The sequence below is a fragment of the Nicotiana tabacum genome, chromosome 7 (genome assembly GCF_000715075.1).
Source record: "Nicotiana tabacum cultivar K326 chromosome 7, ASM71507v2, whole genome shotgun sequence".
Taxonomy (NCBI): Eukaryota; Viridiplantae; Streptophyta; class Magnoliopsida; order Solanales; family Solanaceae; genus Nicotiana; species Nicotiana tabacum.
Genome location: NC_134086.1, coordinates 112,598,618 through 112,670,706, shown reverse-complemented (window position 1 = coordinate 112,670,706; position 72,089 = coordinate 112,598,618). Strand labels below are relative to the sequence as shown.

The window sequence follows — 72,089 nt, the reverse complement described above, 5'->3', positions numbered from 1 at the left end:
GCTTGTCCGAGAGGCTATATTTACGAGTGATACCTTGCCTGAGGGGCCCATTTATGATATTTTTGCTGATTTCGCTCTTCTTTAAAAATGAGGCACTGTTGAAAACTTCTAAGTAAATGATTTCAATGTATTTCAATTGAAAAAGAAGTTTAATGAATAAACTGGTTTAAAACTGTTAGGTTTGACTTGATATTCTGTCGTTTACTCTTCTATATGATTTTTAACTGCTCGTCATTGCATTTAGACCTTATTTACTTTAGTTACTTACTGAGTTGGCGTACTCACGTTACTCCTTGTACCCTGTGTGCAGATCCAGGTACCCGAGCGGCAAAGTGAGGGTCCTTACCATTGTCAGAGTTTGCGGAGATTGCAAGGTAGCTGCATGGCGTCCGCAACCCTGCTTTCCCCCTTTTTATCTCGTTATTTTCTGCATTTTAGACTTGTTATGCACTAGACAGTCGGATTTTGTATATTTAGAGGCTCTAGACTCATGACTCCAGATGTTTGGGCTGTGTTGGTCTAATATTTTATTGATTTCCACATATTTTAGTTGTTTTATACATTTCTTATAAGAATTTGAGATTTAATCAGTGTTAGAAAATGGTTTTATAAAAGGAATTTATTGTGGTAGATGGTTTGGGTTGGCTTGCCTAGTATTGTAATAGGCCCCATAACAACCAGACATTTGGGTTCGTGACAAGTTGGTATCAGAGCGTAGGTTATATAAGTCTCGCAAGTCTTGAGCCAGTTTAGTAGAATCTCGCGGAACGGTACGGAGATGTCTGTACTTATCCTCGGGAGGCTGCAAAACCTTTAGGAAAAACTTCATATTCTTGAAATTTTTGTCGTGCGAATTTATTGATCCAAGTACTAAACTTCTGTTATTCCATTCTCTCACAGATGGTGAGGACACGTGCTATCAGTCAGGATGGACGACCACCAGTACCACCAGTTGGGGCCACTAGAGGCCGAAGATGCGATCGAGGCCACTGTAGGGGTAGGGGTGTAGCCCGCACAACAGCTAGGGCAGCACCTGCAGATACACCAACCGCCCTAGTTCAGGATCAGGTCCCAATTACGGATACTCCAGCTTAGGCACCAGCTGTGCCTATTGTGATTCCAAACCTTCAAGAGGCTTTAGCTCATATTCTATCAGTGTGTACCGGTTTGGCTTAGGCGGTCTCAGTTACTACGGATGCAACTATTTCTCAGGCCAGGGGGGGGTACTCAGACTCCCATTGCTCGTACACCTGAGTAGGTTATGCAAGGACTTTAGACACCGGGGGTACCTCCAGCCTAGTCAGTTGCACCAGCTCAGGAGTATGTGGTACCAGTTATGCCTGATGACGAGCAGTGTCGATTGGAGAGGTTTGGTAGACTTCAGCCTCCGACTTTCAGTAGTACCGAGGGAGAGGATGCCTAGGGTTTCTTGGACAAGTGTCAGAGGATTCTTCGTACAGCGGGTATTCTAGAGACCAGTGGTGTAGCATTTACTACCTTTCAGTTTTCTGGAGCTTCCTTTACTTGGTGGGAGGCTTATAAGAGGCGTAGGCCTGTTAGTGCAGTGCCCCTTACCTGGCAGCAGTTCTCTGTTCTCTTTCTGAATAGGTATGTGCCACAGTCTCGCAGAGAGGAGCTGCGTAGGCAGTTCGAGTAGTTGTGTTAGGGTGATATGACTATGACACAGTATGAGATGTGGTTTTTCGAGTTAGCTCATCATGTAGTTTGGTTGGTTCCCACAGATCGAGAGAGGATCAAGAAGTTCATTAATGGCCTCACATATCAGCTTTGGATTCTCATGACTAGGGAGAGGGTGTCATGTTCTACTTTTGAGGAGGTTGTTGACATTACCCGCGAGATTAAGTCAGTTTGTTGCCAGGAGCGAGAGGAGAGGGAGGCCAAGAGCCCTCGGGGATCTAGTAAATTTGGTAGTGCTCCTTCGAGGGGCCAATTTCAGCACGGCAGAGGCCGTCCATTCAGGCAGGCTCAATCAGCTCGCCCAGGTTATCGTGAGGTATCATTGGGTCATGATTCTCACAGCTATCATCAGGGCCATTCATCACTCAGTGCCCTTCCAGCCTAGAGTTCGTCCCGTGCTCCATCAGTTTAGGGTTCTTCCATGCCAGGTCTTTCTACTGGTCATTCTGGTGCCAGGGGTTCCCTTCAGTCCCCGTCTCCAGCATCGGGGAGTTATTATGAGTGTGGAGAGTTTGGTCATATGAGGAGGCAGTGTCCTCGTCTTCTTGAGGGTCTGTCTCAGTAGAGGGGTCAGCCCTCGACTTCAACTCCAGTTACTTCACCACCCGCTTAGTCAGCTAAGGGTGGGGCCAATCAGCTAGGGGCTACCAAGAGGGGGAGGTCGATCAGGTGGTGGTCAGGCTCATTTCTATTCCCTCCCAGGTAGACCAAATGCTGTTGCTTCAGATGTTGTGATTACAGGTATTGTCTCAGTTTGCAGCAGAGATGCCTCTATGTTATTTGATCCCGGTTCCACCTTTTCTTATGTGTCATCATACTTTTCTCGTTATTTGGATACGCCCTGTGAGTCTCTTGTTGCCTCTTCTATTCATGTATCTACCTCAACGGGCGATACTGTTGTTGTAGACCATGTATACTGGTCCTGTGTGGTGACTATTGGGGGTCTGGAGACCCGAGTGGATCTTTTGTTGTTATGTATGGTGGATTTCAATGTCATATTAGCCATGGATTAGCTATCTCCATGTCGTGCTATATTGGACTATCACGCTAAGATAGTGACGTTGGCTATACTAGACACCAAGGACTATTGTTTCACAATTTGCTAATTTCCTGAGTCATTATATATTGCGAGCTATAAGCTTCCAAAGTCAACCCCTATGCAGTAGAGATTTTCGAACTCTTCCTAGACAGCCTGCAGTGTAACTCCCATAACTTTTTGTACACAAAGCTAAATGCAAATTAATTTACATTTCTGAAAACTAAACACAAAGGGCTACCACTTTCATTTTTTCCATCATCTCTAAATTCCTTATAGATTGTGAGATATGAGCCTCCAAAATCAAACCTGTGCAACCGAGATTTTCTTCTTCGCGAACGCGAAGAACAAACTTCCAGAAGCCAAATTCTTCTTCACGAACACGATAGGCTCCTCGCGAACGCGAAGACCAACACCAGATATCAAATAATTAACATCCAAAGTAGCCCAAAATGATCTGAAACACACCCGAAACACACCCGAGTCCCTCGGGACCCCGTCTAAACACACAAACAAGTCATATAACCTATCACGGACTCGCTCGAGATCTCAAATCATATCAAACAGCGCCGAAACGATGATTCACACCATGAATCAAACTAGGAACTTTCAAACCTTCCAACTTTCAAAACTCATGCCGAAACCTATCAAATCAACCTGGAATGACGCCAAATTTTGCAGACAAGTCCAAAATGACAAAACAGATATGTTCCAACTCTTGGAATCGCATTCTGACCCTGATATCACAAAAGTCAACTATGAGTCAAACCTCTCTATTTTCCAAACTTCAACTTTTCCAACTTTTGCCGAAACACCTCAAATTACCCTACGAACCTCTAAATCTGGATCCGGATGTGTGCCTAAGTCCAAAATCACCATAAGAAGCTGTTGAGATCACCTACCACCCATTCTAGGGCCGTTTACTCAAAAGTCCTCAAATTCTCACCATTTAAACTTCTAAAACTAGTTTCCTTCTTCCAATTTGACTCTGAATCATATGTTAACTGAATTCAACCATGTACGCAAGTCGATACACATATTATGAAGCTGCTCAAAACCTCAAACTTCCTAACCGGGCACAATTGCTCAAAATGACCAGTTGGATCGTTCCATCCTCCTCCACTTAAACATACGTTAGTCCTCGAACGTGCCCGGAGTCGTTCCAAAGCCATCGAACCACTGCATGAGCTCACCATAGATACACCCCGGGGTGATTCCCCATCACCTAACCTAAGTAGAACTAACAATGCAACCTAACTGAAGATCTCATCTCATCCTTAGAACAAAACCCAAACCTCAACATCTGAAATTCATCATCGGATCTGAATTCCATGTCATCACACCGCATGAGCCTTAACAAGCTGAATCGAGCCAAATTCCAATCTAGAATACAATCACACACTGCTCCAAACAACTCAAATGCCCGAAGCAATAACCCCTGACCACCATAGCTGCTCAAATAACATCCTGGATGCCGGCAACACACCTCACATTGAATATAACCTCATTTCGGACCTTCACATTGCTGTTCATGATAAAAAACATGCGGGAACTCATAGCCGCCCATGAAAACAACAAGTCAAGAAGCTCCCTCGCGCGCCAAGGGCCATCACCCAAATCTTAGCAGAAATACCCTCATACTTCCAAACACTCTTCCAATACCATAGTATTAATCTCAGGTCTAAGAACCTCACCTCAGCCAATACAAACAACCCAACTAATATCTCATTATGGAACCACATGGATTCTCACATTACATAATTCGTACACCAAACCAACAATAACTCAATCATGCAGCACAAATAATGAAAAGCAAAGTATTAGAATTATCGAACGAGTAGAACATGTGTAATGACAAAAGTGTAGTTCTTCATCAAATCGTCCCACAGAGGGAAAACACAACACCAAATAAACACAAGGGAAAGGGTATCCCACATAACATCCGCTGCGGTGTGCAGCCCGCTCCCAAATGCTTATCGAGCCAAAATGCTCTGGTTCACTAATTACATAAATACTGATATCAAGTACAACAAAGTGCACAAATAAAACTATGAGAAAATGAATGAAAGTGCTAAAACATGAAATAAGCAAGCACAACTAAGGTGCCATGAGCAAATCAACATCACGAGGGCTATCTCGCCTGCATCGCCATAAGGCCTACACAGAATTACAACATGCGTGGGGAATAATCATACAACCTCATCGCCTAACAAAGCATAAAGGAGTAGCACATATCATAGGCTAGGGGAACATATAATATCCATTATGTCTGATAACATAACCGTAATGACTATCTCACAAGAGCACACAAACTTGACCTGATACAAGATACATATTCTCATTGAGCTTTTAAATAGACTATAACCCAAATTCTGATTATTTCCAGATAGGTAATTATCCTTCCCAAAAATCCGTAGTGACCTATCAATCATGCATGCTATTAATTACTTCATCCTCAATGTTCCTTCATAATCCGCAAGCAGGAAATAATCCACATGCGAGGGCATCTAGCCCCCAAAACCTCAGGTATACCAAAATCTCCAAACTCTTACTCAATTACCCAAATCAAATGGTTGATATATCACTTACACCCTATCATTCTGTTAAAGCACTCATATAGAGTTTCTAGCCGCGTAACAAAACGTGAACCTCGAAAGCCTCAAAACCCCGTAACCACCATGCTACTAGTCACGCCCCCACAAACCATAACTCAAGATCCTTTCGAAAAATGCACACTCTTCATATATAACAGTCAACAATGCCAACACCCTATTAATTTCTGATACCTATTTAGAAGAAATCCACACTGTGCAACATATTCCTTATGCCCGTAGCAGCTAGCAGAATCAAGCCGTTGCCCAAACCATCAAGAACTCCTCGAGATCCACCTGCACATAACTAGGCCATTAGAATCGTATCTCCCCAAATCAACCGACTCACACAAACCTTCTAATACCAGAGTGCTGCCGCAAATGCTAGTAGAGAATTCCCATTCAAAAGGACCAATTTCTTCTATTACTATGCTGACCCAACACTACTGAGCTGACCCATTTCTTCGGATAGTCGATATGCAATAATCCCAATCAAAGTCTCAAATACAGATGATCCTAACATGAACCACATAGCTAGAAGCTCATAAACCACTGCATTTCCTCTGAATCACCCCGTTTTGCCGCGACCACGATACCCATGCTGAATAAACCTCCTGTGAATCTGAAGTTGTTCCTCCAACTCCCTTTGATGCTGAAATATAGATCCATTATTGATGTAGAAATACTGTAAGCCCCAACATCATATCGTACAAGATCTCAGACCCTGTTCATACCCCAAATCCGGGAACCTACCAATACCACATATACACATACCTCAGGCTAAAACTAATATAAATCTGACTCTGCAATCTGAATGCCGCTATTGGACTCCTCCACTTGGCGCACAACCATAGAAAACAACGTCTGATGATCCACAAATCTAACCTTCACAGCTCGCACAACACAAATCAGAAGGTACTCCAATACCACCAACTATTCCCAATCAACACCCACCTCGTGACCTTGCCACAATCGCGACGACTAGTCAACCAATTAAACCTTTCCAAGCTCGTACTCATCAACTAGATGTCAGAAGCTGCTGCACCTAGATACGAACAACTGAATAGTCTCTCACTACCTCTATATCTTCCATCTGGATAGCACATTGAGACAATGCCTGAGCATCCCTGACTCCTTCGTAGCCCATTTGTGGCATCACAAACCACTGGCGCATAGCGAACGCTGAGAGCATAATATTATACATGAGTGGATGTAAAAGGACATAAGTTATATACTTTGAGGTGAATCAATATCGCATGACAATGAATGAAAGAATTGGAATTTCCTAACAGTTCTGTAGCCTCTCGAAGATAAGTACAGATATCTCCGTACCGATCCGCAAGACTCTACTAAACCTGCTTATGACTCGTAGCACCTATGAACCTAGAGCTCTGATACCAACTTTTTACGACCCAAAATTCCTCCGAAGGGATCGTGATGACACCTAGTCTTTAAACTATGTAAGCCTAATATTTACTGAAATAACATTAACATTTACTGACTTCAAATTAAATAACTCTTAATAAATTACAATTCCCAAAACCGGTGGTACAAACCATAAGCCTTTCTAAGAGTATTCATACAAAATAAATACAATACTGTTCCAGAACGAGAAGGAATCAATGGAACGTAAGTACAATTGAAGGTGGCCTCGAGGCCTACGAACGCAACAACAGGTTACCTTGAGTCTCCACCGCGATGACCCGCACAACTGCTATCGATCAATACCTGGATCTGTACACAAAAAATGTACAGAAGTGTAGTATGAGCACACCACGATGGTGCCTAGTAAGTATCAAGACTAACCTCGAAGGGGTAGTGATGAGGAACAGTCAAGATACCTACTGGTCAAATGAAATGAAAAAGATGTGATAATAAAATATCGAGATAAAGATAATGAGGTAATGCCAACAGCGGAGAAAAATCAAAATAGAAACAGTAGGGACAATAAAGGGAGAACATCAAATAACCAAGTAAATCAATATTGACATAACAGGAACATAGACAAGTAAGAATGTATTCAAATAAAGAAGGCAATGCCAACTCAATCAACCACATCATGTCTAATACCAAATCCCGACCATCTCAATCCTCGATTTCTCATATCATAATCTCAACTTTTGAACCTTCAGCATACATGATATCTTGTGCCCACATATTTTTCCATTTCACTTTTAACAACAAAATTCACATGCTATACAATACATAATGTCCTTAAAAAGGCACTCAAGATGTTCAAGAAGTCTCATTTACATAATATAAAGTAAATTACAATTTCTAATCTAATTAGGAAAACCAACGAGAAAAGTTGAAGTTGTTTTTAGAAATTATTTGAGTAAAGAAAGTGCCCCTTTCAATTAAAATACAACATCAAATGGATTATTACCTTAACATGGGAGTTAATAACTTAGAATTTAGTAGAAATTCCTTTTTAAGTAAAATACAACCTCAGACGGTTTAAGGGAATATAATTGAGAAACTAATTGAATTAAAGATGTAACAATTATTTGAAGTTTGAAGTATTGAAATGTATATATATAAATACGACGAGGTATCGAAAAAACTGTAGGTTCCAACACAAAGGATCACGGCAGTAAAGGAATTTAAACAGTTAAAACACTTGAATTGGTAGCAACAAATAAACACAGGAACAAAAAGTGCACGACATCACCCTTCGTGCTTTAACTCTCAATCCTCACCATCCAATCAATAATAGAAATGTGCACGGCATCACCCTTCGTGCTATATCACTCTTCCTCACCATATGAATCATATAAATATACACGACATCACCTTTCGTGCTTTATCTCTCTTCCTCACCATATGCATCAATATAAATATAAATGTGCACGGCATCACCCTTCGTGCTTTACCTCTCTTCCTCACCATATGCATCAATATAAATATAAATGTGCACGGCATCACCCTTCGTGCTTTATCATTCTTCCTCACCATATGAATCATATAAATGTGCACGACATCACCCTTTGTGTTTTATCTCTCTTCCTCACCATATGCATCAATATAGATATAAATGTGCACGGCATCACCTTTCATGCCTTTATCACTCTTCATCACCCAAACATTAGAAACAACAACATCCCGGTAAGAGAATCAATCAATAGAAACAATAACATCCCGGCAAGGGAATCGACAATAGAAACAATAACATTCCGGCAAGGGAGTCAACAATAAAAATAATAACATTCTGGCAAGGGAATCAACAATTCATAATAAGGGTCACGGAAAAACCAAGAAGCACAATAACCTCAACAAAACAACAAAACATAATAAACATGTGATAACTACACCGGTAACCATAACAATTGGACAGGTAACATATTTGCACGAAGTCATAGAGGAACTTACAATCAAGGAGTATCAAAACAATAAGGAAGGAAATCACTTCAATTAAGGCAATTATGGGTCAATGTAACATGTAGAATTAGAAGAAAGCTAATAACATCATATGGAGCATATAGAGGCAATTTAAGCAATTAGGAAACCCAATCATAATAGGCTAATTTTCACATAATGAACATAAGGACCTAAGAACCCTAGAGAAAATTTCCCAAAAATAAGTTCGGGTACACACTCGTCACCTCACATGCATGGACTACAATTAGCATAGAAGACCCAAATCCTAAGGAAAATTCCCCCACACAAGGTTAGGCAAGATACTTACCTTAAAGACGACAAACCGACACTCTAAAATGCACTTCTCGGGTGAAAAGACCTCCGAACGGCTCAAATCTAACCAAATTTACTTCAAAGCACAAATAAAACACATAAGAAACTATTCCGGACCATAAAGTCTCAATCTTTAACAAAATCCAAAAATCGGTCAAAAAGTCGACCCCCGGGCCCGCACCTAGAAACCCAACAAATTTTACAAAAACCGAATACCTATTCCGATACGAGTTTAACCATACAAAATTTATCAAATTCCGATACCATTTGGTCCCTCAAATCATGATTTTTCCTTTTTGAAATTTCCTTCAAAAACCAACATTTCTCCCAACCCAAAACACAAATTAAATAATGAAAAAGAAGATAAAATCATGGAATATGTTAGATTCTAGATGAAGAATACTTACCCAATCGATTTGTGTGAAAACCCCTCAAAGAATCGCTCAAAATTGAGCTCCACAAGTCAAGATATGAATAAAATGGCCTAACCCTAGATTTGGGAATATATTATGCCTTACCAGGGGTTGTTCTTCGTGTTCGCGACCCTTCACTCGCGTTCGCAATGAGTAAATTCGTCGTCAGCGATTTCCAAACTCATTCCAGATAGCCTCTAGTATAATGGCCATAACGTTTTGCACACAACTCCAAATGATAAATGATTTAATGCTATGAAAACTAGACACTAAGGGCTATTTATTCATAGGTTTCTCATTTCCTAAGTCATTATATATTGCGAGATATAAGCTTTCAAAGTCAACCCTATGCAACAGAGATTTTCAAAATCTTCCCGGACAGCCTGTAGTGTAACTACCATAACCTTATGTACACCAATCTAAATTCCAATTAATTTACATTTTTGAAAACTAGACACAAAGGTCTACAACTTTTAATTTTAGATTATCTCCAAATTCTGTATAGATTATGAGATATGAGCCTCCGAAATCAGACCTGTGCAACCGAGATTTCCTTCTTCGCAAAAGCGAGTGTCTCTTCGCGAACGCGAAGAACAAACTTCCAAAAGCCAAATTCTTCTTCACGAACGCGATAGACTCCTCGCGATCGCGAAGAACAACACCAGATATTAGATAATCAGCATCCAAAGTAGCCCAAAATGATCCGAAACACACCCGAGTCCCTCGGGACCACGTCTAAACACACAAACAAGTCATATAACCTAACACGGACTCGCTCGAGATCTCAAATCATATCAAACAATGCCAAAACAACGAATCACACCATGAATCGTACTTAGGAACTTACAAACCTTCCAACTTCCAAAACTCATGCCGAAACCTATCAAATCAACTTGGAATAATGCCAAATTTTGCAGACAAGTCCAAAATGACATAACGGAACTGTTCCAACTCTTGGAATTGCATTCCGACCCCGATATCACAAAAGTCAACTATGAGTTAAACCTCTCCATTTTCCAAACTTCAACATTTACAACTTTTGGCGAAACACCTCAAATTACCCTACAGACCTCTAAATCCGGATCCGGACATGCGCCTAAGTCCAAAATAATCATACGAAGCTATTTAGATCACCCACAACCCATTCCGGAGCCATTTACTCAAAAGTCCAATTCCGGTCAAATTCTCACCGTTTAAACTTCCAAAACTAGTTTCCTTCTTCCAATTTGACTCTGAATCATCTGTTAACTGAATTAAACCATGCATGCAAGTCGACACACATATTATGAAGCTACTCGAGACCTCAAACTACCAAATCGGGCGCAATTACTTAAAACGACCAGTCGAGTCGTTACATTGATAATTCGAACGTTTTGGTTATAAGTTGGTAATTGGAAATCCCAAGCACTTCCCCGTATTATTTTTCTTCTTAATGTTTAGTGTAGTGACCAGCGATGCTTGGTTTGTAGTACGTTAGAAGAAAAAATTATTTTGAATTTGGTGGAATTTATTCTCTACTCGGATTGATAGGAAATGAAGTTGAATATGTTTATGATTGAAGTTGCGCTAACATTGTCTGCCTTCGAGAAAAGTATAAGTTCATCCACGAATAGGAGATGGGATATGGCTGGGCTATTCTGGCTTATTTTAACGGGTTTCCAATTCAAAATATCTACTTCATAATCAATGCAACATGTTAGGGATTAAATCAAATGATGAATTGGTACGGAAATAGCTGGTCTCCTTGATGGATGCCTGTTGATGGTTCGAAGAATTCTGTAGGTTTTCCATTCGCAATGATTGAAGTTATTGTGGTAGATATGAAATTCATGATAAGAGTAATTAGGTCTTATGGAAAATTTAATGCATGCAATGAGCTCTTGACAAATGACCATTCAAGCCGGTCAAAAGGCTTTTCAAGATCAATTTTGAGCATCATCTTCCCGGTCCAATTCGTATAATTCATGAATGAGTGGATTGCTTCTTGGACAATTATTGCATTGTCAATTGCTCTCCTTCCTGAAATAAAGCTACATTGATTAGGACTAATACTATTATTGTAACGACCCAATCGGTCGTTTTGAGCTTTTGCACTTTGTTCATCAGTTCTCGGGCATGACTAGCCCGTGTGATGTATTATGACTTATGTAAATCATTGATTTTGGTTTTCAGGGTAATCAGAATGAATTTGGAAGAACACTTCTCAGTTTGAAGCTTAAAATTTGAAAAGTTTGACCAAGATTTGACTTGTTGGTATATGATCACGGATCAAAATTTTTATGATTTGGTTAGCTCCGTTAGATGATTCGGGACTTAGGAGCATGATCAGAATGCATTTTGGAAGTCCATGGAAGGTTTAAGCTTGAATTGGCGAAATTGAGATTTTGGATTTTTCTGGTTGATAGGTGAGATTTTGATATAGGGGTTTGGAATGGAATTCTGAGAGTTGCAGTAGTTCCATTGTGTGATTTGGGATGTGTGCAAAATTTCGGGTCATTTAGACATGGTTTCGATGGTTTTTTTTTATCAAAAGCGTAATTCGGAAGATTTCTGAAATGCTTAGGCTTGAATTCGATGCAAATTTTGTGTTTTAATGTTGTTTTGAGTGTTCTGAAGGTTGGAATAAATATTATGGGATATGTTGGCATGTTTGATTGAGGTCCCAAGGGCCTCGGGTGAGTTTCGGGTGGTCAATCGGACCATTTCATGATGATTTGAAATTGTAGAAATTGCTGATTAGTGTTGCAGAGAAAATGGCCTTCGCGTTCGCGAAGGGTTAGCTGGTGAAGGCTTGAGTTTTAGCCTTCGCGTTCGCGAGGCAGGCTCCGTGTTCACGAAGGGCTGTGTGATTGGTCATCGCGTTCGCGTGAAGTGGATCGCGTTCGCGTAAGAGGAATTGGGCAACTGAGCTTCATGGTGTTTATTCATCGCGTTCACGAGAGAGGTTACGCGATCGCGAAGGGTTAGTCTGTGGAAGCATCGCATTCGCGAGTGTCAAGACGCGATCGCGAAGAAGGATTTTTGGTCAAAGCTGGATGGTGCTTCAGGAATGCGAGGCTTTGACCGCGTCCGCGAAGAAGATTTTTGATGCCTGGACAGAATGTTTAAATAGCCATTGTCCGCGATTTTGGGGCTAACTTTAACCATTTGTAGGCGATTTTGGAGTTTTTTAAGAGGATTTGAAGAGGGATTCAAGAGATAACACCTGGTGGGTAAGATTTTTAAACTCTATACTCGATCCTATGTTGATTCTTCCTTATTTAATCATGAAAAATATGGAAATTAAAGCCTAAAATTGTGGAATTAGGGCTTGAATTTGGAGAGTGTAAATTAGGAATTTGAGGGGGCAATTGAAGTCCAATTTTGATGTTCTTGGTATGTATAGACTCGTGAGAGGATGAGAATTCCATTGATGTTAATTTTGTCGGATTCTGAGAGGTGGGCCCAGGGGGGCCGGGTATGAGCAATTTCGGGATTTTTGATGTAAATTGGATATTTCGAGTGGGCTTTGTTCCCCTAGCATATTTTAATCGTTATGTACTGATTGTGCCTAGATTTGGAGCATTCAGAGGTCGATTCGTGAGAGCAAAGGCATCGCGTGCTAGAGTTTGGACCGGATCGAGGTGAGTAATGATTGTAAATGATGTTCTGGGGGTATGAAACCCCGGATTGCACATCATTGTACTATATTGGGGTGACGCACACGCTGGATGGCAAGCGTGGGGTCGTGCCCTGTTGGGGATTGTGATTTAGTCCGTCCCGAATGACTATTTTACCGCGTATTTGACTGAAAATCTATTTGCTATCATCATGTTTTGGGCTGAAAGCCATATCTAGGCTTCGTGCCAATTATTTGAACCCTTAGGGGATTTTATTAATATTTCCTCACTGTCTTGACTTTATACTTGAACTCAGTCATTCTATATTTCACTGTTTTCATAACTCAGCCATGTTTATTCTGTTTTAATATATCAAATGATATTTCAAATAATAATTTGGGCTGAGCACCATGTTTTACTATTGCCCGAGTGGCTTATGTGATTTTGACTGAGTAAGGCCGATGACCTATGTTGTGAGGATACTTTTGGGTCGGGCTGCATGCAGCAGCGGTGATACACTAATTATGATTATGAAGCCGAGGGCCTAAGTTTTGTACGCCACGAGGTGGCTTGTTGATATGAGGCCGAGAGCCTAGTGATGATGTCACGAGATGGCTTGATATTGCGCTTGGGCCGTAAGGGCCCCTCCAGGAGTCTGCACACCTCCAGTGAGCACGGGTACCCATTGTGATATGAGATATAGCCCGAAGGGCTGGTATTGTTGTGAGATATTGTCCGAGGGGCAGATTTATTGATACTGTGCCCGAGGGACGGACCTTTATGTGTTTATCTTTCTTATTTGCCTGTCATTATCTGTTTAATTGTTGAAAGGGTATTTTTCTAAATTTAAACTGAACTTAAAGAATTATTCGTATCTTTACTGATTCACTATTTTTAATGGTTTTACTACTTCATTGTAGCATGTTTTGTGCCTTACGTGATTCCTACTTTCAGTCTTTATTTATGAATATTACTCACTGAGTTGGAGTACTCTCTTTACTCCCTGCACCCCGTGTGCAGATTCAGGCGTTGCGAATCTTGCCAGTGCAAGTTGAGAGCTCCCGACAGATTTCGGAGTCCACGAGGTAGCTGCTTGGTGTCCGTAGTCTCGTGTTTCTCCCCCTTATCATTTGTATCTCTTTATCAGACAGTTTGTAATAGTTTATAGATTTCTCAAACTTGTATTAGAACTTGTAGATGCTCATGACTAGTGACACCCCAGTATCGGGCTGTGTTGGGTAGTTCTTCTGCGTATTTATACTGTTGACTGCTTAAACCTTGGGTTATTTATCATGTTTTAGACTTGAATCTTATTGTTTAATTGCTTAAAAAATTGAAATGGGAAGTGTCAGCTGGCCTTGTCTTCACGAGAGGCACCATCACGACCAGGTTTGGGTTTAGGGTCGTGATAATTATTGAGGAAAAGGCAAATACGATTTACCATAATTTTGGTTATAATTTTATATAATGTGTTACAATGACTAATGGACCTATATTGAAAAATATTTTATGGGTGTTTAATTTTGGGAATAAGAGTTAAGTAGTTCCTGTTTATTTCAACTGGTATTACTAAGGTAGTAAAGGCTTGAGTACACGCATCTATGATAGCAGAGTTTGTGTCGGACCAGTATTTCTAGAAGAAAATTGGGTGGATGCCATCCGGATCTGGTGTCTTTAGTGGTTTAAAGGATTTTATAGCTTTATTGATTTATGTTACTGAGAGAAGTCTAATGAGAGCTTCTTTATCCTAACCTGTTAGGATGTTGAGTAGGCTTGGGTTAGGTGCTATGATATATGTACATGAATCGAGTTCAATTGTGTAGATATTTGAGAAGTGTTTAATATAATATCATGTATTCCCTGGGGGACAAAAGTCCAATTACCAACTGTGTCATTTAGCCTTAGTATCCTGTTTTTCCTACTCATCTGGATAGCGGATATATGAAAGAATTTTGTATTGGCATCCCCGTCATTTATCCACTGCTCTTGATTTTAATTTCTAAAAATCTTGTTCATTTTGGAGAATTAACTTATATTCATGAATAATATTATTTTTAAGATTATGGTGAAATTGGATTTTATTTTGTGGGTGCTTGTTTTGGAGCCCATAATGCGTGCAAGGAGAGTTTTTTTAAAAATAATAAAAATTATTCCCACATGTGGACTTGTTCCATTCTTCCAAGTGTTATGTGAAGGAAGAAATGACATTTGTGTAATTAGTATTATTATTCAAGTGTTTCTTAACTATATTTAGGAAAAGTGGGTGACTAAGCCACATTGTTTCAAATCAAAAAATGTGTGTGAATTTACTAATAGTTTTTGTCAGACTTAGCATTAGCGGATAGTGATCCGAATATCGTGGAATATGTGTGACAGTGGCATCGGAGAACATTTCCACCCAGTCCGAGTTTCCAAGAAATCTGTCCAAGATTTGATGCTGTAATTTTTTTGTTTTATTTGTCCATGTGAAACGTGGACCCACAAAACCAAGTCAGTCATATCAATAGCATCAAGACAATTTAAAAAGGCAGTACTTCTATTACTGTTTATAGGCTTACTTCCAAACTTTTTGGAGGCGGCTGTGATTTCATTAAAGTCTCCATATAATAACCACGAATAAGTGTTATTTTTAGTAACTATTTGCAGATTATTCCAAAGTATTTTTCTGTTCACTAATAAAGTGCTGGCATAAACTAAAGAGAGTAGCCAAGGTTTTGAAGTTTTACTAACCTGGATGTTTGCATGAATCTTCTGGTTAGCAACTACTACTGGATCTATCTCCAACTCTTCATACTTCCACATTAGTACCACACTACCTAAATAGCCATCTGCGCTAATTTCAAACAAGTTAGTGAAACCAATAACTCTCATTAGCTCGTAGTGGCTTTGCATGCGTGTTTCAGTAAGGTAGATGATTGATGGATTGTTCTAGCCAACAATGTCTTTGAAGTTGCACCAGAATTCTTGGTTGTTGCATCCCCTGCAGTTCCAAAAGAGTTTCTTCATTTTGGGTTCATTGGTTATACGTGAGCTGCCACCTGGGGCCAGTGACATACACATGTGCGCAACTAGTGGATGATCATCCCCATTTTGTAATGCAATGGCAAGTCTTCCCCCGTTAGTATTAACAGAATCAATACTGCATATTTATGGATTATCGAGAAGGGATAGGTGCAGATGTTCACTATTATTTGAAGCACATATTTTGGAACTGTGATGAAGCATAATTTTTCTCTGATTTCATGGAATGTAGTCGACAATGATTCCCGTAGTGTGATGTGTTGCAACATTTGATCTAGGATGTTTGATGCCTGCACTTCTGGGTTAATTACGATGATTATATCGGCCTCCAGATTCAAAAGGGACAATGGCTCCGCTGTTAGTGCCTCCGACTCTATGTCCAGATTTTTGGCAGTGCTAGCGCCTCCATTTCCGGTGATGCGAGCAACCAGGTATTTGGTGGGGTGTATAGACTTGTTGTTCCTCCTATATGTGCTGGGTCTCCTGTACCTGCACTGGCTGTGGCTGGTAGTATCCCTGAATTTTCTGTGGTTGTTGAATAGCTATGTTCAGATGGTTTATCATCTCCATCATGACTATTTCCAGGTTTCGCATTGTTTCGATTCACATTTTCATGTTGATCCCCCAGTCATGTAGCTTATCGATAAGGTCCTATGTGTTCTCTAAGAAGAACTGAGCATGCTGGTGTAGCCTCACTTCATCCAACCATGGAGTCGATGGTGCACGACTGGAATCATTGTGTGTTGCTCTGGTATTACCATGGGAACTGGTACTGAGATTACTGTTGTTTGAACAAAGTAGTTGGTTGTTTGGGTGTGACTATGGTGACATGAAAAGTGTTCGTTGTTGTTTCTGTTGCTGCGTGAGTGGTGGCGGCGGCGTGGGTGGTTGTGATGGTTGGGGCAGTGGTGAAAATATATTTTCAATGAGAGGTAGAGTGGGAACTTGGTATTTTGAAGAGAGTGTGGTAGGGGAGATGAGGGTGACCGGATGATAGGGGAGGTTATTTGGGGTTTTGGTTTGTGGGGGTGTGGGGATGAAGTGATTGATGTTGAGTGATGGGAGTTGTGATGTGTTTGATGGGATTTGGCAGTGACAAGGGTAGGGTGGATAGTAGGGAGGGAGTAGGTTTCATAATGAGAAATGATTTCATGCATGGTAGGTTTCTTACGAGTAGCGTATATGGTATTGTCGTTATTTTTTATTATGTGTATTTTATTGATTTTTTCAAATTTGGTAATCTGCTCGTGTCCTTGAGATCCGATGTGTGCTCCTTTTTTGTTCCTATTTTGGGGTGTTGTTGTTAGTGATTTTGTAGGCTCAATAGTGTTATTTATTGTAAAGGGACTTTTTGTGTGTGGTCAGTTGGTGGGCAGTTAGTTGCTGAAGCCGAAAATAAGAATGAATATTTTTTTTGTTTTTGGTGATGTAAGGTTGGTGATGTCGTTGTTGATGGGGTTGTTGTGTCAGGTTTGCAATTTTTTGTTTTCGTAGTATGTTTTCTAAATCCAGTTGACTTAGGATAGAGAATTGATTTTGTTATATATAACTAGTTGACCCTTTAGAGGAGGTAGGGGTGGGAAAACCTGTTTGTTTCTTGGTCCTCAAGATTAGGGCGAGTATAGGGGTGGGTGGTCTACAATTTGAGCTAGTTATAAGGGGCAGATTATTGTTTCTATTTCATATATTTGTTTTTTATTTTCCTAATTCTTTTTTTTTTTAATTTCTCTTCTTTTTTTTTTCGATAGGAAATTCTCTTTGATTTATCCATTCCTGTTTTTCTTCTTTTTTTTCTTTCTTTTTAGTAGTTTTTTTTTCTAAATTTTTTAAATATTCAGTAGTAGTGGTGTATCTTTTGTTTGAGTAGGAAACGGTATTCCACTGTTCATTGGCCGTGTCTGATGTAGAGTTGTCCTTTATCTTTATAGATGTTGTGTTCTTGGCCGAACTCCTAGGCATTGTATCCCAAGCATTCATATATTGTACACACTGGATTGATGTCTTCATAGTGGATATCCTGTAGATGTTTCCCAATCATGACATTCCTTGGTATCAATTTTCCTAGGAGTGCCAGAATACGCAAGCGTGTATAACGTCCCCTTATCGTGGTCGTAGTGCAACTGTCAATCTTCATAACGTCCCTAATCATTTGGCCAACTTTTTTTTAGTATTTCAAGGTCGTAGTACTTAGTGGGTAATTCCTGAAGTCGTACCCATATTGTGGAGAAATTAATATGGTTTGTGTTGGGATTGAATTTCGGTGTCAATTTCCTGACACTAAGGTACTGTGAGCCAATAAACCAAGGTCCGTTATTGATGGCTCTTTGGTAGTGGTCATGGGATGAGAACCGAATCAGGTAGTAGTCGTTACCTAAATCAATAAGATTGATGGGTTCTGATGAGTTCAAGATTTTTTGGATTTGTGCATAGTAAGTTGTATCCCATACGTTTTCAATAGTTTGATGATTAGAGGTCGTTTCCGGGGCTCATATAGTCTGGTTTTGTCTGCTATTGGAATGAGTATGAAGTTATGATGGTGTGACGGGTTGTCTTTTTCCTCCTCTAAATTAAGATTGGTAAAACTTGTGCAATCAAAATCCATGGCAGGAAAAGTTTGGTTTTAGGTTACTGTATCTCTATAATTAATCTGTGTCCCCATAAATATGTCATAATTTTTTGGTCTGTGCGTACTGCATAAAAGCAGGTCTTCTTCTTCTTTTTGTTAGAGTGCCTTCTTCCATTCGTTGGCGTTGTGATTTGGTGGAAAGTGGCTTTGGCAGTGGTCTTGCAGTGAATTGTTTGAAGGTTTGATTGATTGATTTTCTTTTTCTCCCTCTATTTTCTAGAGAGAAGTAAGAGCGACTCTAGAAAGTCTTAAGCCGCACATTATTTTACATTGTCAATCAAACGGATAAATCTAGTTTATTATAATCACCTTTCTACTTATAATTACAGTGGTCAGTAATGACAAACATAATAGACTCGTTAATAAACCACAAGATAACTATATATATAATTTACTATATAGTTTGTCAAAGACTGAGCAATCTCACCTAGTCAGTTAAGTTGAAGTGACGAACAATTTGATACGTTAGAAAACTACTAGACTTCAAGAGCTACTATAATTTTTTTTATTTGGGAACCATAGCTAGCTAAATTTTTCTTACGTTAAAAGTTGTTTTTTTTTTAAAAGTTAGACTATGTTTCACTTTGGACATATTTCTCCTTAACATTTTCAATTCAACTTAAACTATTTATTCTCATTCTCAAACTTCTACATCACCTTTCAATCATAAGATTTAGATATCCATTCCTTCTCAACATGTCAAACACCTCTTTGCACGACTTAGAACATGAACGTGGACGTATAATACTTGGGGAAAAATTCGGGGTACTACGCTTATGATCTATCATCAATTGTGTTTGACCCAAAAATATAGATTTGAGTTCAACCAATTAGATTTAAGTAAACCAGAGTCAATCTTAGCTAATAATAGTTAAAAAATAAGGTTGTCGGCTTTATGGTAGATTATATATATATATATATATATATATTTGAATGGTAATGAATGTGAGTAATAATAACAGTATTCAATGATCCAAAAGATGGATGATAGTATTAAATAATAATAAATAACAATGGATGATATTTATGTAAATAAAAACACATGAGTCACTCGAAAAGGGGTTATGAGATCTGTTGATATTCCTTCTGACAATGATGAATGATTGATGATCATTGGAACATTCGGGTTGTTCTTGGGTCCATTGGAAAAAGTAGGCAAGAATCTTAGTAAAGGTATTTTTCAGTTGTTTGCAACACTGTCAGATTCTCTTAATAAAGTCAATGTGTATTTTTACAAATGAATATTTCATGAACCCTATCATTGTGTCTCTTTCTAATTATAGGAAACATGCTCCTAGAAACTCTAATAGTATAGGTGCAGAGAATATTCACTAGAATATTCTCTTTTGTATCCTATCTTAAGACTAGTCGTTAAAACTCTGTATAAAATGCTCGACCTCAACCTTGATATACGATGACTTCACGATCTTGATCTTTGCTGACTCTTCGACCGCACCCTTCATCGCTCTGAGGCTACTTCGACCTGGGGCAGATCTTTGTTGAGACCTTACTGATAGCATGTGACGACCGATTATCATAGTGCTAATGTGACTTGCCTATATCAAAAATATTTTTTGATCCATACAAATTAATAATTTTGCCTTCCGATTTTCAGAAGCGTCAATACAAGATAAAGTATTCGAATTATTTTCCTTGCTAATGAATTTCCTTGAATTATCAAATAGCACAAAACAGTGCATAACACATTGATATATTTGTACCATATGAAATCAAAATAATTAAAAAAAATCACATGTATCTAGTTATTTTTTGATTGTTCATATATATTACTTTACTTTACTATATTATAGAAGAGCTGGTAGGTTTTGACCTGTCTGCTTTCAAGTCAATAAATTAAAAATCGAGGGTATATTGGACTTTTCAACCATTTACTTATACGTGTCTTTCTCCTCCGACTGAACAACCACGTAGCATAATCAACAGTTTTTTCGGTTCCATAGCTTTTCTTTCAACTTCCATTCCATAACCTTCTAGGCTTCAAGCGTGTTTTTCCGATGAAATTTTCTATTCAGCCTGATCCATCTGATTAACTGCAATTTCTTGAATGCACTCCTCTGTGCACTGACCAAAAATATTGTGTCCAATCCCTAAAATAACCAACAATTTCTCTTGATGGAACTCAAATCTGTGCAATGCACTGAGAAAGAGCAGTACAACAACGATCCACCATAACCCACCATAATCAAACTGTAGCACCAACAAAGCAAATAGAACCCAGGTAATAATCTCTTTTTGAAGTTGAAATTTGAGTTTGATCTAAAATCGCTTCTATTCTTTTCTACATATTGTCGCACCCCCATTTTTTCGCGAAATAGAGTTTATGACATTGATAATTCTTTTAACGGGTATTAAAAGAGAAGAGTCGCCACCTAATAATTAAAGTACATTAGGACACTAAGAAGAGTTTGATGTAGGAAAACCAGAGATCGAGTAAGGGCTTGAAATTATCCCGAAGGGAAGGTGTTAGGCATCCCTCAGGATCCACTAGTGTGGTTTCCGGCCATACTATAATTGTGACTTTAAATAATCAAATAAGAGTTTCAAATATGAGAGGGTTTTCACATAAGGGTTCCAAATAGATAAAATTAAAAGAAGTGAAAGGCAAACTGAAATTTGAGAAAAATGATTTAAAATTTTGAAAGGTAAACAACGAAATAAATAAGTAAAGGAAAGAGGGGGGGGGGGGTCCTAAGTTTATAAATAATATGGATTACCTCACACAATGTCCGGTAATCGCTCCTCGACGAGAGGTTACACGTGACATTATCGCGTGGTCATCACATCCATATCTACCCTTTCCCACCCCGTTAAGGTGTTAAGGCGCGAAATAGTCTCGTTTACTTATTGCATGCTATTACCCACCCCAATGCTATCAGCCCCGGAGGTGCTTGGGACTACTAATCCTATAATGGTGGAAAAGTTGGCTTATTTGTGGTTTCAAAAGGTAAAAATACTAAGGCGACAAACAAAACATGTATGGCAAGTATTGGGAAAACACATAAATAGGTATGACTCAAATAACCTCCTCAAATCAAAGAAAAACATCTAGTTTAGCATGTCTTGCATGTACTGATTAGAGTCTGATTAAAACGTAAAAGGGGAAAGTAGGCTGATTTATCACATATTTTCAGATAAGAAGTCCGAATTAGACCTTCCCGCTAGTCGTAATTAACAAAGAAAACTGGTGCAGTCATAACTTTTATCCTAAGACTTGCCTAAGTGTTATACGAAACCTATAGGCATGATATCTACTGGTTTCAGAAAAGATGAAGTGTATTGATTTTAGAAGAGGTCGTCAGTTATTCAGGGAAGACGAGTTTTGACAAAAGATCTACAGATGTTGGACAATGATATTGCCGATTTTAGACTTATAGGTGAACGAAAACGTTTCATACTAGGTTGATAATTCCTATAGGCATGATTTTTAGGCGTTGTTGACTTTGAAAACATTGTTATTGACATGCAGAAATCCTATAGGCAGGTCATCTATATGCAGTTAGTTATTTAACTCCTATAAATAGGTTTGCCTAATGACAGATGCACATACAAATTACAGGAAGTCCTATAGGCATATTATCTATATGATATGCAGAAGTACAGAAGTATAATGATTCCCTATGATCATGATATCTATATGAAATGCAGAAGTGCAGAAATATAATAATTCCCTATGAACATGATATCTATATGAAATGCAGAAGTGTAGAAGTATAATGATTCCCTATGAACATGATATCTATATGAAACGCAGAAGTGCAGAAATATAATGATTCCCTATGAACATGATATCTACATGAAATGCAGAAGTGCAGAAGTATAATGATTCCCTATGAACATGATATCTTCCCCTTTGCAAGCATGATTCCCTCCCTTTTCACTGGCCATCCCCAATAGTTATTACACGTTATTACAGCCCGGAATGAAATAAGAAAAGCAAATTAAAAGTACAACCAAATGGAGCCTAATTCAGACTCCATGTCTGAAATATGAGATGAACCAACTCTAAAGATCATGATCCAAAGCCTTTCTCTCATCTTTGGATGTGTCAGAGTTCTCTAAGAGCCTCATATGGACTCCGGGAAGTGCTCACACCCAAATGTTACCAGATTAAGAACATAGTGCAGTGTGGAAGAGCTAGCCCTCAAGTGTCCAAGTTCAGAGGGAACTCAAGGTCCTAAGGTAAGGCTCACACGAGAGGGGTAGAACCTAGAAGCTAGGAGATAGTGCAAGTGCAGAAGTGAAATTCTGAAAGGGGAAAGGGGGAAAAGGGAAAAACTTAAAAATTAGTGCATATAGGGGTATAGAGGAGTAGGGAATTTACAAGAACACAAGAGAAACAGGCTGATGGGCATACTCAGCAATGGGATATGCTGGCACACCCTCCAGCCTGTTAGAGGTTAGGACCTCACTGGTTCAGAACTCAAGTCATGGGCAACAACTCATGTTGCCATGCCCTAAGTCACCACTTACAAACACATAGGGGTAATGGGGTAGGGAACAAAGATTCACAGTAAAAACAGGTAGTAGAACATAGACATATTAAGTTAAATATTGAACTCTACATAAGCAGTACGGTAGCTATGGATTTATAAAAACTTTAAGTAAACACATTGGGGTGATGCTGAAACTAAAATTAGGACATACCAGTTTCGGAGAAAACAAACAAAGAGAAAAAACAGTAGTCTTGTAAAGCCAAAGTGCAAATGAGCAATCAGAATGCTATGAGTTTATAAGAGAATTGTGAAGTGTGAAGTGTAGAAGTATTGAATTAAAGGTGCCCTAAAGTGCAGAAGGGTCGTGCACTTTTATAGTGCAGAAAACATGTAGAAATAGGTAAGAAAAATAGTTTGGAAATCAATTACACAAGGTCTCCCTTTAATGAAGGGATTCTGATTTCAAATAGACAAAATAATTAAGGAAAGGGGTAAATCAAACACTTTTCCAGAGCAGTACAATAGGGGCAAATACATAGAGGTTTATTTAAGGACAAAGTCTTGATAGTACACGGTTTGTGCAAATAAGGAAAGGAAATCAGTTAACAACTAGTAAATCAAAAATTGAGGATTTCGTATGAATGAACCAGGTCAGAAAGATGGGAAGGATTTCGACTTAAGGAAAATCAGTACCAATCAATTAAACTTATTAAAAGGAATTCTGAATCGATCACAAGTTGGAAAACCATTTTGAAGAAAGATTCCTCATATATAAAAGCACATAGACACGTTAAACATGAAGAAATTTGTCATACTATTCACTAGAAGAGTCTAGTGTAGGAGAATTAGAATTGTGTGCAAACAAAAGAAGTTCACACTTAATTTATAGACCCAGAAATATGTCTGAAAGAGTCAAGGGTCCTCAAACAGAACCCTAGTTTGATCATATGACCAAGCTCGGAGGAAACCACCAAATTCTAGGGTTTCCGACACGAGTCAAACAGAGAGATGAGGAGGCAACATGCTCAGAGATTTCCTTTCAGAATCTCATGAGAAGACAAGTAAATACAAATAATATTCAAAGCAGACAGAGCGCAGGAGCATAATGAGAGAATAGTCATGACAGTAAAAGAAACGTGTTTAAGAAAACCTTTTAGAAGGGATTTAAACAGAGTTTAGTAGAAGGAAAACAAAACTTAAGAACTCAGTAGGAAATACATACAGTAGAAGAACACAAAAATACCGGAAAAGCTTAGCAAAAGATCATATATGAAAATACAGCAAGATAAACATGCGAGCATGGTACAAAACACAGTAGAAAAACAAAGCACAGAAGAACATGCATGATAAAGGAAAACATAAGAACACAGTAGAAGAACATGCGTGGTAGAAAAGAAAACATAAGAACATAGTATTGACAAATACACACAAAGAAAAGAAGAAGAAAATTCAGAGAAACATTTTAAGCTTTTCAGAAAAACCCTAAATCGGAAAGAAGTAATTTTTGAAAGAAAAATTAAGGAAAACATTTAAAAACTCAAGTAGAGCACAGATATAGAATAGATCTATGAAAACAATTAGATAAAACCTCGAATAGCTAGGGTTTTAGAAGAACCCTAAAGCGAGAAAGGCTTGGAAAAGGTCCGATCTGAGTCGGATAAGTTAGAAATAGGCTCATAATGCTTGGATATGCTGGAGAGGCCATAGAACCTTGAATTGGAGAGGATCTGAACGAACACCATTGAGTTCAGACCTCAAAACTTTGAATACCAAGTGTTTAAGAGCAAAGGGAGATGAGTTTAAGCCATCATTGGCTTGAGAGGCCATAGATTCCGGTGAGTTGAAGGTAGAAGACAGTAGGAGATGATTAGGATATCACCTTCAAGAGAGTTTGAGAGAGGGGGGTATTCAAAGGCGGCTGATAGAATGAAATGAGTTAGGGTTAGGGGTGTGGACGAATTAAAAAAGGAAAGGGGAAATCGTGGCCGTTGATCAAATTGATCAACGACTAGATTAAAAGGGATTTGGGTCGAGTAGTTTTAAATGGGTTAAGGGTTGGGTTAAATGGAATTGGGCTGGTCCCAAATTGGGTTTGAAATTGGGTCAATTAGGGGAACCAATTTTGGCTGTAATTGAAACAAAATGGGCCAGATTTTAAACAGCCACTTTTCCCTTTTTATTTTTATAAGAATAGTAAAATGACTTCTGAAAATAAATTAAAGGTATTGAGTCAATTAATAATATATAAATATCAATTTAAAAATATTTGAACCAATTTCATAATTATAAAATGCTATTAATCTTAAAATAGGCTAAAATTGCAATTATATGTAATTTAGCTTTTAAAATACCAAATAAATTTGTAAAAAATGTATAAAATTACCCTAGATATATTTTGGTATAAATATGAGAATAAAGTAAGCTATTCACCAAAATAATAACTTTAGGAATAATTATTGGTTTTTGTACTGCTAAAATGGGCAATAAATCACTTTAAAAATCTTTTAGAAATTAGGAAAATTATTGAAACACTTGGACATAACTATATATATATATATATGCTATTTTGAAAGTATTTTCGTGTAAAAAATACATAGGGAAAAATTGGGTATCAACAGCTGCCCCTCTTTACCCGGGAAGGATGAAAGAGTTGTCGGATAAAGATATGATGGCCAATTTGACCGAACGAAACGATTTAAAGAATTTGACCGTGCTCTGGTTCCTGAGCTGCCTAGATATCCCTGGTCTTACAGGAATCATGCCATATGTAGTTCAGGATCCATCGGCGGAATATGTCGATGGAGATTTCTTCAAAGACGGACGTGAAACTTAGGTTGGGATGGATGGTTAAAGTCTAACAGGGCTGCAGGAACTGGAGCGATATCGCTCCTGCTGGGAAAGCTGTTGCTAGCCAGTTTACCTGCAAATAAGCAACACAAGTGTATGTTGTGCGAAAAATTAAACATGATGCAAGTTCCCGTCGGACCATGAATGCTGTCTTTGGACGGTTAGGATGACGTCCTGGGCCATGAAGCATATGATAAGGATTCACAGGCCATGAAATGATGTTCTCGGGCTATGAGAATGATGCCTCCGAACCATGATGCTTTTGAATAATGATATGCAAAAGATAAAAGGGGTCTTCAGGCCATGAAATGGCGTTCTCGGGCTATGAAAATGGTGCCTCTGAACAATGACGCCTTTGGACAATTTGGCGATCTTTTAGCCCATGAGATGCATAGGTGGTGATCTTTTAGCCAATGAAATGCAATAAGTGGCGATCTTTCAGCCGATGCAAGGTATAAATGAAACGGTGATATTTCATCCATGCAGATGTAAATAAAGCGGCGATCTTTCAGCCGATACAAGGTATAAATGAAGTGGCGATATTTTAGCCATGCAGATGTAAATAAAGTGGTGATCTTTCAGCCATGCAAGGTATAAATGAAGCGGCGATATTTCAGCCGATGCAAGGTATAAATGAAGCGGCGATATTTCAGCCATGGAAATGTAAATGAAGTGGCGATCTTTCAGCCGATGCAAGGTGTAAATGAAGTGGCGATATTTCAGCCATGCAGATGGAGGTAGAGCTTAACCTCGGAAGGCAGAATGGTAGCCTTATGCAATGCAGAGAATGCAGATGGAGACAGAGCTTAGTTCCGGAAGGCAGAATGGTAGCTTTATGCAATGCAGAGAATGCAGATGGAGGTAGAGCTTAACCTCGGAAGGCAGAATGGTAGCCTTATGCAATACAAAGAATGCAGATGGAGATAGATCTTAGTCTTAGAAGGCAGAATGGTAGCCTTATGCAATGTATAGAATGCAGATGGAGGTAGAGCTTAACCTCGGAAGGCAGAATGGTAGCCTTATGCAATGCAGAGAATGCAGATGGAGACAGAGCTTAGTCTCAGAAGGCAGAATAGTAGCCTTATGCAGGAAGTAAAATGGCAAATGGCAATAAAGTTTCCTTAGCTGATAGCAGATTGCGATATTGCGACTACTGGGGATACTATGTCTGCTGGGGACACTACGTGCGGATAACAGCTGTGAGTAAGTGCAACGGTTCTGAGAGTAGTATTTCCAAGTAATGTGAGTCTTGTGAGTGTATAGTATATTTGATGATTTTGCAACTCAAGTGCCTGCATCCAAAGAAAATCGTGAGTTTTGTAAAGAGGGGGAGGTTAGTTCGTATTCCCGCTAGCTTTGCTTGACTTGCTCGGCTCTGTTCCGGTGATACTGCGTATCATTGGGGTAGCGTTGCTAAACAAAGCAACTTTGGTAACAGATATGCATGATTTAGTAAAAAAATATAACATAAATACATAATCGAGAATAGTTTTTCTTAGATGAACCTACAACTGCGACGTGGTTCAAGACATTACAACTTCTCTTGCTCCAGAATTTTGAGGGTCCTCCTCAAAGTTTTGCCCCAGTTTACTGGGCTACTACTTATGATGGCTGTTAATGATAAATGGCTGGAATCGACTTTGGAATTTGAGGGTCCTCCTCAAAATTCTGGCCCAGTTTCCAATAGCGGGGAAATGGAAATTTTATTGCATTGTGACCGAACCCATAGGGCTGCCTACGTATCCCCTCTTAAACGGGAATCAGGTCAGGCATAGTTCAAGTTACATCATAAAAGAAAGCATAAAGTTACATATAGTATCGCTTCACTGCATCTGAATTGATCGGCTTCGGCCAAACTTCTCCGTCCATTTCTGCAAGTATGAGAGCTCCTCCTGTTAGAACCCGGTGCACCATGTACAGACCCTTCCATTTGGGAGAGAACTTCCCTTTGGTCTCATCCTGATGCAGGAAAATATTCTTTAACACTAGCTGCCCTAGTGTGAACTGTCTCGGCTTGACTATTTTGTTGAAGGCTCTGGACATTCTGTTCTGATAAAGCTAACCATGGAAAACTACATTCATTCTTTTTCCATCTATAAGAGCTAGCTACTCATAACTACTTTTCACCCATTCTACATTGTCGAGTTCTGTTTCCTGTATGATCCTCAAGGAAGGAATTTCTACCTCGGCTGGAACGATCACCTCTGTACCATAAACCAACATATAGGGAGTCGCCCCGGTTGATGTACAGATTGTGGTGCGATATCCTAATAAAGCAAATGATAACTTCTCGTGCCACTGCTTATGCTTCTCTATCATTTTCCTTAGTATCTTCTTGATATTCTTATTGGCGGCCTCTATGGCTCCGTTCATCTGAGGTCTGTAGGTTGTAGAATTCTTGTGTTTGATCCTAAAGGTTTCACACATGGCTTTCATCAAATCACTGTTGAGATTGGAACCATTATCAGTAATGATTGATTTTGGAATTCCGAACCGACAAACAATACGGTCCCGGACAAAGTCTTCCAAGACATTCTTAGTCACTGCCTTGTACGATGCTACTTCAACCCATTTGGTGAAATAATCAATTGCCACTGGGATGAACCTGTGCCCATTTGATGGGGCAGGTTCGATTGATCCGATAACATCCATTCCCCAAGCAGCGAACGACCATGGTGAGCTTGTTGTATTAAGCTCGTTTGGAGGCACCTTTATCATATTTGCATGTATCTGACAGCGGTGGCACTTTCAAACATACTGGATGCAGTCCGTTTCCATAGTCATCCAAAAATAACCAGCTCGGAGTATCTTCTTGGCTAAGAAAAAGCCATTCATATGTGGCCCGCAGGTCCCAACATGGATTTCTTCTAGTAATTTAGATGATTCCTTTACGTAGACACACCTTAGTAATCCCAAATTAGGAGTCCTCCTATACAGGATTCCCCCGCTGTGAAAGAAATTGTTGGATAACCTCTGAAGCGTGCGCTTCTGAATATAGTTTGTGAGCTCTGGGTATTCCCCTTTTGCCAAGTATTCCTTGATATCATGAAACCAAGGATTTCCGTCTGCTTCTTCTTCGACGTGAGCACAATAAACTAGCTGATCATGGATCTTTATCGGAATGAGATCGATAAAGTTCTTATCTGGATGCTGTATCATGGATGATAAGGTAGAAAATGCATAAGCAAATTCATTATGGACCCTGGGGACATGTTGGAATTCTGTCTTTGTGAACCTCTTTCTCAACTCCTGCACATAATGTAGATAAGGGAGTATCTTGGAGTTCTTGGTCACCCATTCTTCTCGGACATGATGTATAAGCAAGTCTGAATCCCCAATCACTAGCAACTCTTGGACGTTCATGTCAATGGCCATCTTGAGTCCCAAGATGCAAGCCTCGTACTCAGCCATGTTGTTGGTGCAAGGGAATCTGAGTTTGGCAGACATCGGATAATGCTGACCGGTTTCTGACACTAGGACTGCCCCTATGCCAACTCCTTTGAAATTCGCTGCTCCATCGGAAAACATTCTCCAACCGTCATAGGATTTTGCAATGTCTTCTCCTATGAATGATATCTCTTCATTAGCAAAATACATCTTTAAGGGTTCGTATTCTCCGTCCACGGGATTCTCAACAAGATGATCTGCCAAAGCCTATCCCTTGATTGCTTTCTGAGTTACGTAGACAATGTCGAATTTACTCAGCAGGATTTTCCACTTGGCTAGCTTGCCAGTGGGCATGGGCTTCTGAAAGATGTACTTCAACATATCCATCCGTGATATGAGATACATGGTATAGGTACAAAAATAGTGCCTCAACTTCTGAGCTACCCAAGTCAGAGTACAACAGGTGCGTTCTAACAGAGAATAACGGGCCTCGTAAGTGGTTAACTTCTTGCTAAGATAGTAGATAGCCTGCTCCTTCATCCCCATTTAATCATGTTTCCCAAGAACACAACCGAACGCCCCATCTAGCACTGCAAGGTAGAGTAATAGGGGTCTGCCTGGTTCAGGCGAGACCAAAACTAGCGGTGTTGACAGGTACTCCTTGATTCTGTCGAAGGCCCTTTGGCAGTCATCAGTCCATCTAGTAGCGGCGTCCTTCTTCAACATCTTAAAGATTGGCTTACAGATGGCAGTAGATTGAGCTATGAACCGGCTGATGTAGTTGAGTCTTCCCAGAAAACTCATCACGTCTTTTTTGTTTTTTGGCGGTGGCAATTCTTGAATGGCTTTAACCTTTGATGGATCTAGTTCTATTCCTCAGCTACTTACAATGAACCCAAGTAGTTTTTCGGCAGGAAACCCAAATGCACATTTCGCGGGATTCAGTTTCAGGTTGTACCTTCTTAGTCTATTGAAGAACTTCCTCAAATCTTCCCTGTGATCAGTGTCTTTCTTGGTTTTGATGATGACATCATCTACATACACCTCGATCTCCTTATGTATCATATCATGGAAAATGGTAGTCATGGCCCTCATGTAGGTGGCCCATGCATTTTTCAGGCCGAACGACATCATCTTGTAATAGTACATTCCCCATGGTGTAATGAAAGCCATTTTCTTAGCATCTTCTTCGTCCATCCAGATCTGATGATATCTAGCGAAGCAATCTACAAATTATTGCAACTCATGCTTGGCGCAATTATCGATCAGGATGTGTATGTTCGGCAAGGGGAAGTCGTCTTTCGGACTGGCCTGGTTGAGATCCCGGTAGTCGACACAGACTTTGACCTTCCCGTCCTTCTTTGGTACTGGCACAATGTTGGCTAACTATGTTGGGTATTCTACTACCCTGAGAACCTTGGCTTTGACTTGCTTAGTGACTTCCTCCTTGATTTTCAAACTCATGTCAGGCTTAAACTTTCTGAGCTTTTGCTTTACCGGTGGACATGTTGGATTGGTTGGTAGTTTGTGAGCTACAATAAATGTACTTAGACCAGTCATGTCATCATACGACCAAGCGAATATGTCTTCATATTCCCTTAGAAATTCTGTGTATTCCTTCTTTTGTAATGGCGATAAGTGGACACTAATTCTCGTTTCTTTGACGTTCTCTGCATCTCCCAAGTTAACAATCTCGGTCTCATCCAGGTTAGACTTAGGTCTATTCTCAAAATTTTCAACCTCTTTAACAATCTCTTCTGGTATGTCATCTTCCTCTGAATCTATGTCCGTTTGTTGCGTTGTCTCGTTGCATGTCACAGTCATTGGTTCATCAAGATAAGTAATAGTAATGCTGTATGAGTAAAGTAAAGAGAGAAAAATAATAAGAGTAAGATTTATAGGGAATATGTTTTGCTAAATTCCATCACTGTTTTGAATATTGAAGATCTTATTGCGAAAATTCAAAAATGCGAAAGGAAAATCAACTAGTAAAAATGAAAGATAGTGCATGGTGCTTTGTTCAGCCTTGCTACCCCGAGGCTTTTCGGGCTTTGGTGGTTCTTCTGGTCCAATTGTTGAGGCATGCTCCTCGGCTTACAGTCTTTATGGAATGGCCTTCCTCCCCCTCCTCCTTGAAAATGACACAATAATCCATGTCATCATCTTCCACGAATAAATTCCTCATTGATGCCAGTGCTTCCTCTTCTTTCGACCCATATATAACATCGGCTGACTAGAAAGTCTGTTCCAAATGGGGTATCGGCTGCTCCAGTGGGTAGTAAGGGCCGTGCCATGGTGGCGACCAGTTGTTGAACTCTTCCCAAGTGTACTCGTATCCCAGACCAAAAGTGGTACCATGCTTCTTCAGCTTGATAGGTTTGGCAATTCCTTGGAGGTTCTTGCCAAGTCCCTTGCCAGGTTCATATCCGCTCCAGTTCAATATGCTTTCGATTTTGTTGTCCCACCATTTTTCCTTATCAACGATGTTGACTCGCTCAATGTGGTGATAGGTCTCTCCGCCTACCTTTTTTCTACCTCCGATCGCTGGGATGGTTTTGGCGATTATATATGGGATTGCTACCGTTGCCGTGAATGATCACCTCTTGGTGATTCCACTCAAACTTCACTGACTGATGTAGGGTTGATGCTACAGCCCCAGCGGCATGAATCCAAGGCCGTCCCAAAAGCAAGTTGTAAGATGTCAGCACGTCTATTACTTGAAATTCAACATCAAACCAAGTAGGCCCCATCTACAAACATAAGCTAATTTCCCCAATAGTGGACCTTTGGGAACCTTCGAAAACTTTGACATTGATGGACCCGTTCTTGATCTTATGCAGCCCCTTTCCCAATGTCCTGAGTGTTACCAACAGACAAATGTTGAGGCTGGACCCTCCGTCAATCAGGATTCTGGTGATGAAATAATCCTCGCATTACATAGTGATGTGCAACGCCTTGTTGTGACTCAACCCTTCTGGTGGCAACTCATCTTCATGAAAAGTGATCTTGTGACTCTCCAATACCTGCCCTACCATGTTTGCCATTTCTCCTCTAGTGATGTTGCTTGGTACATATGCCTCACTCAACACCTTCAACAAGGCATTCTTATGTGCATCGGAGCTTTGCAGCAAGGCTAGGATAGAGATCTGTGCCGGTGTTTTGTTGACTGAGTACTCCTTTGCTTGTATTTTTCTCCAAAGATCATCAGGCCCAACTTCAGTGATGGTCGTCCATCCAAAGGCTTGCTTTCTTGATTCAGCCAAATGTTCTGGGGTGTATACTCTACCAGTTCTTGTCATATCCTGTGCCACGACTGCTTCTCCGGATTTGGCTTTCCCTTTCCTTCTTACCTCGGTTGTGTAGTCCCAAGGGATGGACTTTGTATGGAATGGTGTTATAGCCGACATTGCTACTGGAATGGGAGCCTTTACCCTAAACGAAGCATATATTTTGGACGATAAAACCGTAACTTCAAACGGCACAGGTATGTTTGTTGGAGACCCAAACTCGACCTCAATTGGTGTTAGTGTCTTTGTGGGGGAAGGCGCTTCAAACTCAAATGGTATGGACATATTTACCTCGGTGTCCCCAGAAGGCTGGATCTGGACTACAATCGGATTAAGGGTGAATGTCGGTTTCTTTGGATCGTCACCTTTTGCCATCAAACCGATCGATCCCTTGGGGTCCCAATCATCTTCCATCTCAATCATGTGAACGCCTCCACCTTTGTGGTTGGGCAGAGGGTTGTTACGGACATTCGAAGCAGGCTCCGTTGCCATAATAATCTTGTTATCAATTAGTGCCTGGATCTTATCTTTCAGAGAACGGCATTCATCAATGGCATGCCCTTTCATGCCGGAATGGTATGCACATGATTTATTTGGATTGACCCATAAGAAAGGGTTTTAAGAGGTTATAACAGAGATGGGGGTGACATAACCAACATCTTTGAGCCTTTCATACAGCTGGTCAATTGGTTTAGCAATGGCAGTATATTATTTGGGAGGTCTGCGGTTGAAATTCGGTCAGGGTCTAGGAAAGTTTTGTGAGTGGGAGGTGATTTATAGTGAGAGGGTTGAGAATTTTAGGCTTGGTAGACATGTGCGGGTTGGAAATATCTGGGTGAAGTAGGCTGATATGTGGGAGCTGGAGGTGATTGGTAAGTAGGTGGTGGAGTTTGGTAAGAGGGCGAGGGTGCTTGGTAATTTAGAGTAGGTTGATATGTGAGTGGAGGCAACAGGTAGGTTTGGTATTTGATAGGGGATTTGGTTCTCTGTGCAACCATTACAGCACTCACGTCCCTTTTCTTGGATGTGCCACCAGACTGTAGAGCCTTGTTGGTAGCCTGGAAGGCTTCGAAGTTTGTGACCATACCACTTTTGATGCCTTCCTCGATCCTCTCACCTAGCTTGATGATGTCAGAAAATTCTAGCTTTCAATTGGCATTAACCTTTCATAGTACTGTGGGCCTTGAGCTCGGACGAAAAACCTGTTCATTTGTTCTTCTTCTAAAGCCGGTATGACCTTAGCAGCTTCTGATCTCCAGCGAGTAACATACTCGTGGAATGTCTCCGCGGGTTTCTTCTTTAGGTTCTGGATGTAGAACACATTTGGTGCATTTTCTGTGTTGAACCTAAACCTGTCCATGAAATCGGACGACATGCTTACCCAGTTCGACTACTTCTTTGGATATTGGTTAATGTACCAAGATAGAGCATCTCTCTTCAGACTCCTCATGAAAAGTTTCATGCATATCTTTTCGTCCTTTCCTACTCCGACCAGTTTGTCGCAGTATGTTCTCAAATGAACTCTCAGATCTTCTATACCATCGAACATCTCGAACTTTGGAGGTTTGTACCCCTCGGGCAGTTCAACATCGGGCTGTATGCAGAGATCTTCATAGTTTAGCCCCTAAATTCCTTTGCTTCCTTCGACGCCCTGAATTCGGCTAGTCAACTTCTTAAGCTCTTCATCCAGACTCCTGATGAGTGAGTCTCTATCATCAGACTTGGATGTGCTTGAAATGGGTTGGGTGGAGTGTGGCATGGTTTCCACGTAGATGGGGGTGTTATGAGTGTGGAAATGGTCATTTGTGGAGTTCACTGGTTCTGGGATGAGCAGTGGAGTATTGTTGGAAGTATGATAGGTATTGCAGTGGTGGTGAGGAGCGGGATGGTTTTGTGGTTTTGGGATGTTTTGTGGAGTTGTGGGGTTCTGAGCGTTAGGAAAATTCACATCTGGGGTGGTGAGGGAAAATGATAAGCTCGCCAAGTTCCGGACCTGATCAAGTTCCTTCTAAAATTTCAACAGTTTTTGATCGAGTTAGGACGCACTTTCTTTGGAGACCTGAGTACTATGAGTGACCTCTACCCGTTCAGTTGAGTTGTTCAAATCCGCCATCTTTTCTTTGTTCTTATTTTTGACAGGACTTGGAGGAGGAGTGGGTGGAGGGCCCTTTGATCTTGTGGAATATGATGACGATGCCAGAGTGCACGAACTAACCTTGGGGGAGGGGAATAAATAAACAAAAAATAAAAACAAAAAGGTAACAAGTCAGTGAGGATTATAATAAAAATGTTGCGATATTTAAATACATAGTGCAAGAATGTAAATCGTGTCCTAATTTGGGGAACCTCTTTGTGCCCGAGGTAGCCCTAGCGAAAAATTTATTTGGAGAACTTAGAATACTAAATGCCTCATTTTATTGATAAAAAGTAGACAAATCCCAAATAAACACTAAATAACAGGAAATAAAATATAACTAGTGGCCATGGGCCTTATTACATTCATAAAACGAAAAGTAAATTCCTATCTATTTGGTCCCAGAAGGACCTTCCTCAGGTTGGATGCTCTCGTTGATCAGATCCTCCAATTCGCGTAGGTTCACCAGTAGAAATGCCTTTGCCATGTGTTCTCCTTCGTTTCCTTCAGCGTTCTGGCAGTCAATGACTCTCTTCCTCACTTTCCCTTCCAATTCCAGCAGACTATATTCCAGATATTCCAACTTTTCGCTAGCTTTGGCGGCCCTATCTTTCCACTCGTTGATTTGGTCATTTGATGGAAGACTCCTCCACCAATCTAGCAAGAGTGGGGGCATGCTAATCATACCAAAACTAGGGACCTCATGCTTCATTTTCTGCAAAACAAACAAGGTTAAGCCCTTACCCCCACCAGACTCGACTATTTAATACCAACAATTAGCATAAAAGCATTTAATTCTCCAAATAAATGCATAGAACGTGGTAGTGTCCATTTGGGTTTTTGGAAAACCAAGTGGACTTTGGACGAGGCTATCTTAAAGAGTCATTATGTGGACAACATAACTGACTCGGCTAAGTTTGACCATGATGCATGCACAATTAAACAGAGTAAGGTTTTTATGGGGTATTAGACTGGTACCCTTGAGCGGACAACTCAAGAGGGAAAGACACGGAACCGTCGACTACACCGTTGATCGAATAGTTTTACCGCAAATACGCCATTGTCGGATTTAGGGGGTGATAATATTGGAAGAGCGCAACCACTCATTATAAGCGTTGCTATAGTATTTGTTTGGCACGAGTGGAATATGATATTGGAAACATGTTTATGCAATGATTAAACAAGTTGTCACGTATTTGCACGTTCATAAAGTAATAATTACAATAATTTAAAACAGTCATAAAGGAGTGCAGTAGAGGAAAGCAGTAAAGGAGACAAGGGAAAGAAACAAGAGACGAGTCAGTTTCGCAAACGAAAAGAAAATTGAATGCTTAAAAGAAATAAAGAAATAATTGCGCATAAATAAGCATAAATCACAATAATAGCCTGAAATGGTAAAAGCCTAAATATCCCTAGCAGAGTCGCCATGCCGTCGCGCCCCCATTTTTTCTCGCGAAATAGGGTTTATGACATTGACAACTCTTTTAACGGGTATTAAAAGAGAAGAGTCACCACCTAATGATTAAAGTGCATTAGGACACTAAGAAAAGTTTGATTTAGGAAAATCAGAGATCGAGTAAGGGCTTGAAATTATGAGGGGGGTTTTGACATAAGGGTTGCAAATAGATAAAATTAAAAGAAGTGAAAGGCAAGCTGAAATTTGAGAAAAACGGTTTAAAATTTTGAAAGGCAAACAACGAAATAAACAAGGAAAGGTGGGAAAGGGAAAGGGGGGGTCCTAGGTTTATAAATAATATAGATCACCCTACACAATGTCCGGTAATCGCTCCTCGACGAGGGGTTACACGTGACATTATCGCGTGGTCATCACATCCATATCTACCCTTTTCCCACCCCGTTAAGGTGTTAAACCACATAATAGTCTCGTTTACTTATTGCATGCTATTACCCGCCACAATTCTATTAGCCCTAGAGGTGCTTGGGACTACTAATCCTATAATGGTGGAAAAGTTGGCTTATTGGTGGTTTCAAAAGGTAAAAATACTAAGGCGACAAACAAAACATGTATAGTAAGTATTGGGAAAACACATAAATAGGTATGGCTCAAATAAACCTCTTCAAATCAAAGAAAAACATCTAGTTTAGCATGTCTTGCATGTACTGATTAGGGTCTGATTAAAACTTAAAAGGGGAAAGCAGGCTAATTTATCATATATTTTCAGATAAGAAGTCCGAATTAGACCTGTCTGTTGGACGTAATTAACAAAGAAAACTGGTGCAATCATAACTTTTATCCTAAGGCTTGCCTAAGTGTTAGACGAAACCTATAGGCATGATATCTACTGGTTTCAGAAAAGATAAAGTGTACATATTTTAGAAGAGGTCGTCAATTATTCAGGGAAGATGAGTTTTGACAAAAGATTATGCAGATGTTGGACAATGATATTGCCGATTTTAGACTTATAGGTGACAAAAACGTTTCATACTAGGTTGTTAATTAATATAGGCATGCTTTCTAGGCGTTGTTGACTTTAAAAAGATTGTTATTAACATGCAGAAATCCTATAGGCAGGTCATCTATATGCAGTTAGTTATTTAACTCCTATAAACAGGTTTTCCTAATGACAGGTGCACATGCAAATTGTAGGAAGTCCTATAGGGATATTATCTATATGATATGCAGAAGTGCAGAAGTATAATAATTCCCTATAATCATGATATCTATATGAAATGAAGAATTGCAGAAATATAATAATTCCCTATGAACATGATATCTATATGAAATGCAGAAGTGCAGAAGTATAATGATTCCCTATGAACATGATATCTACATGAAATGCAGAAGTGCAAAAGTATAATGATTCCCTATGAACATGATATCTATCCCTTTGCAGGCATGATTCCCTCCTTTTTTACTAGCCATCCCCAATAGTTATTACAAGTTATTACAGCCCGGAATGAAATAAGAAAAGCAAAATTAAAAGTACAACCAAGGGGAGCCTAATTCAGACTCCATGTCTGAAATATGAGATGAACCAACTCTAAATATCATGATCCAAAGCCTTTCTCTCATCTTTGGATGTTTCAGAGTTCCCTAAGAGCCTCATATGGATTCCGGGCAGTGCTCACAGCAAAATGTTACCAGATAAAGAACATAGTGCAGTGTGGAAGGGCTAGCCCTCAAGTGTCCAAGCTCAGAGGGAACTCAAGGTCCTAAGGCAAGGATCACACGAAGGGGGCAGAACCTAGAAGCTAGGAGAGAGTGCAAGTGCAGAAGTGAAATTCTGAAAGGGGAAAGGGGGGAAAAGGGAACAACTTAAAAATCAGTGCATATAGGGGTATAGAGGAGTAGGGAATTTGCAAGAACACAAGAGAAGCAGGCTGATGGGAATACTCAGCAATGGGATATGCTGGCACACCCTCCAGCCTATTAGAGGTTAGGACCTCACTGGTTCAGAACTCAAGTCATGGGCAACAACTCATGTTGCCATGCCCTAAGTCAACATTCACAAACACATAGGGGTAATGGGGTAGGGAACAAAGATTCACAGTAGAAACAGGCAGTAGAACATAGGCATATTAAGTTAAATATTGAACTCTACATAAGCAGTAAGGTAGCCATGGATATAAAAACTTTAAATAAACACATTGGGGTGATGCTGAAACTAAAATTAGGACATACCAGTTTCAAAAAAAAAAACAAACAAAGAGAAAAAGCAGTAGTCTTGTAAAGCCAAAGTGCAAACGATCAATCAAAATGCTATGAGTTTAGAAGAGAATTGTGAAGTGTGAAATGTAGAAGTATTGAATTGAAGGTGTACTAAAGTGCAGAAGGGTCATGCCCTTTTATAGTGTAGAAAGAAAGTAGAAATAGGTAAGAAAGATAGTTTGGAAATTAATTACACAAGGTCTCCCTTTAATTAAGGGATTCTGATTTCAAACGGGCAAAATAATTAAGGAAAGGGGTCAATCAAACACTTTTACAGAGTAGTACAAGAGGGGAAAATACATAGAGGTTTATGTAATGACAAAGTCTTGATAGTACACGGTTTGTGCAAATAAGGAAAGGAAATCAGTTAACAGCTAGTAAATCAGAAATTGAGGATTTCGTATGAATGAACCAGGTCAGAAAGATGGGAAGGATTTCGACTTAAGGAAAATCAGTACCAATCAATTAAACTTATTAAAACAAATTCTGAATCCATCACAAGTTGGAAAACTATTTTGAAGAAAGATTCCTCATATATAAAAGCACACAGACACGTTAAACATGAAGAAATTTGTCATGCTATTCAATAGAAGAGTCTAGTGTAGGAGAATCAGAATTATGTGCAAACAAAATAAGTTCACACTTAGTTCATAGACTCAGAAATAAGTCTGAAAGAGTCAAGGGTCCTCAAACAGAACCCTAGTTAGATCATATGCCCAAACTCGGAGAAACCCCCAATTTCTAGCGTTTCCGACTCAAGTCAAATACGGAGATGAGGAGGCAACAAGATCAAAGATTTCCTTTCAGAATCTCATGAGAAGACAAGTAAATACAAATAATATTCAAAGCAGACAGAGCGCAGGAGCATAATGAGAGAATAGTCATGACAGTAAAAGAAACGTGTTTAAGAAAACCTTTTAGAAGGGACTTAAACAGAGTTCAGTAAAAGGCAAACAAAACTTAAGAACTCAGTAGGAAATACATACAGTAGAAGAACACAAAAATACCGGAAAAGCATAGCAAAAAATCATATAGGAAAATACAACAAGATAAACATGCAAACATGGTACAAAACAGAGTAGAAAAACAAAGCACATAAGAACATGCATGATAAAGGAAAACATAAGAACACAGTAGAAGAATATGCGTGGTAGAAAAGAAAACATAAGAACATAGTATAGACAAATACACACAAAGAAAAGAAGAAGAAAAGTCAGAGAAACATTTTAAGCTTTTCAGAAAAACCCTAAATCGGAAAGAAGTAATTTTGAAAGAAAAATTAGGGAAAACGTTTAAAAACTCAAGTAGAGAACAAATATAGAACAGATCTAAGTAAACAATCAGAGAAAACGTCGAATAGTTAGGGTTTCAGAGGAACCCTAAAGCGAGAAAGGCTTGGAAAAGGTCCGATCTGAGTCGGATAAGTCAGAAATAGACTCATAATGCTTGGATATGCCGGAGCAAGGCCGGAGAGGCCATAGAACCTTGAATCGGAAAGGATCTGAAAGGACACCATTAAGGCCAGACCTCGAAACTTCGAACACCAAGTGTTTAAGAGCAGGGGGAGATGAGTTTAAGCCATCCATGGCCTGAGAGGCCATGGATTCCGGTGAGTGGAAGGTAGAAGACAGTATGAGATGATTAGGGTTTCAAGAACCTTCGAGAGAGTTTGAGAGAGGGGGGGTAGTCAGAGGCGGCTTATAGAATAAAATGAGTTAGGGATAGGGGTGTGGACAGATTAAAAAAGGAAAGGGGAAATCGTGGCTGTTGATCAGATTGATCAACGACCTAGATTAAAAAGGGCTTGGGTCGGGTAGTTTTAAATGGGTTAAGAGTTGGGTTAAATGGAATTGGGCTAGTCCGAAATTGGGTTTGAAATTGGGTCAATTAGGGGAACCAATTTTGGCTATAATTGAAACAAAATGGGCCAGATTTTAAATAGCGACTTTTCCCTTTTTATTTTTATAAAAATAGTAAAATGACTTCTGAAAATAAATTAAAGGTACTAAGCCAATTAATGATATGTAAATTTCAATTTAAAAATATTGGAACCAATTTCATAATTATAAAATGCTATTAATCTTAAAATAGGCTAAAATTGCAATTATATGTAATTTAGCTTTTAAAATACCAAATGAATTTGTAAAAAATGTATAAAATTTACCCTAGCTATATTTTGGTATAAATATGAGAATAAAGTAAGTTATTCACTAAAATGATAAATTGGAAATAATTATTGGTTTTTGTACTGTAAAATGGACAATAAATCAGTTTAAAAATCTTTTAGAAATTAAGAAAATTATTGAAACACTTGGACATTCCTATATATACATATATATGCTATTTTGAAATTATTTTCATGTAAAAAATACATAGAAAAAAATTGGATATCAACACATATTTCTATTTTTCTCTTTGGTTTTGGGGTTTGTTGTACCTGTGAGTTGTGCTGAGTTTTTTTGTGGCGGAATTTCGGAGACATATGGTTTTTACAATTTCACTCTTTGTGTTTTAGGCCTATGTTGTACGTGTGATTTGGCTGACTGTTTTCTTCTCTCTTTATTCCTTTCTTTGATTTATCCATTTCTTTTATTTTGCGCCTTTCTCCAAGTTTTTATTTATATTTTTATGGTGTTGTTGTTATTTTATTTTTATTTCATCTTCTTTATTTCAATTTTTGCTTTGATTTGTGGCAATCATCTCCTCTACGTCATCTTGTAAGCACTAGACTTCCATGTTTTGATTTCGTGGTTGGGGGAGTTTGTGCTCGTTGAAATAGTAATAGTAGTACTAAATGCTCCAAAATTTCTAATGAAGTTAAAAAATAAACTAGGTGGAACAGCTCTGCTTTTTGCTCTATTGTGTTTAATGTTAAACTTTCTGTGTTCATATCAAAATTAAGACTATTTAATAATAGCAAGCCTAAGGTTTAAATTGCTTGCCTTTTGCACCTTTCTGGAATTATAAAGTTCTGATTTCTATAATGAAGTTTTGTTTGTGTATTAGTAAAACAGTTTGTAAGTTGTGTGAAGCCAGTACAAGAGAATTTTGATAGGACTGATGTGGAGAAACACTGTCAAGGCCTCAGAATAGGCAAGTGATGAGACTACTCCAACTTCAGGTACCCAACGTAGAGTAACATCGTAATAAATATGATTTGATCTTTCATGCAAATATTGAACCAATTATGGCTAAATTATGTCATGTTTACTCTAATTTCTATTTTATTTTTCGTTCCAGACATCATTTTGAGGTATAATTAAGAATATAGGTTTATTGCATACAAGTTGTATTGCATTGCGTTACGTAGTTCAAAATACTCAGTTATTTGTTGAAGGAGGCCTATATTTATGCCAAAAGGAGGAAATACAATTTCTTCGATTAACTTTTGAGCTTGAGGAAAGCTGTATGTTTGAACAAAAACATATAATGTTTTTGTTTAATCAAAAAGTGAAACTTCGGTCAAAACTTTAATGTTGAAAAACTCGGGTTATTGATGATCAAAAAAGGTATAAGATAAAGTAATTTGGCTAGCAATAAGATAACTAGAAGAAGATAAAGTAAACAAATGTATTCAGATAGTCTTTCATGTCCAATTGACCCATTCTTTCCCTTTTATAGCTATCTTGGAAATGTTCGTTTTGCCTTTGTCATAATAAGGCCATTATAGACAATTAAAGACATTAAATGCTACGTTACATAATCATTATATTTTAATACAGATTCTATAACGTTTTTAGTATTTAATGCCCATTAAATACTATCTCTGTACTCTCTTGTGCTGTCAGATTCATTCTCCTTGATTCTTGGACTTAAATAGGTACGGGCATTGAATCTTTTGAGTATCCGCTCGTGCCTCCTCTTATGCCTCTACTCGTATCTGTTGCAACTCGTGCCTCTTTGCCAATCATAACTCTTTGACCAGTCTATATGTCATGACACATCATCTTCCAATCACTTTAATATGTAAACTCAATTTTTCCCAATACAGATAGTCCCCTCACTTACTATTTATTCATCAATTGAATATTTGGGAATTGGAATTCATTAAAATGGGAATTTTTGTCACCATTAATGCTGTAGCAGAATTAACGCTTCATTTGCCACTTCAATTTAACTCTTCATGCGTGGCACCCTTTTACTGGTTCTGCAACTTTGCAGCGCTTTTTAGGACTTTTTCATGGCTTTACTAATCACGAAGCATCAGTTCTCATTATGACTTTTCCATCATTGCACCTTTTTCTTTGACGGTTGCTTCACAGTATAAATATAGTTTTCTTCTTTGTCTTTATCACATAAAGTTCTTAAAATATTCAGTTCTTGAGTCTTTGTTTGTTTCTTCCTCGTACTATCATGTCTTCATCAAACCCTAACCCTAGAAGGGTCCCCATAGTTGATAACTTCCCTAATGTCCCCAGTAGGAGCAGAAGAGGAGGTAGGCTTCGTATTTTAGGATTTTCATCCTTGCGTGGTTCTTCTCTTCCTTCGCCTAGTTCTGGCCCTTCTTCTAGAACTAGAGGTTCTCTTTCACACAGATCTTCCTAAAGGTAAGGAATCTTCTGAACCTCTTCGTGAACCTCTAGTAGAGGAGATAGTTCCTGCGGAACTATCTTTCTATAGTGACAGAGAATCTCTTAGAAATCAAGTATCTTCTTTAGATCGTGCTGATATCTATCCCTCTCAAATCACTAAAGGTTTGATTTCTTTAGTTCGTAGAGACTGCCATTGGAGTCATGACTTTCCTATCATTATTCCCAATCCGAATCAAAGAATTGCCTCTTACTTAACCGGTTTTTCCTTTGTCTATACGTACTCTTTCATATTAGGATTCAAACCTGCTATTGATCCTATTATTCTCGAGTTATGTCATTTTTTTAATGTTTGCTTAGGTCAAATTGGCCCAATAATATGGAGGATTGTTGCCTGTTTGAGGCATTTGACCAACATATCCAGTGTGCCTTTTACTTTCCCACATCTAATTCATCTTTACTCCCCTAGACTCTTTCGCAATGGTGTTTTTACACTAGTAGCCATGAGCAAAAGAGTTCTAGTTAGACCTGAAGATGACAAAGACCGTGGCTGGTATGCCAGGTTTATTGCTGCCCCCACTATTGGTTTAGTGAGTGATGAGAACGTTCCCTTCCCTAAGAAGTGAAATTTTGCACGTGAGTCTTCTAACTTTCTCGTACCTTTTTCTTCAACTTTGTTGATTTTTCTAATTTTACTTTTCTTTTCTAGAAACCATCGGAGGTGTGGAAGATGTTCCCAATTTCCATGATTGGGTAGGAAAGCTGTTGAGTATTACACCAATGGATGGTAGATCTTGGAAGACCCTTTCCCAATGTTTTGGTTGGAAAGTAAAAACTCATGGTAAAAGCTTTTATTTTATTTTACATATTGTTTTTTCCTGAACTTATCTCAATCCTTCTTTATATCAGGATTTGCTATTCGAGGAGTTACTGCTGAGGCGGTTGTGGCTTCTCGTATCTCTTTGAAAAGGGCTCAAGAAATAATTTTAGGCTCTTCATCGAAAAGAAAAACCGTTGATGACCAAGCTTCCGAAGAAAAGGAAGATGGGGGTTCCTTGGTAACAAGGCCACGGGCTCGTAGGTGCATTATTTCCGATGATGAAGCAGAAGCATCCCCCCGCCGTTCTATTCCTCTTACTGAATCTGTTGAAGTCCCGGTAGTGATCCCTGATGATGTTGATGATGCTCCCGCTGCTGCTCATGATTCTTTTGAGCAGCTTTTTGACCGCGTGTTTGGTCGTGAAAGTTTAGGTCCCGTTTCTGATGAAGCTCCCTTGGCTTCTTTTTCTCCTCCCGTGCATGTGACTCTTACTTTGCTGATTATGGCTACTTCCGTTCCTCCCCAGGCTATTTTTACTACTTCTACTATTCCTCCTTCGACAATTCCTCCTCCACCTACTCACCGTGCTGAGGTTGGCTCCTCAAGTAGGAGTGGTTCTATGAGGCAAGTGATTGTTGAAGTCACCGCTGAGGGAAACCTTTTAAGGAAATCGGGTCAAGCAGATGTGTGGCTAAAGCCTTTAATTGGTCTTGTTGAGAGAGCCAGGCTAGAGAGCCATTGTCCTTTGACCTTGATGAATGACATTGTGCATGCTTCTTTAAAGGTATTCCTTTTTTCTAACTTTTACTTTGTCATTTTTCTATCTTTGGGATTCTTATTTCCTTCCCTTTCCCTCTTTTTAGGCCAATCTCATCGGCACAGAGATGATGAAAAGGGTTACCCTCTCAGAGCAGCTAGTGCATGATTACCAATTGGAGACATATAATTGGAATGAACAATATGAAAGTCTTCAGATCGACATGAAGTACTTAAAAGAAAGTAAAAGTACCTTGGAGCAGCAGGTGCGGGCTTTGACTTCGGAGTTGGCAGTTGAAAAAGCTTTCTCCAGTCAAGCAGACAAGGAAAAGGCTCGTCTTGAAACTTTTTTTTCCGAGCAGCTTTCCAAGGCAAGTGAAGATATTAGAGAGTTGAAGGTCTCTTGGATGCAAAAGAAGCCTATGCTGGTGAACTCGTGCAGAATTTGACTCAAGTCCAAGAAGACCTCCGGGTTTTTTTCTGATAAGGTTTGTTCCTTAGGAAATTCCCACGCCTCTCTTCAAGCTTTTTATGAATCTGCCTTGGCTGAAAATGAAAAGCTAAAGAATGAAATCACTGACTGGGAAAGAGATTATGAGATCCTTGAAAATAAGTTTGCCATTGAAGTGAGTTGGGCGTTTTTGAATTCTCGCCGTGATACCCTTATTGAAGCTAGCCAAGAGAATTTTAACTTGGAATTTGAGTTAGCTAAGATCAATGAAACTATTGAGAAGACTCAGCAGAACCAAGATTTTCCTTCTCCCGTGGCCGAAGCTTCCGCAAATGTTGAAGATGATACGGGTATCCCCACTCCTTCAAGCCAAGTTGAACTCGCTGCAGTTGATGTACCTGCTTCAGTTCCTTCATCTTCTCAGTGACAAGTTTAAGTTGTTTGAATTCCTTTGTGTCTTTTTTTTTCTTTTTGGAAAATTGTGGTTAGAACCTTGGTCTTATTTGAGGGTTTGTTTTGGAAACTTAAGTCCCCAGACCTTTTATGGGGCAATATGTATAAACAATTTTCAGTTTATGACTAAGTTCATACTTAGTCTAAGCTTTTTAATATTAAGAAATTTTTCGTTACTATTTGAACTTCTGTTTTGTTTATTCTTGCCTTTATTTCTAAGGACTTACTGAATAACTTGCATTTTTACTCTTCAAAAAATGCTTCTATTAACTTCATGAATACTTAAATTAATCATGAATTTTATAATAGAGGGACCTTTTATATTCGACACTTAATGAAGAAGACATCTCAACTTCATAACTGTGTTAATATACAATAAAAAGAAATAGGAATACACATGTTTCTTGAAATAACTTTGACAAGTTTTTATTTGAACTTTGTCTAGTTTTGAATAACACTTTACATGTATTTGAATTACATCTATAACTTTCTCGTAACTATTTTTCTTATAACAAATTTAAAAAGAAAAATAAACAAGAGGTTTTTATTTATAACCCGTTTCAGTACATTTGCCTTTACCCTAGCTATGGTAAGGTTTTTCTTTAGGATTAGCTCATGACTTTGCTCTGTACTTGACTCATTCATTGAGTGAACTTTTCAGGCTGATGTTTGATTATTTCCCAATCTTCTTTGCCTTCATTATACACATGCCTGTGTATACTATATAGTCCCCCAAGTGTTTGAGCGTTACTTCTTGTTCAGGGTTCAAGAATTCAAGCTTAAAAATATGATTTTACTTTGCTTCAATTATTATTAATATTACTGTATTCTGTGAACCTTTTGTGCTAACTGCTGTCTGTTTACCGCTTTAATATTATTTGAATTGTATATAACTGTCTTCTTACGCCACCCCTCTGAGTCTTCTGAAAATGGTGCACACGTTTGCGTGGCCTGCTTTTTCTATAGAAGTTATGCCAAATAGAACGAGGTCGGGCCAGCAACAAGGCCGGGTAGACTTCAGTGCTCCCGGTACGTTGCCCCCTCTTCGACCCCAGTTGTCCGCTCGGGTAACCCAAATCTTGAACACAACCCCAGGATTTAAACCTAGAAAAACACAGCCTCATGCCGGATCCCTAGCAGGAACGTTTGTTTGCATCACGTGCATTTGACTTTGGAGACCCAACACAAGGGTTGAGTCCGTCTAGGACAGGTGTACCCAAAATAACAGACCATCTTGATGCATCATATGTGCTACATGTTGCATTTCTTAAAGGGTAAAAGGGTCATTTGGCGGACCAATGATAGTTGAGGGCAAAGAAAAAAAAGAGGGTGATGTGTGAAAATAAAGCAAGTAGGGCCCAATTATGTTTTCTATCACATTTTTGTTAAGAAAAAAAAACATGAAAAATTCAAAAAAAGGGTGTTGCACTTTTTCATCATTTTTTGAAAATCAAAAAAATCAAAAAAAAGGGAAAAAGAAAATCCAAAAAGAGTTTACATGTTTCATCATTTTTTTTTAAAAAAGACAAAAAAGTATTTTCTCTAAATTAGTAGTTTTTTTAATTCTCGCCCGTATCCAATCTACCCGAACTACGCGAACCTGATTCTCATATCTCGGGGCGGGATACGTAGGCAACCCACATAGGGTTTGGTCTTCCTAGTGAGTTTTAGGTTCTTGGCTTCGCGGGGTCGTAGCCCAATCTTGCATGTTTAGCCACTTTTAGCCACATAGGTTAATTATAGATAAATAGTCACAATCATGTCTTGCATGTGTCCAACAGGAAGGGTTATTATCTCACATAGTGTTCTAGGTCTTTAACTTTATTTTGTCTTAATTTTCTCGTACATGTGTGGATCTACTTACCAGAGTTTGAGCATGACAGACACCCCGGGACCATCCAGGCAGGATCGCTCATTAGGAGTTGCTTAAGGAGATTTTTAATTTTTTGAGTCTGTTTTTCTTTTTATGTCGTTTTTCACCTTCTAGTTTTGAACAGTTGTCGCACCTCCTTTTTCCGCGTTCTCCAATTAAAGGACAGTCGAAACGGGATTTGTTTATTTGTTTCAGAGTCGCCACCTGGGAATTTTAAGGCGTCACAAGTCACCGGTATTAATCCCTGAATCGAGGAGAATATGACTCTGTTTGTTATTCTGCAAACCAGAAATCCGAGTAAGGAATTCTATTAATTCGGGAGAAGGTGTTAGGCATTCCCGAATTTCGTGGTTCTAGCACGGTCGCTTAACCATTTTTATACTTGGCTTAATTATCTTGATACTAAATATATTTTCTGGTGTTATATAATTCTGTTACCACCTTAAAATATTTATAATTAGAAACCTTTAAACGAATCACGCTTACGTATATTCGTGTTATATTTTTTACAAGCATGAAGAATCGTGTCACGCATACGTGTACACAATAAGATTGACAATATTATTTTTTATTAAAAATATCATACGTTCGAAATTTAAAATAAAATTAAGAATATCGTCGCCCATGTATGATTAAACAGTGAACTGCACATCTCGGATTATAAGAAATTATTTAACATCCTCGGAGAACCCCCTTTTTTTTAAAAAAAAAAAAATTTTGCTCGAAGTTGCGCGAACGCATAATCCGAATTGCTTTTAAAAATATAATCAGGTTACGCGAAGGCATCCCTAATCACGCAAAATATTCTTAATGGTATTATAGATTTTTCACAAATTGTTTATTACATCCATACATTTTTATGTGAAAATCATTAGAAATCCCTATTTGAGATGCCCTTAAATTCTTTGAAAAGAATTCACAATTTATTAAGTGTTGACCGCTAATTATATTTTCGCGTGTGAATTATATTCTTCCGGGCCATTCAAATTTTAGGAGTAAAAATAAACAAAGTGTGATTAATACTACCATTTTTCTCGTAAATACAATATGTGTATACCCAAAAAGTGAATTGCGTATGAAACTAAAAAAAAAAATTGATTTATGAAAGGAAGAGATGTTTTCGAAGAATTTTCATTATTTTATTTGTAGCAAATGCTATATTACATTCTTAAAATTGTTACAATTTATAAGCCTAATCTCCTTCCACATCACTTGTTCTTACTCCGATATGCATGATTATTTTGGTTAATTCTGCTTATGATTGAGTTTGGGATATACATAATCAAACCGATTTTTATTCTCAATCTATGCGAACTATTACTACTAACTTTACGCATTGTATAAATTCCTAGGCCATTTGTTATTAAGAAAGAGAACTAATCTACATATTGACTTAATAAGAGGAAATTGCATATAACATTATTCACCATATTTCAAGATTGTGAACATAACGGATTGTACTAATGCATCTTTCAACTATTGATTATAAACATAAACATTATTACGCCATATATGAATAAATTGCAACTAACATCATTCAATCCACAACTAAACCATATATTAGAATAAGCTAGTAATATGGTTTTTGACATTTTTATATTATTCTTTATTCAACTAACAATGCCACAAAGCTTCGTTAATGGCCAATCTTTATGCCATATTTTCCTATCTTGGCAATCCAATCATAACTATACTGTTAATGAAATTCCGAAATAGGTAACATTATTACAACTCCCATACGAACTTCAAAAGGAAATGATTAACTAGTATTCTTTATGTCAAGCATACTATTATGTTGGCCAACTGAAAACAAACTGGAATTTAAGCTAATAGACTTAACAGAGTAGATGACATAATTATGATCCCAAACTTCGTTTATTTGGCAAGGTTGAAGCTTTCCATAAAATGAGTTTTAAAGTATATACCTGGAAATGAGGGAAGGAGAAGTGAATTTCAGCAGTGACAGCAGCAACAAAATCAGCAGAATATACCAGTGTTCAACAGATTTGATCAACAAAGCAAAACCCGAGGAACCCAGATGCACAGTAACAAGATTTCTTTTAAAAGTTTCAGATTTTTTAAACTGAACAAATAAAATCAAATAAATCCGGACAGATTGCAGGAAAAACAGTATTTCTGATTTTTAGACTTTAGAAAAGGAAAACTGAAAAGCTCTTAATTTCAGAAAATCAGCCTCAATACTAGTGTCTGATGTAGAATTCTTTTTACTGTTTCTGATTTTTCTTTCTTTCTTTCTGTTCTCTATCTGATTCTGTGTGTGTTTCTTTTTCTGTTTTTCTCAGTTTTTCAGATTTCTATTTCTGATTTTTCTCAATGCCTCTCTCTGTGTATCTCTTAATGTCTATATCTGTGTGTATTAAAATCTGGGTTCTTCAATCAGTCCCAATCCCTTCTATCTTATACAGGTCTGCCCCTTTTCTTTTCAGTGCTGTCTGGACCCCCTTTCTTCTTTTAAAAATCAGAAAATCCCATTAAAATCTGCTTTTACTACTTTAAATCCCATTAAGTGATCTTTTCCTGATTTTCAGCATTCCCATTACCCTTTGTTTCCCATTATTACATTAAATAAGAGCCATTAACACTCCACTATCAGCACACAACTATTATCATATTACCCTCACTGTTTCATTCTAGAAATACCCCTGAAAATCCTTTAGTATTACTGTTATTACTGCCCCAGACCAAAACTGCCTAAACCTTATCAAAATTATCTGAATTAAAATGTTTAGCAGTTAATAACCAATTCCTAAATCAAACAAACATTCTGTCCTTTCACTGATAGCTAATTGATCTAACAAACCCAATGTTTAATAGCTACTGGACAAAAGCTAAATTCAGATTGAACACTGAACTTGCATATAAACATATTAACACTATACAGAACTCAACAGAACATTTCAACTGAAATTCAAAACTGAACAAAGAGCAACAAATGCAGGAGCATTGTCAGTATTGACACTGCCTGAAACTTAATATTCGGAAATCAATATACATCGTTCATCTGACAGACTCATTGAAATATAAACAAGGATAATTTAATTGACGAGTATTACTCAACTGACTATCTATAACATTTTCCAACAATCAATTTATAAACAGATTATTTCAATCAGCATTTTCAGAAACAGAATTTTATAATATAACTAATCGACGAACTTAATCGAGTCGATTACACACATTGTAAACAAACATAACCAATAGAAACAATTCACATTTTGATCAAGTAAGCGGGTATGAGACAAAATCATAGAATTAAACAAACAAAAATATGAAAAATTACACAGACAACTAAAATAGGCAACAACATATGTAGGAAACAAAAGAAATAGGAAAAATACCTCTGAATCTTTAATTTTACCCGGACTCAGACTCAACTTGGATTCGGACCCTTTTGAGGCTGAACAGACTTTATTCGAAGTATTCTCAATTGAGAATACCTCGATTAAAGTCTCTTAGACCTCAATCCTTCACTTGAATTGGAAAAATTCCACGATTGGAAATTTTTTAGGGTTTCAGATTCTTTGATTTAGGGTTCGACCAATTCTGGGCAGATTCGAAAGGAACCAAAGATGACACAAGGGTGAGGGAGGCCTAGGGGTCATTTGGTGTTAGTTTGGAATGAATCTGAGTGAGTTCATGTTTGGTTCGAACCTTCAAAAGAAGATTCGAAGAACTCTGAGGTGATTCGAGCCAAACAAACACCAGATCCATAACGAGGCAGGTTAGGAGGTGCTATGGTGTTAATTAGGAAGTCATCGGAGAAGGTTGGTTTTTCAAACCAACCTTCAATCGAAGATTCGATACTATGTGGTCTGATTCGAGGGAAACTAACCCCGGATTCATAAAGAGGGGGTTGTGAGGAGTCGAGGGTGTTCAGGTGGTGACCGGCGGCGTTGTTGCCGCCGGGTTTCAAGCAATGGGGAATTATGGCGGCTAGGGTTAGGGGTGTGTTTCGGAGATGACGATGAACAGGAGAGGAGGGGGGTGTTTAGTTAGGGGGCTGGGGGTAGGGATTTGGATTTATATAGGGATGGGGTGGATTGATAATGACTGTCGGATTAGCCGAGATCAAAGGCCTGGATAAATTCACTTAACCAAACGATGTCGTTTGGTTTAAGTTGGGGGGACGGGTTGAACCGGGCCATGGGTCGGGTAGGGGGTTACGGGTAAGGGTATGGAATATTAGCCGTTGGATTGATTTAATCCAACGGCCTTGATGAAAGATGGCCAAACGACGTCGTTTGATTTGGTCGAATTGGACCGGACAGGGGTATTTGGATTGGGTTGTGGGGAAATTAGTTTTGTTTGGGCCTGGATTTCAGTCCAGGTCCGATTTTTACTTTTATAATTTATTTTATATTTCCTAATTTTAATCCTAATTATAAAAATCCTAATTAAAATTATAAAAACAAAATTAAACTTACAAAAATATTAATTACTTTTTTAACAACTATTTAACACATAGACAAAACGTTAATCACACAGTGAAACATTAAAACTAGAACAAATGCATATTTTTGTGATTTTATTTTTTTAATCAATTATTAAATGCATAATTAAAACCTAGATATGCATGAAACATGTATTTTTATTTTATTTTTCATTTTAACTACAACAAAGTTAACATTTACGGACAGAACACAAATAATTAATAAACGCCACATGAATTCTAAAAACTGCATACTAAGAGAAATTTTTTTTATTTTTTTATTTTTTTGATTTATTTTAGAGTATTTTTTGTGAGGCAAAAATCATGTACTCACAACAGTAATGTCGAGTTTTTTGTTATTGTACCTTCTATTTTGTATTTGAAAAAGTGTGTTCCAAATCAAAAATAAAAAAAGAAGAGATTTTGGGTTTTTATATTTCCGTTAGAAGTTTTCTTTAGAATACTAATTCTAAAAATTAAAAAAAAATAAATTCAATTGAGGTGGTTTTCCTTAGGAAATTAATATTTAGAGCTCAAAATAAAAAAATGCTTTTTCTTTAGTATATTAAGACTAAAATTTAAAAAAAAAGGAATTTTCTTTTAGTACCTCTTTAAAAGTTTTCTTTTAAGATATAAATCCCAAAAATCCAAAAAGATTTTTTTTTGAGGTTCTTCTTTGGGAAATTAACGAAAAATGAAGAAAATATTCTTTTTATTTTTACTAGAACTTTAGGATATTGTACATAGAAGAAAAAAGAGCATATTTTATCTTTGATTTATCTTCAGAGTTTATCCCTTAGGTAATCAAACGAAAATCCAAAAATATTTTTTTTATCTTTTTCATTTCTTGGTTCAAATCTTTGTTTCTGGATATCAAACGAAAATAAAAATATATTTCTTTGGTTTATTTTAAGATTTCCTTCCTAAAAAAATCAAAAAGTATTTTTCTCTTCTAGGATTTTTCCTTAATAGAGTATTTTTTTCAGAAAGAAAAAATCTGTTAAGCTTGAGTTTAGAATAAGTTATAGAATATTAAGTCTAGGAAATTCAAAAAAAATTGTTTCTTTTATTTCCCTTTTCTCGTCAGGGTAATCATTAAGGGTAAAAAAAGAAAACGTTAGTTTGTTTACTTTATTCTCGATCTTCCCGAACTATGCAAAGGTCTGATTCATGCAGCGTCATGATGCGTAGGCAACCTACATTAGGTTCGATCGAATTATTTTTTTATTTTATTAAAAAATAAAGGAAAAAAGAGAAAAAGGTGAAATTATGGGATGTGAGAAATGAGAGGAAAGAAAAGAGTGATAATTAGAAGAAAAAGAGGAAGGAAAATGAGCAAGCCAAGAAGTGCTAGAAAAGAAAAGAAAAGAGAAGATTGAAATGAACAAAATTGGGATGATGCCAAGTGACCTTGTGACCCTAAGTCATTCTAGAACCTTTAATTATTGTTAGGTGCATTGCACGCAATGTGATATTTTTAGCTGTTAAATGCCCTAATGCTAACATGATGTCCCCATTTTATTTCTGTTGTTATCTTCATTGAGCAGAAGGGTGGTTGATTTGTGGTTTTTAAGTAACTCATCCATACAACACAAGGTCAAATAGCAAGGTAGCCATGACTAGCAAAGAGTGGGACACAAGGGTCATTGATCCATCTAAGGGAATTGTTGAATCAGAATCTAAGTTGAAAGAAGAGGTCTTAAGGTTGAAAGGACAGATGAGCGAAATATACCAAGCTTGGATTAGTGGGCGTCCTCCACCATCAGTTTCCACTAACTACACTAAAAACCTTGTCACCATTCCTCCACTGTCACAAGTCCAGGATATCTCCCCACAACCTTTACACACTCCACCCCCCAAAACCACTTCATATCCCGCTCATTTGACCACTCATGTCATTGTAGATCATCCAACTTCTACCTTGACTCGATCATCTAGCAAGACTGTGTTCAAAATCCCTGATGCCCAACACTATGCTCCAGAACCAATTTTCAAGGCCTCGGGTCCATACTCTTATGCTCCTCATTTTGAGCCTCCTGGTGAGACTGCAAAGCCTGCTAAGATAGTGGAGCAAGATGAGATATCCAGAAAGCTAAAAGGGTTTAAGATGCCAAAGTTTAATTTGTATAATGGGCGTGGTGATCCAGTAGCCCATCTGAGGGGTTATTGTAGTGAAATGAGACGTGTTGGTGGGAAATATGAGTTACTGATGGCGTATTTCAGTGAGAGCCTGACTGGGTCAGCTTTGGAATGACATACTTGTCAAGATGTTGGTAAGTGACATACATGGGATGACATGGCTCAAGATTTTGTGTGACACTTTCAGTACAATATAGACATTGTCCCAGACCACTTCTCCCTATATCAGATGGAAAAGAAACCCAAGGAAAGTTTTAGGGAATTTTGTTTCAGATGGAACGAACAAGTTGCTCGGGACAGTCCTTCCATTGATAGAAAAGATATTGCTGAGTCCCGTTAACGACAGGATCCAATGGGCATTCCTACTAAATGCTTTCAGCCTCAATACCGACCCCATGAACATCCCCAAACTCCACATAATCCACCCCAGTATTATCCTCTGAACAACATCCGACCATCTGTCCAACCACTAGGTCACTCCCTAGGGCGAGCACCAACATCCAAAAATTCTCGTGTGCATTCACAACATTTTCGAGCATTCAACAATCCTAGAAAACTGGGGCATGGAGGGAAACAAAGGCAAAAAGATAATTTCACACCCATCGGAGAATCCTACACAAACTTGTTTGAAAAGTTAAAATATTCTAGCCTGATTGAGCCACTCCTCAGCTATACGCCGGACCCATATGTAAAAGGATTTGATCCCACTGTACGGTGCATGTACCACTCTAATGTCCAATTGCATAGCATGGAATATTTGTCGTGCTTTTGAAAGGGAAATAGAAAGAATGATTCAAGAAGGAATAATTGTGGTCCAAGGCAATAATACCCCAAGTGTCACACATAATCCTCTACAGGTACATGACAACGCATAGATTGTTGGGATGGTTTACAATGACGAAGGGTTGGTCAAAAGAGTCAATGAGCCACTTGGTAAAGTTAATGATATTGAAATTGGTAATGGTCTTGGTAATATTGATGTGGAACTCAGTGGCTAAGATGCCGAGCTTGGTAATCAGAAAGACGCTCCTGTCTTGGCTAGCCGGGGAGGAGTCTTGGTGGTTCATTTTGTTGTCATTTATGTTGTCCGAGTTATTTCAGGGTTGTAATCCGGATATTGTCTTGTGACTCAAACCCTTCTCTCCTTTTATTTTGACTAGTTCCTTTAGTCGTAGTAACTCCTTTAGTGTTATCTAGGTTTGTTCCAAAGTTGTACCCCAGTTTATTTTGCTTGTTTTGTTGTTTAAACTCTTTCACCACCTGTCTAATGCAATTTTTTGTTTTTCGTTATTCCTAGTCATTTTTGTTTAGTTCTCTTCTCCTTTTATAGTTCTTTTCATGACGGTTCTAGTAACAAAACATGCACGCAAAATTCTAGGTGTGGTCTTAAAAGTTAGTCTAATCATGAAGCAATGAAATGATTTTGAAGATGATAAGGACATTTGAGGGAAGTAAGTAAAGGGATTTTTAGATCATTTAAAGCCCGAATTGTGTGAAACTGGGGCGGGTCATTTGGAAAGTTAATAGGGTGACAAGAATTCATTAAGGGAGAGTGCATCCCGGACAATTTGAAGCAAGCAACTTTAAGTTCAAGTGCATCTAAAGTTACAAGATAAAGTCAAGGAAGTTTTCTTCGAATTGACGGAGGATATCCATTGTGAATAGGGAATCACCCAACGAGGGTTCTGTACTGGACAAGGCTCTAAAAAAAAGAGGAAGGCATATCAGTGATATCAATGCCGAAGCCGCAAAAGAAATCTTGTGCATGATTTTCCCTTTTTCATTTTCAAGTTGCATGTGTTATACTTGGCATTTTCAGGGATTGGGAGGCCCTCTTTTAGCTACCCAAACACTTTATACTATTCGGTACCCCTTTTGAGCCTGTACTAATTTCTTTGACCTCCCCTCTTTTGGAATCAAGTTTGAGTCATGCGAGAAAAAAGGTTTATGTCCCCATAAGATTATTTTAAAAGGTTCATTCCAAAAGGAAAATTCAAAAAAAAAAGAAAAAGTTTAAAATAAAGATAAAAAAGGGGAAAAAGAGAAAAAAAAATAAAAAAGAAAGAAAAGAAAAAGAAAACAAAAGAAAAAGAAAATAGTAACAAAGTAGTCTAGTGAACTACGTTTGACCTGATTCTTGTCACCACAAGATACGTAGGTAGCCATACGATTCGGTCATACCAAATAAATATTTCATAATCCCATGAAGTCGAGAGTGGGCAGTCTTTCTTAGAAGTTCCATCTCAAAAAGAAAAAAAAGAGTCAAATTCCCTTGTTTCAGAATTGGGGCAATGTTTTTAAAATATTCCAAAAGTTGTAAATAAATTAACCCTGTTATCTTAGTGGTTTTGAGCCTTTGTGATATCCTTCCTTTCTAACCCTATCCAAAAGCCACATTACAGTCCAAAAAGACCTCCCAGATAATCTTTGAGAGTGTTGAGTTATCCATGCCAGGAGCGTATGATGTTTTTACTATGGTCAATGCCTTGTCATCTACAGAATTGGAGGAAAGAAGAAGAAAAGAAAAATGAGGGAGTCTTATCGGTGAAAACCTTCACAAGTACTATAAGGCGACGGTAAGTTGAGAGAAAGAATAAAATGAGAGAGGCTGGATGCTGAAAACCCTTCAGGCACTACAAATCGAATAAGGATTGTGGATCAGATAGGATAATCGGAGCATTGAAGCCTAGTTTTACAGTGAAGAGGTATAACAAGAGTTGAACATTAGACTTGCTTGACAAATTAGGCCACTTAATCCAAAGGTGCATGTCATGGACATTAGAGTTGGTATCCACATCTGATAAGTTTCTACTTTGTAGTTTTCTAGTTAGGAATCATCTCTTTCCATTATCCTTTACTCTGTTCCTTTGTCTTGTTTACTTCCTCTCCCTGTGTCTGTTTAGTCAGAACAAGTGAGAAATGACTTCAAAATTTGCCACCAGCTTTCCAATTGCACAAAACAGGATCTGGCTAGCACATCAAAGTGGTATAAGTAAAGAAAGAGCAGCAAGCGCACTGAATTTGTAACAATAAGAGTGCTTTGGGATTTATGTGAAATACAAAGGTTCGGTATATGTCAATTCATGAACAATGCAACAAATAGAGGGTGTTAGGTTTGAACGGATCAAAGGTATTTTTTGTGATAAGGTTGACAGAGAAAGTGGTTAAAGCAAGGTCTGCCAAGTGGAAATCAGAGTTATCGTGGCAAGTGAAGGAGCAATAGACCTCAAGGCAAAGGCCAGCGGAATACGTCAGGAAAAGAACAACAAGCGCACTGAGTTGGTAAAAATCAACGTGTTTTGGGATTCATATGAAGTACAAAGGTTTGGTAAATGTCAATTTATGAGCCAAATGCAACAGATAGAGGATGTTGGGTTTGAACGGATCAGAGGAATTTCTGTGATAAGGGTGACAGAGAAAGTGGTTAGTCAATAAACAAGCAAGGTCTTTCGAGTTGAAATCAAAGTTATCATGGGAAGTGAAGGAGAAATCGCCCTCAAAGTCAAGGCCACAAACCAACCACCATGTTTAAACTCATAAGTTTTCTTTGTTTGAAACAGGGGTTAAGACTATGCCCAAATCAAAGCTTGGAAGATTGAATTTTTCAAATGTCATGCCCAAATTATATTAGTAGAAAGGCGATTTGAGAAGGGGAAAGAAATTTGTTCGATATGCGGGAACCCTCAATGAGGAAAAGCATGATTTAGGGGCAAGGAATTTTGTTCGTTCCACAAAGATCCTTCAGGAAGAGAGCGCGGTCAAGTAAGTTCATTCTCGGCTTCTCAGGACCTTCCTAGATAATGGGACTTAATTTGAAATTTTCAGGGCCCTCCTGGATAATGGATTTTTTAAAAAAAAAGAAAAAAAAGGGTTATCAGGACCCTCCTGGATAATGGGACCTAGTTAAATTTCAAGGCCTTTGTAGATAACAAGATTTGGCGTAAGTTCTACTTTGGGGAAGTATAAACTAGCATTTAAAGTTTTTCACTTTTGAGATGAGACTTGGTTTGAAATTTTCAGGATAAGGGAATTTAGCTTAGAACTTAATTTGATAACAAGAATCAGTTAACACTCACAGATGTTCCCAATATCAAACTGGGGCAGAAAATTTCTTTCGTTTGTCTATTTTGTTGAAATCAGGCACCCACTTGGAGAAACAAGGGAAGACAGTTCAAAGAAAAGCAGTTTCAAGAAGAGGGCAATTTAGGTTTAGCAATCAGGCACCCACCTGGAGAAACAAGGGGAGACAGTTCCAAGGAAAAGCAGTCTCAAGAGAAAGCAGCTCAGGTTCAGCAATCAGGCGACCGTCTGGATAACAAGGGAGAACAACTCAAGTTCAAATTCAGCAATCAGGCGCCCATCTAGAGAGAAAGGGAAAATGGTGCAACTTTCTAGGGAAAACAGTTCCAAGTAGCAAGAGAAGATGGTTCGAGTGTCTGCAATCAGGCGCCCACCTGGAAAACAAGGGACAATAATTCAAGTTTCAGAGAAAAGGAATACAATTCAAATGTTGGTAATCAGGCACCCACTTGGAGAACAAAGGGAATGCAGTAATGTTCAAAGGAAGGCAGTTCAAGTTCAGCAATCAGGAGCCCACCTAGAGAACAAGGGAAACAAGTCAAGTTTCGAGGGAAAAAAGTGCAAGTGTTGGAAATCAGACACACACCTGGAGAACAAGGAGAAGCATTTCAAGTCTCAAGGAAAACAGTGCAAATGTTGGTAATCAGGCACTCACCTGGAGAACAAGGAGAAGCAGTTCAAGTCTTAAGGAAAAATAGTGCAAGTGTTGGAAATCAGGTGCCCACCTGGAGAATATGGAGAAGCAGTTCAAGTCTCAAGGAAAAACATGTGCAAGTGTTGGAAATCAGGCACCCACCTGGAGAACAAAGGGAAAGAAACAATGTTCAAAGGAAGACGGGTCAAGTTCAGCAATCAGGAGCCCACCTGGAGAACAAGGGAAAACAGGTCAAAAGTTTCGAGGAAAAGTAGTTAAAGTTTTGGCAATTAGGTGCCCACCTGGAGAGCAAGGGAATACAATTAAAGTTTTGGAAATCAGGCGCCCCCTGGAGAGCAAGGGAATATAGTTCTAGTTTTGGCAATCAGGCACCCACCTGGAAAACAACGAAACCAGTTCAAGTTTCAAAGGAAGACATCACTGGTTTCAAGGGAAAACAGTTTAAGTTCACAAAGGGAAAACAATCAGACGCCTGCTTGGAGAACAAGGGAATACGTTCAAATGTTGGCAATCAGGCGCCACCTGGAGAATAAGGGATTTCACTTCAGAATGCAATTCAAGTCAGCAACAAAGGAAGCTCACGACAAGAATGCGAGTCAACAGTCCGAGATGATCAACAGAAGTTAGTCACAATCCAGAATAAAAGAAAGAGGGCAAGAAGTGAATCCAAATGCATAAGTTAATAAAAGATGTGAACTGCTCAAGAAGTGGTTGAAGTCACAAGCACTACATGCCCGGTCTTGATCCGAAAAGCTAAATAAGAATGAGCTAGCACGTGCAACTAACAAGCGCCAAGATTCAAATCTAAAGTCTGCATGAAGAACCATTCAAGACTCAAGATCAAGCTTCAGAAGACTTATAGATAAGAATCTTGTAACTCATAGTTGACAGGCTTAGTTAGTCTTTTTCACTTTTTGATTTTGATGTAATAACAGGACCGCGGACCGGAACTTCGACGGAATGGCACCTCGATCGGCACTCCACCTCGGTATACTCCATCATCTTACTCACTTTTGAACTACATGTGGCTTGATTCCTTTATAGCCAAGGATATGTGGGCAACTCAGATACCAGGGCTCGGTCACATTCTCCTTCCTCTTAGTTTTTGGTTTCTTTAAATAAGAGTCGGGTCAAAAAACCTGTCTAGTCGTTCTTTGTCTGAAAATTTTTCGCGTTTCTAGTCAAAGAGGGGCAGCTGTAGACATGTGATTTTTGACCCTCCCCAAGATTTTTTATATTTTAGCATGTAAATATTTAATTTAGGCCTAATATCGCTATTTCAATTAATGTTGACTCTTTTATTTTATTTTATTACAAGAAAATAAAAATTACAAAAAAATAGTTTCATTAATGTTTTGTAGTCATTTTTAATTTTGAAAAATATCAAAAATAATTTTGTTTTAGCGGTCAGTCTTATTTTAATATTTATTTTACTTAAGTAGGATTAATTGGTAAATAAGATAGTATTTTTAGTCTTGTTTATGGAGAAAGAATAAAATTTGGGCTCAAACATCCTTTTTTTAGGTCTAATTTTTGGACCTAGCCCATAATTCCTAGGCCCATACCCCTTAACCTAAATATAACCCTAAAACCCTAAACCTATAAAAGGAGCTAAGAGAGGATCAGCTGAAAAAGACGGGAAAAAAATAAAAGCCTAGACCTTATGAAAGCAGCGCCGCAAAGGACCCCAAACGACCCCATCGGTTCTTCTTCATTTTTGTAGATCCAACCTAGAACTGACTTCTTCTCTTTCAGATACAAGACCAAACGCCTAAGGAGCTGGGGGAGCTAACCAAAAATGCCTAGACCTAAAAGAAATCAGCCGGAAAAAGAGAACAAAAAAAATGAAAAACAGACTCTAAGACCCTAAGACCCGGAAGAGCTAAAAGGAGCACCGTTTGGAACAAGCCCCTACGTCGTTCTTCTTCTTATTATTTTATAGAAAACAACACCGATGGTAGCCATTTTTGGGACCTTCAGCAGCCTAAATAACACCTATATCCTTAACATATAGACCCTCCAGCCATCCCATCTCAAAACCACCAAACCAGCGACTCCATCGCCGCCACTACCATCTCTGGCAAGCTGGACAGCGAGTAATCGAGCTTCAACACCTCCATAATCACTAGTTAATCCCATCAACTAAGAGCTTCTTTAGTATCTTTTTCCAGCAAGTCTCAAGTTTTTCGATTGAGTTTGAAGCTCATTCGAGTTTGTCGTCGTCCGTTCGTCGCCGTCCGCGGTTCTGTTCGGATTTTGGGGAATCTCTGTTAGTCTGCTTTTCATCATTGTTTCTGCTTGTTCTAGTCAAGCTTTCATCACCAACTTCATTGTTTTTTGAGTCTCCAATCAGTTGCACAAGCACGATATAAGGGAATAATCGTGAGTATGATGTACCTCTTGCTTTCATATATATGAAGACAAAAAAATTCTAGATTTGCAGAGGAATTTTGTTTAGTTGTTTAACTTATAATTGTTGGAATCCTACCCAGATTTTGAGGTATCCTAATGTTTTGGCCGAAAGGGCATGAGACCATGTCTGACATTTTATATTCTAAAACAAAAAATGAAAAGAATTACCTTCTTTAGTTAAATGAATATCCTTAATATGATTCACTGGAAAAATTGGACTTGGACTTTAGATGAAGTAAAGTAGAATTGGATTAAATTCGCGTTCTTGGCTTAATATGAATTAATTGAATTATCGTGATTGTGTACACGTTCGCGTGACATGATTACGATTTCTAATAAACAAAATCGGAGTATGAATTCGCCCAACTTCGGCCAAACTTTCTTAATAATAATGAAGCGTTACTAATTGTCGATACGTTCGTGTGACATGATTTTTGACACGCCAAACAAATAGGTACATGTACGCGTGACTCATTTTAGGTTAAATTCTTAATTAAAAAGGGCAAATGCACATAGGTTCTAAAATCAGTAATTAACAATTTAATAAGCCAAGTATGATCAAAGTGACCGTGCTAAAACCACGGAACTCGGGAATGCCTAACACCTTCTCCCGGGTTAACATAATTTCTTACCCGGATTTCTGTGTTTGCAGACCGTAAATAGAGTCAATTTCCTCGATTCGAGATTTTAAATCGGTGACTTGGGACACCATAATTAACCCAAGTGGCGACTCTGATCTTAAAATAATAATCCCATTTCGATTGTCACCAGGGGTAGGAAAAAGGAGGTGTGACAGCTGCAGCAAGGGGAATCAACCCTGCCTGAGCTAGAGTAGTATACATGCTCACGAACTGTGCAAGGGTCTCCTAAGGAGCTGGAATAGTAGTAGCAGTAGGCGTATCAAGTGCCTAGACTCCGGCTAGAGCTGCTGGTGGCTCCTCGTTGGCAGCTCGCGCGGGTGCTCTGGCTGCATCACGTGTGCGTCCTCGGCCTCTACCTCGGACCCAACCTCTAACGGCTCTAGTAGGGGGCGCAGGTGCCTGTCATCTCCGGTAGCACATGTCCTCACCATCTGTGAGAGAATAGAAGATAGAAGTTTAGAATTTCGATATCAAAAATCTCGCATGACAAGGAAATCTAATGAAGTGGAATTTTCCTAACAGTTACATAGCCTCTCGTAGATAAGTATAGACGTTTCCGTATCGATCCGCGAGATTCTAATAAATCGACTTGTGATTCATGACTCCTATGAGCCTAGAGCTCTGATACAAACTTGTCACAACCCAATTTTTTCCTCTGTAAACTGTCGTGACAGCACCTAGTCTCTACAACTAGGTAAGCCTAGCAAATTGCGGAAAAATAAAAACGAAAGATGAAACTAGCAAAAACTGCGGATAGAACATAATAAAAAAAGTTTAAGATGTCGTTCGGCATATACAAATACACACCCTCAAACTGAATTAACTCTCAAAATCTGAAATCTCATGAAATCACAAACTGTGGATACTACATAGTGTTCTAACTCCAGAATGTCTAATCAAAGGAAAATACAGAAGGGATATAGCTAAAAGAGAGAATAGAGAGGGACTCCTCTGTCTGCGGATGCGGCAGATATACCTCAAAGTCTCTACAGATTGCCTCGCCTCACTGATAGTATGGTTGAGCCAAAGAACCTGGATCTGCACACGAAAAACATATGCAGGAAAGGGCATGAAAACACCACAGCGGTACCCAGTAACTGCCAAGCCTAACCTCGGTCGAGTAGTGACAATGAAGGTCAGGGCCCTAGTTATATATATATATATATATATAAATGAGGTAAAACAGTATGAAGTGCGACAGTATAATTAAAGACACTAACAGTTGATAAAGAGTAAATCACAGACAGAATATACTCAGTACATAGAGGTAGCAACAGGGGATCTCCCAGAATATTGTCCCGTAGTCCCAAACGTAAACATACAGAGGATCTCCCGTGATATCGTCTCATAGTCCGAATCATAATTTTGCAGGGGAACCTCCCGAAATATCAATCTGTAGTCCTAAAGTAAATATCTAGTACATGGGAATCTCCTGAGTGCCATCCCGTAGTCCCAAATATAAATGTGCAGGTGGATCTATCGGAATACTGATCCGTAGTCCCAAAGTAAACATACAAGGGGATGTCCCGGGATATCGTCCCATAGTCCCAAAGTAAGTACGCAACAGTCTCAGAAGAATTTACAGTTCTATTCGAGAATTAAACAGGAAATTCTACTCTAACATGCTGCACAGAGTACAAGTAGGCAATTAAAGTAGATAAGACAATTAAATCACATAAGCATGAGGCTTCAAGTACAATTATTGCTCAATTACAAGAAAACATAGATATTTACTTAATGAAAATGGGGTTTTTCAATAATTAGCACGTGTACGCACTCTTCACCTCATGTACCCGTCACTCATATAACATCAGTACCAAAATCCTAAGGGGAGCTCCCCCACAAAAGGTTAGACAAGCCACTTACCTTGAACCGGCTCAAAATCAATCCGAAATCATGCTCTTGCCACGAGTATCCAACCCCGGGTAGCCCAAATCTAATCAAATTAATATCATAACGTAAATACAACTACAAACAACTAATTTAGCTAATGAAATCGAAGCTAAGGCAATAAAATAGAAAAACGCCCAAAAATCCTCCCTGCGCCCATGTCTCGAAATCGGGTAAAAGTTACGAATTATGAAATCCCATTCACTCACGAGTCTAACCATACCAAAATTACTCCAATCCGAAAATTTTGATCAAAACCCCAAAATTAGGCCTAAGAACTATTCCAAATTTCCCCCCAATTTCTCACCCAAAATCCGAAATTAGATGATGAATTCATGCTTAGATTAATGGGCTATAAGCAAAAAGGATTTAGGAATCATTACACAATTGATATCTCTGAAAATCCCTCAAAATCTCGTCCAAATTCGAGCTCCCATACTCTAGTTTTGATAAAAATGGCTAACCCTTGATTTTATGAAACTTTATAATCTGCCCAGGTAATTCCTTCTTCGCGAACTCGGAAGGCCCCTCGCGTTCGCGAAATTTTCCTAGAATTCCTTCATCGCAAACGTGATGACCCTGTCGCGAACACGATAGCCACTCTCTCACTCCTACGCGAACGCGGGATCCTATTCGCGAATGCGTAGGCATATGACCTCTCAGCTTCGCGAACGCGGGACAAACATCACGAACGCAAAGCATTAAATCTCCACCTACCCCAACTCCTCTTCTCAAACACGAGACCTTACTTGTGAATGCGAAGAAGGAAACCAGAACTGGAGACTTCTGCAATTTTTGTAATTTTCTTCTTAAGTTTAAAGGTCCGTTAACCATCCGAAATCAACCTGAGGCCCCTGGGTTCTCAACCAAACATACCAACAAGTTCTAAAACACCATATGAACTTAGTCGATCCCTCAAATCACATCAAACAATGCTAAAACACAAATCACCCTCCAATCCAAACTTAAAGAACTTGAAACTTCCAAATTTGGCAACCGATGCCAAAACCAACCAAACCTCCCCCGATTGACCCTAAATTTTGCACACAAGTCACATTTAACACTATGGAGCTATTACAACTTTCGGAATCGGATTCCGACCCCGATATCAAAATCTCACTATCGATCCAGAAACTTCAAAAATTCAACTTTCGGCATTTCAAGCCTAAATAACCTATGGATCTCCAAAATACAATCTGAACATGCCCCTAAGCCCAAAATCACCCAACGGAGCTAACGGAATTGATGAAATTCCATTTCGAGATTGTCTTTACACTGCTCCAACTACGGTCCAAATTATAATGCTTAAGCTCTCATTGAGGGATTAAGTGTCCCAATACACTCCGAAACTCAAAATGAATCCTTCTGGCAACTCACAATAGCAAAAACAAACACGGGAAAGCAGTTAATAGGGGATTAGGGCATTAATTCTTAAAACGACCGATCGGGTTATTACACTAATAAATACTCCTTTTAGCTCCATTGGCATGCACAAATTTATTTGGTTGATATTGTTATGAATGATTATGTTATTTTTTAAAGTACCTTCAATAACAACATTTGCATGTTCATGGAAGAGAATTAATACTCAGGAAACAGTTTGGAAGAAGATTGACGATTTAGATAGACTATTTTATTTAAAAGAAGAACATCGAATCACTAGATAGGATTCATTAATTTATAATTAAAAAAGGAATAATGTTTTGCGTGTGAAAAAATTTGTCTCCCTTTGAGGTTTGAACATGAGGGTTTATGTGATCGAAGGGACTCAGACCATAATTTATGATAGAACACTATTATAAATGAAAGTACAAGAGGGGGGTGAATTGTTGACTAATTAAAATTTGGTCGACTAAAACAAGTATTAGTTGACTAATCACAGAACAGAAAGAACGAAAGCAGTAAAGAGAAATGATAAAGCATACAGAGATTTATACTGGTTCGGTACCATTGTGGTACTTACATCCAGTTTCCCTTGGGTCACAAGGGTTCCCTTGAGATCTTTGAACAAAGTTACAATATTGATGGTTTTATCGCGTTCACCACCAACATACAGTATCAACACTTAAGTTCTAATCAGTTGAAACAATTTTCTTTTGTACTCCAGATCTCTCTATCTTTTGAGACACTGACAACTAAGAATTATAGTGTTGAACTAAGAAGTAAACAGATTTGGAATACAGTTTATGTAGTTGTGTAGTCTTCTTCTTGAACAATCAATCTTCTTATAGGAGTGAAAAGAACCATTGAATCTTCAGCGAAATTAGAGGCACAAGATCTTTGATAAAGGAATTTGACCCAAGGGGTGCCTCTTCGAATCTTGCTCTTTGAAGATCCCAGATTTGATTGTGACATTCCTTGTCACAGCTTGAATTTAGGAGTTGAATATATCATGAACGAGGGGTTACTGACATTTGGAGAATCCATAATTGCAGTCTAAGATTCCATGATTGAGGGCAATTCAATCTTGCTTCCCATAATTGTAGCAGTAACATCTTCCTTTTTTCCAATACTTGCCATTTTAGTCCAGTATCAATCTTGCTTCCCTTGATTGTAGTAACAGCATGTTCAGGCTTTCCTTATCTTCAAGTTCGAATCTTGCTGAGCATATTGTCATCTTTCTTTTTTGTTTGTTCTGCACATATAGCATAAGGAATTATTGTCATCATTAAAACCTAATCTTGAACCTATCAATCTCTCCTTTTTGATGATGACAATGAAGAAGGAGTAAACAAAGTAATTTAAGACACTTCCCTTTTTAGGGATTGCTCCCCCTTTGTTGTTACTTCTCCTGAGTTGTTGTTCCATTATGAATGTTGTGCCCATATCTACCCCTAAATGTTTACTCGTACATTTTCTCTCCCTTTGACATCAATCAAAAATGAAATAGTAACAAAAAACAAACACAGAGCAATATAGAATATAATGTGCATACTAAAAGGGGTTAGAGCAGTAGGGCCTTCAGCAGAGGCTTAAGTTAGTACATACCAAAAAAGAATTGCCTAAAGGCCACCATCACAAAAAATAACAGCAAAAAAGGAACACAAGATTGTTTGTCACAACAGCACAACCAGAGATAATTAATTTCATCCCAGAAAGTATTTGAGGGTTTTGATCACTTTAGTGCAGAAGGAGTCATAGGAGTTTTTAACATCCCTGACTAGCTTGTCCATCTTCTCAATCATGGAATTGAAGGCCCTAGTTCCATTTCTCCTTGTAGCTCCTATGTCTATCCGAAGCTTGGCCACATCTAAACCTGTCTGCTTGGTGACATCTCTGATCTTATCTAACTGTTCTTTCATCTCCACAAGCAGCAACTTGACTACATCAAGGTAGTGTTGAATTTGTTGAAGGTTCTGAGCGGCAGTCGACTGAGAGACTGTTTGATCAGCTTGGACATCAATTGGAGATGGAGGACTTTAAATCTTGGCTCGCTTAACCCATCCACTTTCACCCAAAGAGTATCCCATCATAGAAAATGCAGTCTTATCATAAGTATTTGAGATGTGCTTGGGTGTGAAAGGTGCCAAGTCGACCTTCATAACTTCCAAGATACGAGAGATAAGAATACCATAGGGCAGACAAGCAGCTGAAGAGGAAATATCCCTGATACTCTCAAGCATATACTGATGAATCCACACAAACCAATCAAGACACTTGTTGTCGACCTGACAGTAGAGGACAAAGATATCTCTAGTGGATAAAGAACTTAAGGACACAGTCCTGGGAAGGAGAGTGGTGGCAGTAATGTGGGCCAAAACACGATGTTCAAACTTCAGATTTTTGAGGCCAATGTCAGAGGGGTTATCAGACAGGAAAATTTTTGCTTCTTCAAGAAACACTTCAAAGTTTTTGGGCCAAGAATTTTGGGCAAACACACCATACCCACTAAATTTGGCGGATTTTTTTTTCAAAGTGGTTGGAGTCCAACACAATTTTAGTTCCCAAAACCATAGATTCTAAGTCATCCTTATCATTCACAAATAGATTAGCATAAAACATTGTCACAAGTTCTTCATACACAGAATTTCCAAGAGTGTCAAATAAAGGGGAAAGGTGCTGAAAATCGAAAATTACAGTCACATCACAGTGAAGACATTGAATGAGAGAGAGACTTACAGAGCGTCCATAACCCATGGATTTTGACTTATAGGAATCAAACCTTACCTTTTCACTAAGATCATAGAAGATCAGTTTGTCTACTGGACCAAATTCCAAGTGTTCTACCTTGTCGTTCTTGCATGCAGCCTTTTTGGGGATTTGCTCCATGCGTCTCTTTCCGGCCTTTTTCTGGATGATAGGGTGACTTTTAGATGAGGCACTGCTATCATTGTCTGTTTTGAGAAAGTCTGAGTCAATGGATGATTCTACATACACAGGCTCTTCTCTATTGAGAGGTTTTTGAAACCTACTGTTTTGTCTGGTCACAGAGGAAGGGTTTCTTTTGGACATAGAGAAATTGGTGGTTTGGTAGGAATGAGTGGAGTATTTGGAGATGGAAGGGTTTTAACAAGAGATTTGAGAGGAGTGAAGGGGCGTCTTGGTTACTGGAAAGGTCAAAGTACAGACGAAGGTGATGGTTCTGAATGATTGCTTGGTGGTACAGGTAATAATTACACCTCCACGGTAAAATTAATTAGTACATGGATAATTTAGGAAATAAAATATACTGAAAGCGTGTAAAATATTTTAACCACTTAGAGTAATATTTGGTTTACAAATTTGGCATAATGCCAATCTTTTTTCGAAGGATGAAAAATCTTTCCTCCGAAAGTGGTTTAGTAAAAATATTAGCAAGTTGAGAATCAGTACTAATGAACTCTAATATAATATCACATTTTGCAACATGATCACGAATAAAATGATGTTTAATTTCTATATACTTTGCTCTAGAATGAAGCACAGAATTTTTAGATAAGCAGATAGCACTGGTGTTGTCGCAAAAAATAAGAGTGGCAGTAAGAGATAAATCATAATCAAGGAGTTGATACATAATCCATAAAACTTGAGTACAACAGCTTTCAACAGCTAGGTATTCTGCCTCAGTCGTTGATAGAATAACACAATTTTGTTTCTTGTTATGCAAAGATACTAAGGCATTTCCCAGCAGTTGACATGTCCCATTGGTACTTTTCCTATCAGTCTTGTCTCCTGCAAATTCAACATATGAAAATCCTCTCAAGAAGAAATTGTTAGTATGATCATACCATAGTCCTAATTTAGTAGTACCAATTAAATATCTAATTATGCATTTAACCGTAGTCAAGTGGGATTCCTTAGGAGCTGATTGAAATCTGGAATATTTACATACACTAAACATAATATCAGGTCGACTAGCAGTTAAATAAAGTAGAGATCCAATCATTCCTCTATACATGGTTTCATCAACCATTTTTCCATTGCTGTCTTCATCTAGCACGATAGTTGGACTCATTGGAGTGCCGATAGCCTTAGCATTTTCCATCCCAAACTTTTTGATAAGATCCTTGGTATACTTGGTCTAGCTAATGAAAATTCCTTTAGGAGACTGCTTGATTTGAAATACAAGGAAGAAGGTTAGTTCTTCCATCATGCTCATTTCAAATTCACCCTTCATGTAAAGAGCAAATTCTTCACAAAGAACAGTGTTAGGGCTACCAAAGATAATGTCATCAATGTAAATTTGAGTAATGCGATTACCAGAATTTGATTGCTTAATAAAAAGCGTTGTATCTATATTACCTCGTTTGAAACCTTTATTTACAAGAAAATAACCTAACCTTTCATACCATGCTCGTAGAGCTTGTTTGAGACCGTACAGGGCTTTAGTCAGCTTATATACATGGTTTGGAAAAGTGGCATTTGCAAATCCAAGATGTTGTTTCACGTATACTTCTTCAGATATATAACCATTTAGGAACGCATTTTTGACATCCATCTGAAATAGTTATCCTTTGTGAGTGGCAAAGGCAAGTAGAATTCGGATGGATTCAAGTCTTGCCACAGGTGCAAAGATTTCATCTTAGTCGATTCCTTCATGTTGAGAGTAAATTTGAGCCACCAGTCTTGCTTTATTCCGAACGACTTGGCCTGATTCATCCAATTTATTTTTGAAAACCCACTTAGTTCCAACAATTAAGGAGTTTTTAGGTTTCGGAACTAATTGCCAGACTTTGTTTTTCTCAAACTGATCTATTCTTTCATAGAATTGATCCAATGAGAATCATTTAGAGCTTCATCAACCTTCTTGGGCTCAAATTGGAAAATGAGAGCTACATGAGATTTGTTCTTTTGAGATCTATAGTTATTCCTTCTTGTGGATCTCCTATAATGAATTTGTGAGGATATCCTTGTTCGTTCTTCCATTCATTTGGAGTATTTTCTATAGAGATCTTTTCATTGATAGTCGACTGATCTGGTTGAGATAAGTCAAGATATTCTGTAGGAGCTTCAGCTGGTTGAGTCTGTAAAATAGTTGACTCACTTTGATGATCCTTACCTATAACAACAGACTTTGGAGCACAAGACACTTCCTCATCTTCAGGAACATGTTCTTTCTTTAGGCGAGGGTTAGTATCAATAAAAACAACATGAATAGATTCTTCAATACATAAGGTTCTCTTATTAAAAGCTCTGTAAGCTCTACTTGAGGGAAAGTAACCAAGAAATATACATTCATCACTCTTTGGATCAAACTTACCCAGATTATCCTTTCCATTGTTATGAACAAAACATTGGCATCCGAAAGGGTGGAAGTAGCTGATGTTTGGTTTCTTACCATTCCACAGTTCATACGGAGTCTTTTTGAGAATAGGTCGAATGAGACACCTGTTAATGATATGACATGTTGTACTTACAGCTTCTGCCCAGAAATGATGAGGTAAAGAGTTTTCCACAATCATGGTTTTTGCCATATCCTGCAAGGTTCTATTTTTATGCTCTACTACACCATTTTGTTGAGGAGATCTTGGTGAAGAGAAATTATGTGAGATTCCTTGATAATTGCAGAAATTTTTAAAAGCTCTGCTTTCAAACTCTCCTCCATGATCACTTCTGATGGTAGAGATGTAGTAATATAGAAAACTTCAAAATTCTTTAAGGCATCATCTTTATGACTAAGAAATATAACCCATGTAAATCTAGAGACATCATCTACAATAACAAAAGCATAGTTCTTACCTCCTATACTAGAAGTTCTAGTAGGGCCAAATAAGTCCATATGCAGCAGTTAAAGAGGTTTAGAGGTAGAAACAATGTTTTTGACTTTAAAAGAGAATCGAGTTTGTTTTCCTAATTGACATGCATCACAGATATGATCTTTTAAAAAATCCAATTCTGGAAAGCCAACAACAAGGTCATCTTTTGAAAGTTTTTGAATGGTGTGCATGCTTCCATGATCAAGTGTTCTATGCAAAACCCAAGATCTTCAATTATAGAAGCAAGACAAATTTGATCCCCAAAGTTTTCCAAGTTTTTGATAGTATAGATATTTTTGTCCCTATTACTAGAGAGAATGATGTTACCTCATTCGTCTTCTACGAACCAGCTATGTTTCTTAAACAAACCTCATAATCATTGTCACATAGTTTACTGATTCTGAGAAGATTATAGCCAAGTTCATCGGCTAAGTAAACTTCATCCACGTCACATGTAGAGGTTAAAGGAACCTTTCCAACACCAATAACATTTCCTTTGGATTTGTCACCAAAGGTAACTGTTCCTCCATCTATCTTGGTGACTGATTTGAACAACTGTTTGTCACCCATCATATGTCTAGAAGACGCGCTGTCAAGATACCATTTTCCTTTTCGATTCTTCTTACGTTGTTCCTGCAAAACAAGATTACTTATTTTTAGGTACCCAAGCCTGCTTGGGTTCTGAATGGTAAGATTTCTGAGAGTTAGTTTGCTTTTAAGATTTTGGTCTCCAGATCCATCTCCTGTCGTTCTTGAATCTGCAATGATTTGAGGTGACCTTTTTTACCACAGTAGGTGCAAGTTGATCTGTTAGAGTTGCCAGAACTATTTTTAGCTCTAATTCTGTTCCTGCAATTGTTAGTGCTATGACCATTTTTACCACAAAAGAAACAAGTTATTTTCTTTCTAACATGAACGTTCTGATTAGACTTGACTGGACTAGAACTTGAGGTTCTTTGCAATCCATTCAACTGAAGCTTGAGTTCGTTTACTTCATCTTGAAGCATATCGCGTTCAATTTTGCATACTTCTAGATTCAAGGCCTAGTCCTTCTTCTCTCTTTCTTTTTCTCTCTTGACTTTTCTGAGCTCATTTAATGCTCTTTCTATATCTGCAAGAGCAATATCAACAAATTCTTGAAGTTCATAACAGTTTGGACATAAAGGAGTGCGTACCTTACTAGTTCCTTCATTCGACGGTGAACGATGTTCTCTTGAATCATCTTCTTCATCGTTGTTGTCTGCCATTAGTCCAAGTTCCTCTGGATCTTCATTGTCGATTAGAGCCTTAAAGCAAATGTTGGCAATTTCCT

At 38.4% G+C, this 72,089-nt stretch overlaps 1 protein-coding gene across 2 annotated transcripts; it reads left to right on the top strand.

Moving 5' to 3' along the window:
- The first annotated feature begins 20,615 nt into the window (after positions 1–20,615).
- LOC107791663 (uncharacterized) lies at positions 20,616–45,563 on the top strand. Of its 2 annotated transcripts, none has more exons than XM_075256785.1 (5): positions 20,616–20,913; positions 41,468–41,574; positions 43,692–43,823; positions 43,892–44,586; positions 44,666–45,563. In XM_075256785.1, exons 3-5 carry the CDS (start codon positions 43,763–43,765, stop codon positions 45,005–45,007), a joined length of 1,098 nt encoding a protein of 365 aa, XP_075112886.1. In that variant the 5' UTR covers positions 20,616–20,913; positions 41,468–41,574; positions 43,692–43,762; the 3' UTR covers positions 45,008–45,563. The 2 variants fall into 2 exon arrangements, with proteins under 2 accessions (XP_075112886.1, XP_075112885.1); XM_075256784.1 differs by having other exon boundaries at positions 41,460–41,574.
- Positions 45,564–72,089: the final 26,526 nt, after the last annotated feature.

What these genes read in the sequence shown, in the direction of transcription:
- LOC107791663 (XM_075256785.1), top strand. Translation starts at nt 43,763, where the DNA reads ATGGATGGTAGATCTTGGAAGACCCTTTCCCAATGTTTTGGTTGGAAA. An exon ending in TTGGAAAGTAAAAACTCATG is followed by an intron (nt 43,824 to 43,891) that starts GTAAAAGCTTTT and finishes TCTTTATATCAG; the next exon opens with GATTTGCTATTCGAGGAGTT. An exon ending in TTGTGCATGCTTCTTTAAAG is followed by an intron (nt 44,587 to 44,665) that starts GTATTCCTTTTT and finishes CCCTCTTTTTAG; the next exon opens with GCCAATCTCATCGGCACAGA.